Genomic DNA, 64,637 nt, shown 5'->3' with positions numbered 1-64,637 from the left:
TTCCCATTTGGAATATGACTATTTGCATGGGAAGAGAAGACCCAACATCTTTAGAAGGCTTTTCACATTGCAATGAACCATCAACTGGAAATTGAAAAAAAAATTTGATTAAAGAGGCAACAAAATAATGGTGTTGGTTGTATACAAACTTAGGTTGAACAGGCCACTTATGGTAGATTATGAAAAAACTATTAGCAGAAAAATAAAGGTCATAATAGACCACTTACAATACACTAGCAATATAGTCAGGAACCTACAACCCACAACCCACAACTCAAGGAATAATGTAGGAGAAAAATCTACCTTTCCATCTACAACCACTCTATGAATAACAATAGTCTAGACAATACTATTGTTTGGAAAATATTACAAGTGGGATCAAGAGGGTAAACCCCCTTGGAGGGTCTACCACTACTAGGAGTGAGCCATTGACCATCAACCACCAAAAGTTGGGGTAGAACAAGAGCAACCCGAGTAATAACCATAGGGCTAGAGGAGGCCACATTAGTAGTAAGAGATGAAGTAGAACCCTTAAGGCTTGAGGAGGAAACACTAGTGAAAGAGGCTTAACATAATCTTAGGAGGAGTCATCATCAGCTTGTGGATAGTCATTAGAAGAAGAATCAGAAGCCTGGACAATCAAGTGACCACCATTAGCATCCTTCCACCAAGTAGTAATACCTTTATGATGCAAGAGAATTTTTTTAGCTAAGTGATCAGTTGACAAGCATCTCTGATAGGAAAAAGCAAGGCTCTTATAATCCAATGATTAATTTCATGGATTATCCTCGTCCACAAGAACCACATCTCTAGGGAGAGTGTAGACATGTAAATGTCAAGAAAAATGCTATAAAAGGTATAATGACCCATGAAGAAAGTGGTATCATCAACCTTCAAAAAAAATATGATAGAGTTACCAATGCCCCCATTACAAGAAATCTACCATAAATGAATGGATAATTATAAAGACAAACCCACACCATATGCACATTGAGTGGTTTAGTAAGAGGGTTAAAAGAAATTGTCTAGAGTTTGACTGAAAGAGAGTTTACTCCCTAAGCCCATAAATTTCTCAACACCAAGTCACAATCATAAGATGAATCAAAAGAAGCAATAGAATAACCCCTAGCATAAGGGAAGAGCTCAATGTTACCACGAACCGAGGGTATCCATGAGTCCAATACCCAACAATGTAGATCCATAAAAGAAGGCCAAAACCTAGAAAATTGACACACCAACTTGTAAAATTGGTAGAAATCCATATTTTCCACCACATCTTGGCCACAAACCACAACAAGGGAGGTCTTGGAACAAAGAAGATTATATTTCCCTTTGGAAGAGCAATAATAGATTTGGTAACTTGAGAAAAGCTTTGTTTGCTAGCAGTAGAAGAAAGAATTAGATGGGGGACTCTAGCACCCAGAACACTAACCAAAGACCTAGGATTAGGTTGTTACAAGTGTGGTTACCGTTGCACCAAAAGATCGGCCTATTAATGCCCGATACAACCACCAGACTTATAGAATCCACAGAAGGTGGTTAAGTCATGTCATAAACTTGGGCACTGCGCTGCACAACACAAGGAGACCAAGGGCCCACACCTTGCAACAATCCCCTCCCTAGTGCAAGTGAGGGGTTTTAACCTATGACCAAGCTCGGATACCACTTTTTACAAATGTGGTTGTCATTGCACCAAAAGATCAACTTATTAATGCCTGATACAACCAATAGACTTATAGAATCCATAGGAGGCGATTAAGCCATGTCACAAACCCAAGCATTGTGTTTCACAACACAAGGAGACCAAGGGCCCACACCTTGCAACATAGGTCAACCCATAGAATTCATAGAGGGAAAAACCCCTCCATGAGTAGTAGTGAGAGATCATGTAATAGTACCACCAAGGAGAGCTACTAGATTTTCCATAGTCCTAGACCCATTTGCATCACAAAAAGGCTCAAAAACCCCCACATGAGAGTTAGAGCTCATATGCGCAGGAGTTAAAGACCCCATAACTAAGATAGGAACCAAAAAAAAGGTCGGACGAGCAAAATTTATAGAAGAAAAAACTCATTCAAATCCTTCGCTTGAGCTAGAGCTATTGTGTGAGTGGGAGATATCACAACACTAGAGTAAAAAGTAAAAATATTCTCAAGTGATGATTGTGAGCATCCCTTCACTATGTTGCTATGCCCTTGCATCAAGAGTATGTAAATAAAAAGGTAGTTGGTTTATGCCAAAGCGTAAGGATTTTGATTATCAGTTTGGCCTTTGGAAAGAGATCATAAAGAATGTTAGGCCTTCTAATGTTGTGCAAGTTGTGACAGATTCAAATTGTGTTTGTAATTAGTTGGTTTGATCATCAAGAGCACTTATTGACACATTTTTTTGAATGGATGTTTTGTACATGCTTTGTAAAACATTAGAAAAATAGATTGAGTGAAGACAAGAATGGTCGAAGCAAGAGACATACAAATGTTAATTATATTTTTTTTGGAGAGGATGTTGGAGGTGAAAGGTGCACCACAATCCTCGATGGTTTGGAGAGATTGGAATAATTAGGCTATATGAAAAAGAAGGAAAGAAAGTGAGACAAAGGGTGCTTGATAATTCTTGGTGGTTCATTATGATCTAAGAAATTTTTAAGTAATATGTTTGTAGTTTTTCTCTATATTTATAAATGTTTTTTAGTATTATTAATTTTAAATGTTGCCTATAGATTTATTTGTTCTCATATAACCTACTATGGGGGTGATTAGGTGTGAAAATAGAGAGTCCCCTAGCCTTGAAGATATTTATGAGGCATTTGATAGCATGCTTGATCAAATGAGTCAATCAATGGAAATGATCTTGAATTACAATTTTGTGAGCATATAGGGCCTATCGCGACAAAGACATGGAAAAGAACAAACACTTTTTTCCTAGATGATTTTTTATGCTTTTAATCCCATGTATTATATTTCTAGACTTGGCTACGTTCCTTCTTTTGAGGACTATGTGGTAATGAGGGGCTTCTCAATGACCCTTATTAAATGTATAGACTTCAACATGCAACCATACTTTGGGATCAATGGATTTAGTTTTCTAATCTTTAGGGTCTTACATTCAACAAGCTCAAGGCTAGGATAGATAAGGTCACTTTTAATGGCTTTAGTTTGTGAGGTAGTTTGCATGCCCTAGTTTCTTTATTGTATTTAACTTTCTACATGCTCAGATCACTTTATTTATATGTGGTTAATTTTGCTTGAAAGTTTCTAAAGATATTTCAAGCATAAGACTATATATATTACAACCATTATATTTCTTGAACTTAAAGGCATTCTAACAAACATATATTAAACTAGGTTCATGCTTATTATCAGTTATATCATAACATAATTAATTCTTACTCAAGAACCCTTGATGTCTGAAATGTGGTGTATGATAATATAGAGGGATTTTCCTATTAATAAAACACTAAGGTCGAGATTCATATTCTTATTATCATATTATATAAATCATTATAATTATTATGATAAGAATATTGTAAGTAAACTCTTTAAGAAAATAATATGATTATTTGATAGACACAAGGTTCTAGTAATACAATAGGAATATTATCTATCTTATTCTTATAAATATTATTTTCTTAAGTGAAGTTTTGTCATATAATTTTATGGAAGTGTATATATGTAAAAATTATGGGTGGATTATCTTATCTTACTTTCCTATATATAGATATTTGGTCGATAATTAAATATAGGAAATCTTATTACTTTTATAGTATTATGATCTAAGAAGGTGAAACTATACCATGTCACTTGGCATTACATCTTATAGTTGTTGACTTGATGATCTTAAATAATATTGTGAGAATTTGCCAAGATCTAGAGGCAATGGAAAGCACAAATAAGAGAGAGAAAAATGTGACAAGAATAAACTATATTCATTTCAATGATCTACAAAATGTAATTAACTGGATCATCAAGATTATTGTTACATACAATGTAGATGAGCCTTCTTATAAAGGCAAGGCTAAGAGACAAGAGAACACACAATAATGACATGTGGCTCAATAAGATGCAAGGGTAGGTAGGGGTAGATAGGAGAAATAATATAATATTTCACATGAGGTGGATCACCTACCAAAGGTGGAATTATCACTCCACAATAAGTGGATATGATAAAGTGGTAACAATATCACACCATAAAATGTGAAAATTCTCCTGCATACACACTCCCAATGTAGCACATCTCCCTAAGTGTCTCATATGCAAACTACAATGTTGTGAATGTACCTAAGTAAACTTAAGTAAATTGTAATTATATCCAAGATGAATAATTAATTACACCAACACGCCCCTTAAGTGCAACTTAGGGGAATGCACTTAAGTCTACAATGCAACTAAGAAAAGCAAGATGGGTCCCATCTACGAGACCATGTTAGGTACCCATGTACAAATATAAATGCATGCAAACCAATGCAATCTCTAATAAAATAGGGAAAGAGAGAAAAATCACATGGGAAAAAAGTCCTCCCCAAAACAGAGATGAAAGAACACAATTCTCTCAATGATGAAGAGAGAAGAAGAAACCATGAAGCCCCTTCTCAATGTAGAATCTCCTGCAAAGATGGTCCAATGATGTTGACCAAAATACCTCCCCATAAGGAAGAAAGAGAGCCAATGCTGCACCAATAATGTCAAAGTGTGACAAAACTAGGTACTAATGTCGATGACGATGAATCACTCGCTACAATATGATAAAGATCAGGCATGAAGACAACCTGCTTTGAGCATCAACTAGATACTCGTAAATGGAAGAAATATTGGTACAATCAAAGTCTCATGGGAGCCATGCACAAATGTGTACAATCTAAGTCTCAATTGGAGCCATGCACCAAGTCTCACAAGATATTCCTAATCTATGTGTACAAGAGGATTACATCAAAATATGTCATCAAAGACAAGAAACAAAGAGGTGTGGCAATGAGTACAACATTGCTCATGCAAGAGCATACAACATGATATAGTGCAAATCTGGAAACATGAAGATGATGCCACCAAAGAAGCCCTATAGAATACTGCAGATGAAGATGCCTCTTATTGGGATGTTGCCAAAAAAAAAGGAGCAATACCCCCCCCTGCCTCGCCCCCTTTGGCTATCGGTTGGAATCACTGCAAGACTGCTATGGTAGACAAGAAAAAACATTTGTTCCCATATTTGCTTAATTATTAACAAATTTTTTAAAAAATATTTTAAAAATATTAATAAAAATAATTTATTAAATGCCCCCAAAAAAACTATTAAAAAATAGAAAAAATATATATATTAAAAACATTATTAAAAATTTATTAATTAAATTTTTTATTAAAAATACATATTAAAAAACATAAATTAAAACATATTAAAAAACTTTATTAAAAAAAACAAAATTAAAAAATTTAAATTAAAAATAAACAATCTGCGGGGCCTATGGAGCCACCCGCACCTGTACCCTATAGTACACAGGACCTGCAAGGGCCCTAGGGCCTCCCCGCAGGTACCCTATAGTACACAGGGTTGCGAGCTGCATACCGCAGTAGGGCCTGATAGGGCTTGCTATGGCAGATACCCTGTTGGGTGCTTGCTACGGTACATAGTACTATAGCCACCCCTGTGGGGTTAAAAAAAACTTTTAAAATAATGCCCCCCCCACCCTCTAAAATTTAGTAAATTCGATTTAAATTTTTTTAATTTTCTGAAAATTTAATAAAAACAGAAAACAATAATTAAAAAAAAGAAAAATCAGACCTTTACCTGCGAATCCAAACGCGTGCTGAGAGGGGGGATTTTTTTTCAACTCAAAGTGATAGAGGCTGATTTCAACGAATTGACAGTCGATCTTGGGGTTTTTGGGTCTTCTAAGTGCGATGGCGATGACGAATTTGGCCAAATATGCTCCAAAATTGCAGATCATTGTCAGGACAAGTCACCACCCTCCACCTTCAAACCTCCTCAATCCAATGGTGACCTCAGATTTGACCCAACAAGCTCCAATAACAACATGCAATAGAAAACTCCAATATGCAAAAACACTAATTTTTTCTCAGTTGGCAAACCAAAGGCACTCCAATGGCTCTGATACCATGTGAGAATTTGCCAAGATCTAGAGGCAATGAAAAGAACAAATAAGAGAGAGAAAAATGTGACAAGAATAAACTGTATTCCTATTAATGATGCCAAATGTGATCAACTAGATCACCAAGATTATTGATACATACAATGTAGATGAGCCTGCTTATAAAGGCAAGGCTAAGAGACAAGAGAGCACACAATAATGACATGTGGCTCAATGTGATGCAAGGGTAGGTAGGAGAAATAGTAGTGTATATGGTGAAAATGGAAACAACAATATTGAGAGACTAAATGAATTCAACCACAAAACCCTAGCCTAACAACAACAAAGATCCATCATAACATATGAAGATTACCTAAGACAATGCAAATCAAATGAAATCACAAAGATTATACCATCACATGTCCAATAGGGTTTGGATATCCATTCTTCCTATCTCCATTGATCTTGCTTGATATATTTGCTCTCAGATTTTATGTGTGCACAAGAGCTCAACAAAGAACAGAAATGTGGTTGCAAGTAGGCTTGATTGCATATGCAAGTTCGAAAGCATAGTCGGGGCTGAATGCATAGTGAGTTAGTCAAGGTCCATAGATTGATTAGGGTTGATAATGAAGGAAGTATCCTCTTATATAGAAGAAACTATATGAAATGGAGGGATAACATTGAGAGGTGTAAAAGATAAATGGTTGGCTATGATTAGAGGATAGGTAAAGAAAATAATAAAATAATGAAAGGAGTAGGTAGTGTATGAATTAAGAGATGAATGACATGTGTCATGGGTAGAAAAGGCTAATGAATTAATTAAATAAATAAAAATTTATTTAATTAATAGAGGAAGTGGGATCAATTAAATAAATAAAATATTTATTTAATTTAGAAAAAGGATAATTTAAATAAATAAATATATTTATTTAAATGAGAAATAAGGCTAGAAGAGGATAAATGAATTAATTAAATAAATAAAGATTTATTTAATTAATAGAAGAATTAGGCTAAAATAATTAAATAAATAAAAATATTTATTTAATTAGACAAGACAATTTTAGGTGTCTACATTTTGCCCCTCTTTGAGACAATGCAGCTTGTCGCGTTGTTTCAAAGAAGATAATATGAACCGATACAAAGTTGCCCCAAGATGGGAATAATATGCCCCCTCAAGAGATTGGATGAAAATGTCTAGAAAGGTCGCAGACAATCTCTCAATAAGAAAGAAAGGCTAGAATGGACAGACTAGATAGAATAGAGTGACAGAGTCACGGGATGATGAAGACTGACTCAGAAGACTAGGACTAGGGCTAGGGCGAGGGCTAGGATAATCTATAAGACCACGAGGGGAATACATCCTCATTGTCATCCACACATCCAAGAGATCAGAGTGTAGAGAGAGAATAGAGCAGCAACAGTCAACAACGATGGCATTGGTGCATAGATTTGATCGCGTTCGCCGATTTCAAAGGCTAGTAGATGCAGGAGAGCCGGTAAGTACCACAAAACCTCCTTGTACTTTGTCGCAATAAATGTTGTCATTAATGCATTTTAGGTAGTGCAATAAATGCGCTTTTAGGTAATGTCAAAAAAATGTCAAAAAATGCCGAGGCGCGTCTGCGTTGGTGCCAGGAGTGTCTAGGTTGGCTAGGCGCGTCTGTGTCTTCAAGGGAAAATCAGCAGTTCTGTGATGATCATACGTTGTCGATTGGATAAGCTGCTGAGAGGATACACTCAAGTAGGTCCTCTAGGGAATACTAGAATAGCAGATAGGGCTAGGATTGACAATTCTATGATAGAACATACATTGCTAATTAGGAAACTACTCAAGAGGATACACTCAAGTAGAGGCCCTAGGATAGGATAGATCGAGGCACTTTGTGATGAACAAGGAGTACCAAGACATAGTACTTTTCTATGAACAGAGAGTACTAATATAAGCAACACTTTGTGATGAACAGGGAGTGCAAAAACACGTAGTACTTTGTGATGAACAGGGAGTGCCACTAGGATAAAAGCAACACTTTGTGATGAAAAGTGAGTGTCACTAGGATAGAAGCAACACTTTGTGATGAATAGTGAGTGTCACTAGGATAATAAGCAGCATTTTTTGATGAACAGTGAATGCTAGTATGACTGACACAGCTGATTTGCTTGACTATAGGAGGACCTACCTATGCTGGAGTCATGGGAGAGATTCCCATTGACGTAGAGATTACGACCAGAGCTGACATTCGAGGACCGAGCTGCTATTGAGGCTATGGGTCTGAGATACATCTTGTATGTGCCTGAGTTTCAGGCAAACATGGGGCTGCTAACTGCACTGACTGAGAGATGGCACTCAGAGACTTGTACTTTCCATTTGCCGATGGGTGAGATGACAGTCACCTTGGAGGATGTATACAGGATTTTGAGGATATCGATCGATGGGGAGTTAGTACCCTACGATCGAGACGGAGATAGGGACGCACTGAGATGAGTGTTCCAGGATCTAGGACTAGAGATGAGGGCTAGACACATGGCATGGGACACGATGACTGTGAAAGGATTGGCGCTAGCGGCGGTGCTAGTAGGAGTTATCAGTGGGTTCCTTTGTCCGGACAGGGAGACATGAGGGTTGGCTGTGTAGCCATATGTATTTTGACATCATTGTATCATGACACTTATGATTATATATATATATATATATATATATATATATATATATATATATATATATATATATATATATATATATATATATATATGAGATTCATCCTTGCGGCAGCTATATGCATGTGTACCTATGTGATGTGATGCATGATTCTATGTGATGCTTATGGTATGGATGCAAATATGTACATGATGAAATGCAATATATTTTTGTTCGTTTATGTTTTTATATGTTATGTATGATGCAAATGAGAATGTATGAAATGCAAATGAATATGATAATGCGAACAACAATTTACATGATAAAAATACAAGATTTCTAACATGTGTTGTGTGTAGGATGTGATGCAATTGTGATATATATGTATGTATGAAATGCTTAATATGTGGTATTGCAGGTGCAACTACATGAAATGAAAATATTTTTGGTGTGTCATTATACTCAGTCGTGTGATAGCACGCTACACGAACTCAAGAAGGATGATGGAGGTCAATCAAGAAAGGGAGATGGAAGATAGAAGATATGAAAGTGAAAGAGCTTCTTGTGTGTTATCATCATTGAGCTTTATTATGGCAAGATAGGTTATGACAATCGAGGCATATGTTCGACCTAGAAAGTCATTGTACCCATTTGCATGGAGATCAGACAGTTACAAACAAGGAATGCCTCGGTTCATACTAGATTCTCAGTGTCCTCATATCCTTGGACAAGTCATAGCATTACTAAGAGACAATCTGCAGACAACAAAAGAAAATAGGTGACGATACCCCATCCTCACCTTTCTAGTCAAAGACATCCTGGAGATAAAATCTCTAGTCGGAGACATCTTGGAAAAGCTAAAAGACATGTCACCAAAAAGATAAAATCAAAAGAAAACCAAGACTCGACACCAACATCCACTGTAGTCCTCAAGTTTTAGTGTCTCTTGTCACTTGTAGAAGTCTATTTGATTGTGGTCACAATGTTTACTTTCACAAAAGGATAGATAGCACTGAACCATATGTTGTTTGAGTCTGTTGAAAGATTTGATTTGTTGAAACCCATTGCTGCTTGTCTCATCTGAAACTTGTTGAATCCATGAAACCAATACTTTATTGCAGAAAAAGATGAAACTTTATTGCGGATTGGTGATGCAAATGTTTCTTTATTGCGGATTGTGCGTGGATAGACTGAAGAAAACTGGAAGAAACTGTACTCCTCGAAACATGTGATGTTCTTAGTTCCACACCCATTACTTAGACATAGGATTTGCCTTAGCCATAAATAGGAGCTGATTTATTATGGATGGAAAAGGTGTGAAAAGGAATGCTTATTATGAATGGCTAACCAACCTTGGGTAGATCAATAACAAGCCATGATGGGAATGTGTAAGTTTTATTGTGGATGAATAGGTTGTGAGTGTGTGCAAAGTGAAGGATGAAATGGAATCCTAGAGAGGGAGGAGCAATGTCTCTACACATGGCGCTGGTGACCCAGTTTTCACCATGGTACTTGCCCAGGGCGCCACGAAAGTGGTTTTCACCGTTGGACAAAATATTTTTTTGCTTACTTTTTGTTGATTTTTTGATTTTTTTTGTTGTCACAAGGTGCCTGTTTGCTAGGTTTTCACCAAGTAACGATTTTTTATTTTTTTTTATGATTTTTTTTGTATTTTTAAAATTTTTTTTTGTATTTTAGAATTTTTTGACTTTTTTTTGTATTTTAGAATTTTTTTGTATTTTTGAATTTTTTTGATTTTTTTGTATTTTTGAATTGGGATACTCTGAAGAGCTATGTGTAAAACCTGCGAAGGTGCATGTTGTTGATAGGGTCATCCAAAGGTTCACCCTTTGTGGCTGAGAGTTGATATGCACCAGATCCATATGCTGTTGTGATGATGTAAGGACCAAGCTAGTTCGGTTCGAACTTGCCTTTCCTCTTTCTGTCTTGTTGATTTTTAGTATTCTCTATGAGAACTAAGTCACCCAACTCAAATGTGCAAGGCTGAACCTTATGATTGTAACTGCAATGCTCCTTGACTGAATGATGTGTAGCTCGAGTGACTATCTTCCTTGATAAAGGAATTGAGATAGAATTACTAGTGTGTGGACTACGTAGGCCCATATGCATGTCACCTAAAGAAGTTTGGGCATCCCTGATAACAAAGTCCTTCGAGGAAGCTCCATTAAAGGTCCATGATGTATCGCCAAAAGGTGATGGATGTGTGGAACAAGGGAATGAGTTATGAAGGTTTATGATTGCGAAAAGAAGTGAAAGTAGGATAGCATGATGGAGACTTAGGATCAACAAGTATTCTTTTTGACTTGAAATTTTATAACTTTGCCCCTAGTTATTTTGATATTAGGGGAGATCAACTCTTGCTCTTTTTGTTTCATAGGATTTTTATCCTTGACTTTGATTTTTGCAGAGTCCAATAGCTTTTGATTTTGATTTGGACTAAAGAACTTCTCTTTATTTTTGACTTTTAGATTTTTCTTTTCAAAGCTTAATTTTTCATCCCCAATTAGTAAGGGCTTTTGTAATTCTTGTTGATCCAAGTCTAGAAATGGAGTGAAAATGGAATGAGTTGATGATATGGTAAAGCTATGTGAGTTCTCAAGAGGGTTAGCGATACGCTCAATAAATTCTTCATTGTAGCCATTCTTAGGACTATTTATATCAAGAGCTGCTTGCACCACTAGAGGAGATTTACATTCAGACTTAGTAGCCACAACACTAGGTGGTTCACACCCAATTCCTTGCAAATTGTTTATAGATTGTTCCTATAGACTGAATACCTTAGGAGATAGTGGGAGTTGATCAATATGAAAGATATACTCACCACATCCTAGGTCTTTAACCTTGAATTTTTCTTTGAGCTCTGCTTGCTTTGATGCAGAAGGTTTCAAGGATTCTAGATCCACATATGCTGATGAAGGAATAGCTTCTCGATTGACTGGGATTGTTATTTTTGATCGAGGTTGTAGATTGTTGTAATATATGAATGGATTTAGATCCGCTTTGATGGTCACTTCAACTCCATTGTGTGGAAACTTGATATATCGATGATATGTAGATGGTACTGCGCTCATCTCATGAATCCAAGGACATCCCAAGAGTATGTTGTATGCGAGATCTAGATCAAGGACTTGACAAACCACATCCTTCGTAACTGGCCGAACCCTGAGAGGTAAGGTGATTGTGCCTTTGGATGAACGTTCCTCATCATCATATGCTTTGATGGTAATTTTGTTTGTAGAATTCACAACTTTATCTGAATATCCCAATTGTTTAATAGTGATCAATGTACAAATGTTTAGACATGCTCCTCCATCTATCAGGACTTGTTTTATTTGATGTTTGTGTATGAAGGCTTCAATGTGTAATGGTGCATTATGTGGCTGACTTACGGAGGTGTCATCGGCTTCTATGAATGTAAGGGAGTGTGGAACGGAAAGGTATCCCACCATGGCTTGAAATTGGTCCACGTTTAGATCAGTAGGAATGACAGTGTCTCTCAAAGTTTTGTCAAGAATGGCTTTATGTGCGGGGGATATGCGTAAGAGCTCAAGGATGGAGATAAGCGCGGGTGTCTTCCCTAACTGTTCTACAAGATCGTACTTAGGCTTGGCTGATGAGGAAGCGGTGTTTTTAGCTGGAGCACCTTGCAAAGTGAATTTACCTCGATGAGTTGTGACAGTACATTCAGAGGTAGGTTCGGAAGAAGATCGAATGCCTTTTAGGACAATCTTGGGTCATTGGGTAGAATTCTCAGGTGTTTTGTCCTTGATGATAATGGTAGAGACATAATTGTCCATTGAGATGTGATTGATAGTTGAATCATAGTTATAGGATGCTTTGGTATAGTTGGTTTGATCATCTGTGGCTTTGGCTTTTCCCTTGTCATACTTTGGGAATGGTTCCTTAAACATCTCATGTTCTTGATTGGATGAGTGTCCTTCACTCTCAATGTCACCTCTATCAATGAGATCTTGTATGATGTTCTTCAGTCGATGGCAATTTCCTATCTTGTGGCCCTTGCTCTTATGAAATTTACAATATTCATTATCATTCCACCAATTTGGTTTAACCTTTGGCTCATATGGAGGCAAATCTGGAATTGTGATTATCTTGTTTGCCACTAGCTTTTTGAAAACTGACTCAATTGGTTCTCCCAATGGAGTGTACTTCCTTCGTGACTTTGAAGTTGTTTGAGTATTCACTTGATTGTTTGTAGAGCTTGATCCAGAAAAAACGATTTTGGGTCATACTATATTGGCATCAACAACACCATCATTGACTATGTTCTTGTTTTTATTCCAAAATCTTGGCTTATCTTTTCCTTTAAATTCATCTTTGTTTTCCTTGAATATCTTAATGACTCCTTGTTCAATTAGGACCTTCTCTATTGCTAAGCCTTTTTCAATGATGTCCTTGAAGGTGGACAAACAAGCTTTTCTTAGGTCATAACCAATGTCTTTGTTGACATTCTGGGTGAACATCTCTACCATTTGTTTGTGTGAAATTTCACAAGAGGATCTGCTAGCTAGATTTCTCCATCTTTGCAAAAATGATGAAAAAGATTCTCCATCCTTTTGCTTGGTGTTGCACAGAGTAGTCACCGATATGTATGTCTCTATGTTGTATGAGAAATGTTGGATAAATGCCTCTACTAAGTCACCCCATGACTTAATTCCAGGTGGGAGTTGGGAGAACCATTCCATAGCTTGATCTCCTAAAGTTTGTGGGAATAATCTCATCAAATATGTGTCTTCTGTTGCTACCCCAATGCAAGCTATGAAAAACTGTCTTATGTGTGCCTTAGGATCCCCTTTTCCTCTATACTTATCAAACTTAGGTGTCACAAAGTGTGTAGGAAAAGGAGGCATTGGAATGCTCTTGTCAAATGGATAAGGACATATGTCTCTTATTGTGTATGTTGGCTTCGGTGTATTTATGTCCTCCATTTTCTTTTGTAAGTCCCTGATTTGTTGCTCCAAATTGTTCTTAGGTGGAGATTAACTTCTTGGACCATACCCCATGCTTGAGGCACCAATTGGCGGAGGAGCATGTTGCATATATGGATGATATTGATCATACACATGTTCATATGGAGGAGGTCTATAATGATGCTACGTATATGGACCACTTGGTATAAAGTCATGTTGAGGAACGAAATATCTGCTTTGTCCATGTATACCATACTCTACAGGCATGTCATGAGTTTGTTCTGTTGTGTTACCCCCAAATTTGACACAGGGTTTCCTTGTGTTCAAATTTTGAGCATGCCTTTGAATATCCAATTGCTTTGGTGGTTGATCCTTAGCATTGGTATGTGGTTGAGCATGTTTCTCTGCATAAGACTTCCATAATGGTCTGCGAAGGTGAGTATCATATGCTTGACCATAAGGGACCTCTGGTTTTTGAAACAAAGATGATGGTGATTCAGGCACCATATGTGGTCCTCTATTGCCTCCACTATTAGGCCTCCTTTGATCCATGTTGGAGTGAGGTTGTTGCAAAGGTCGATTTTCCATTATTTGAGAAATGTCAAAATCATGAGGGATCTTGGTTCCACTTTGTGCCATCACTTGTAGAAATATTGTCTATCCTTCCTCATTATTTCCTCAACCAATCGATTGAAACAGGGATCCATAATGGAGTCTTCCACTTCTACTGAATGCATTGAAATGTTGTCCATATTGTCATTGTGTGTATCATTGTTGTTTATAGTGTCCATGTGCTCAACATTTGGAATGTTTCTATAGGCATCCATGTCAGGTAATGTAGTATGATCAGAATTGAAAAAGATATCATTGTCATACTCATAGGCACTCATGTTTGTGGACTCTTGAGCCTCTTTAGCTTCTCTCCTAGATTTTTGGGAACGAGTTTCAACCATGAACTAGGTATTGACCAAGATGTGTGAGACTAGATGAAAATGGAAAGAGTATGGAAGACCAAGAGTTTGGATGGAATGTAAATGAATCTGAGGATTAGTTGCAATGTCCAAAGTGTAAGACCAAGTATGTATGTAGTAGAGTAGGTGTGACTTCCAAAGAGAGGATAGTTTCTCTTGATGAGGTAAGTTGACCTTGACTCTAGGTAAGACCAAACGAGACCCAAAGGTGATAGACCTTGATGAGGGACCACTTAGCAAAATTTTGTTGTATGTAATGTGTTGACACAGTATGATGAGGACAAGCAAGTGACCTTTTGACTCAGGTTTAGACAAATGTGTATGTAATGTAAGGTGTAAAGCAATGATGGACTTTGTGAGACCCAAAAATAGGTTGAATGCTAGATGAAAACCTGAAGAAATAACTTAGGAAGCTCAAGAATTTTGAAACTAACTGCTCTTGTTTGCTGGACTGTAAAATTTTCCAATTTGTGAAGTTGTTTTGTTGTGACCCAATCTGAATGTTTGACTGTTTTTCATGACAAGAGGACACAATAATGATGAAGACTCAATGTTTGCAAGTGTTTAGACTCAAAAATGACTCAAAGAAAAGTGTGTTGTCTGATGTAAAATTGTTTTGCATACACTTGAAGACACAAAAGACACAATGTTTTGGTGTTTGGTCTTGAATGTTTGATTGTTCAAAATAAGTCAAGAACAATTCTTATGGTTGGCCAAGACAATAGTTGTTGATTCCCCATGGAGTTTCCCCTGAGGCTATGCTATTCAAAGTGGATACTTAGATGCTTGACCCCGCTGGCTCCACCCTCAGCACTCACTTCTCGGGGCAGCCAAGCATCAGTCCCCACGAAAACTCCTCGTGGTGAACTTTGTATCTCTACTAAGAACCGTATGTGTGTGGGCCGCTACCAGAGGTCCGACCTCCTACCCCAACAACTAGAAGGATTTTGGCTTCTAATACAAAAAAGTGCTAGTAAGGGCATCCGCTTGTGTGGCCATACATGCGGCACTTTCAGCTCTGTAAATATAGAAGGCTCCTAGCCGGTAGGGGTTACACCCTACAAATGATCAAATAAATTTGATCTAACGGGTTTATGGGGGAGACATAGTGTCGGTATGAACTAATCAGGACACGTTATCCATAGTTTTCACCATGGATACAGTTATTTATAGTGGTTTGGAAGAAGATGGCTTTTCTTTTGCTACCACTTGGGTCATTCTCTCCTCACCAGTAGTCCTAATGACCACACGGGGAGACATGTCCTCTAAAGATTAAACAAAAAGAGCTTATTGCCCAAGACACAAAAGACAATGGTTCAATTTTAGTGCACCAATTGAAGTGTTTGCTAGTCTATGAAAACAAGGCACACAATAAAGATCAAAAGAAAATCATTATCAAGGTCCTGCAATAAAAATTTGTTAGTGTTTTGGATTGTTTCAAATGATCACCCCTTCCTGCAAGCACACAAGTTAGGTAAATTTTAGATCCAAAAGACTTTGTGAAATAGGGGCCTTCAACAATGTATTTTGTTGACCAATTCAAATATTTGATTCATCATAAAAAAAGACCACTTGTAAAATTTCAAGAAATTTCCAAAAATGTAAGAAAATCCAAAACATTTGCTAATTTGCTCCAAAAATTAATTTTTTATGAAAAATCATAAAAAAATCATATAAAATGCAAAATCGATCCAAAAATCTAAAATTTTTACTGGAGAGTTCTGATGGTCTTCCAAACCTGCATAAAAAAAATTCTGCAACAAATCCAAGCAGTTTGTGAGATATGCGTAAAATAATGCAAAACCCTAATTTTCAAAGATCCAAATTTTAAGGAATGATTTTGCATCAAATTTAAAATCACAAAGAACAGATCCTATGTATAATTCTGAGAGATTTCCAAAAATGTAAGAAAATCCAAAAAAATCGCTAATTTGCTCTCAAAATTAAGTTTTTATGAAAAATCATCAAAAATTCATATAAAATGAAAATTTGATCCAAAAAATCTGAAATTTTTTCTGAATCCCTTTGATACTTTTCCTGACTTGCAAAACAAATTTGATGCCAAAATTCGAAGCCGTTTGTGAGATCTGATCAAAATAAGGAAAAACCCTAATTTTTAAAGATCCAATTTTTAGGGAAATATTTTGCATCAAAATTAAAATCACAAAGAACAGATCCTATGTATAATTATGAGAGATTTCCAAAAATGTAAGAAAAAAAATTCTCTCATTTGCTCTCAAAATTAATTTTTTATGAAAAATCATAAAAAATTCATAGAAAATGAAAATGTGCTCCAATAGATCTTAATTTTTCTTTGAAATCTCTTGATACTGTCTTCAACATGCAAAAACAAATTTGGTGCAAAATTTTCAAGCCATTTGTGAGATATGATCGAATCTCTCTAAGATCTTGATTTTGTGTCCAAAACCCTAGCTGCACAAGGTTATTCTCCAAATTGTTTTACAAAACAACAATATAGGTTTAGAAAAACCTGCAAAAAACACAGATCTAACAAAAATCCATGTCCCATGGGGCGTGCCAAAATGTATATGGTGAAAATGGAAACAACAATATTGAAAGACTAAATGAATCCAACCACAAAACCCTAGCCTAACAACAACAAAGATCCATCATAACATATGAAGATTACCTAAGACAATGCAAATCAAATGAAATCATAAAGATTATACCATCACATGTCCAATAGGGTTTGGATCTCCATTCTTCCTATCTCCATTGATCTTACTTGATATATTTGCTCTCAGATTTTATATGTGCACAAGAGCTCAACAAAGAGCAGAAATGTGGTTGCAAGTAGGCTTGATTGCATATGCAAGTTCGAAAGCGTAGTCGGGGCTGAATGCATAGTGAGTTAGTCAAGGTGCATAGATTGATTAGGGTTGATAATGAAGGAAGTATCCTCTTATATAGAAGACACTATATGAAATGGAGGGATAAGATTGAGAGGTGTAAAAGATAAATGGTCGGCTATGATTAGAGGGTAGGTAAAGAAAATAATTAAAATAATGAAAGGAGTAGGTAGTGTATGAATTAAGAGATGAATGACATGTGTCATGGGTAGAAAAGGCTAATGAATTAATTAAATAAATAAAGATTTATTTAATTAATAGAGGAAGTGGGATCAATTAAATAAATAAAATATTTATTTAATTTAGGAAAAGGATAATTTAAATAAACAAATATATTTATTTAAATGAGAAATAAGGCTAGAAGAGGATAAATGAATTAATTAAATAAATAAAGATTTATTTAATTAATAGAAGAATTAGGCTAAAATAATTAAATAAATAAAAATATTTATTTAATTAGACAAGACAATTTTAGGTGTCTACAAGTAGAATATTCCACATGAGGTGGATCACCCACCGAAGGTGGAATTATAACTCCACAATAAGTGGATATGATAAAGTAGTAATAAGATCACACTATAAAAAGTGGAAATTCTCCTACATACACACTCCTAATGTAGCACATCTCCCTAAGTCTATCATATGCAAACTATAATGTTGTGCATGTACCTAAGTAAGCTCAAGTAAATTGTAATTATATCTAAGATGAATAATTAATTACACCAACAAATATATTTTCATACCTAATGGTATTAACAATTAATACTATTGAAGAGGAAATAAATGAATATCTTCATGATACACTCGAGTAATATTATTCTACTAACCTAGGCTTGGGATCGTAGTGATAAATTCTTATTTGTTTTCATGATGGATATCATATGATAACCTAGAGTAAAATTTTTGATACTTGGTTATAAAATTGAATGAAGGTACTAAATCAATATCTTTGGAATAGCCTCCCATTGCCAATATTGTTTTGTAGTGGATCATTAGTAGTGGACTATAATGATACATAGTGATAGACTTGATCTTGCTATTCATTTAGCTAACAAAGGGTCTACATGTGTAAGATCACATTTTTTTAAGATATGAGGTTATTATTTAAAATCACAAAATGTTTAAATTAAAAGATTAAAATATCATAAATTATATCCTAGTATATTTATTTACGATGATTGACTAATAGGGATGGTGACTTTATATGAATAATTGAGGTGTTAAACTAGTATCATTTGGCATTAATAAGATGTTGAAATCCCTTTATCTTCTTGATGGCATTTTACAAACTAAATGTAGTCTAGAATATCCTTTATTTACACACATGTGATTGAATTAGGTCTCAAATCTTTAAAAGGATATCAATAAAATAATACATGGGTAGATGCTTCTATAAGGTCTTGAGTGCCCTTGTAGAATGGTAGATATGACTAGATTGAGGTAGTTGTATGCATGTTTGCATAGTTTTATATTATGTATTCAATGTGTGTTAATGTTTATTGGATGGGTGCCAAATATGGAGTAAAGAGAAGAGTGAGTTTACCAAGAAGTTTAAGTCTCTACTTTAACTCATCTATTGGTAGTCGACCCTAAAATATCTTTGGCCAAATTTCTGTTGATCTATAGTATATGCTTGCTAATTGAATCACTACAATTTCACTCTCTTCCATATCTTATTATCATCACAATAACATCATAGATTGTAGATACACTTAGTTGCACTAGATTCCATCCCCTGCCAATTTCAAGTTGCTAGGTGTCCTCATGCATGGTGATGGAAATAGGGCAGACAACTGAGAGGGGGGGTGGGTGAATCAATTGTCACAAAAATTCACACTACTTAAACTTATTATCAGATTTGATAATTAAACATATCAACAACACATCAACAACACACATAACACCAAGATTTTTGTATGTCGAAACCCGGTTAAGGGAATAAATACAATGGGGATGAACCCCCAATATAGGTATACTCTGTTAGAAGTATTACAATGGGGAATGCACATGCCTTTAGGATCACTTCCTAGAGTTCATTGCTCACAATAAAAATGCTTACTACCTATGGAAGGCTCACTACTTGTACAAACAATCATGGATCACTTCTAGAAATTATTAACAAGGAAATAACATCTCCTTAATGCCTAGTTTAGTTCCATTGAAGCACAAAACAACTTTCTTCTTCACACTCCTCTGCCTTCAAACGATGTATACGTTCAGTTCACATACATGCTCACTCATCCACACACACACACACACACCGAATAAAAACTTATAACAATTATTTATACATGACATCAACCTTGGAGAAATCACCAAGGTCGAATAAAAACTTACCATTTAATTACAAAAATATAACCACACTCAATATAATATTACATGCGGACCAAGCAATATTGGTCAATACATCGTACAGACCCAAATCTTTTGCCTCGAACATATTATACCTCCAAGAATTATGTCTTGAACATCTGCAACACATTACAAGCATCCGGTTGGCCAAAAACATGAAGAACACCAATGTACCAAAGAAAAACATCAATTACAAGATCAATGATCAATGTGGACCACCAACACAAAAGGCACACGATCTAGAAACATCCACAAGTATCATGAATTACCATAACAACATCTGCACCAACACAAATTACTAGAATCACTGACATCTTCATACCAAACCTCAGGAATATTAACTACAATGACTGTCAACCTTGAAGAATCATTTGGGGACCTCCAAACCATGAGCCACACAAATTGAGGACACACACCAATTTCCCAAACATACGTCCAAATCTGCAAAATAGGATATTACAATGCAGAGGAATGCAGATCAAAATACTATCACTCTATCACCATTAAATAACTAAAAAACTAGCCACAACATATATACCCATAACTAAATTAAATCTTCATGTGGACCATTGAAACTTGAACTGAATCAACTATAGACAACCCTCTACAAACCCTTTAATCCACAAACTCTGATGTTCATCATACTAACTATGCTGAGCAAACTAACTCATTGAACTTCACTGCATCACTATCTTAGACAGAGAAATATGTTGACATCAATGACAACACATCTCTCAAATATCTCTCAAGCACATATTTGCAAAATTCTTCCAACAATCTCCCCCTTTGGCATTGATGGCAACATATGATGTGAAAAATTGACACAATCAATGACAAAGAAAGAAAAATCTACAACTCTCCCTTAGACCTTGCATGCTACTCTTCTCCCTTTTTCCCCCTTTTTTTAATCTCTTCGCAATTTTCACATGAATCTCTCCCCTTTTGAAATCAATGGAAAAAGGCACATAATTGTAATCAAACCAAAAAAATAGCTCACAAAACTGACTACTCCCCTTGAGTAGTAGCCACCAAGCATCAATTTGGATCATAAGATATGACTATGAAATGCATTGGATTGATGCATACCAATCCATGTTAATTCTAATGAGGAGGGGAAATCACCCCTAACTTCCCTATGAGATACTCAAAAGTATCCTTAGGCAAAGGCTTCGTGAAGGTGTTTGCAATCTATTCCTTAGTCGACACATACTCCAATATGACTTCCTTCATATTTACCTTTTCTCTCAAAAAGTGAAACTTGATGGGTATATGTAAAGTCTTTGAATGCAACACCAAATTCTTAGAAATGTTAATTGCACTTAATCATCACAGTAGATAGAAATAGTCTCATCATACACTACTCCGATATTGTTCAACATCTACTTCATCCAAACCACCTGAGTACAATTGTTTGTTGTAGTAATATACTCTATCTCTATAGTAGATAGATAAATAGAATTCTATTTTTTCAACCAAGAAACCAATATTTTTTCCTAAGAAAAATGTACCCCCACTAGTACTCTTCCTATCATCCATATCTCTTTCCCAATCAACATTAGTAAAAGCACTCAAAGTAAAATCATCATCTTTAGGATACCATAGATCAAAATCATCTTTTCCTTTCAAATATCTAAAAAATATTTTAACAATCACAACATGAGATTCCTTGGGAACATCTTGAAATATAGCAACAAGACATATTGCATTCATGATATTAGGTTTGGTCTAAGTCAAATAGAGCAATCCACCAATCATAGATCTATATCTAGTCCGATTCTCCTTAGGGGAATCATCCTCTTTAGTCAACTTACATCTGGTTACCATAGGAGTACCAACCGGCTTTGAATCTTCCAATCCAAACTTATTCAACAACTCTTTTACATACTTGGACTGATATATAAAGATTCCTTTTTTTGATTGTATGATTTGCAAACCCAAAAATAATTTCACCTCTCTAATCATAGACATTTCAAATTAATTTTGTATTTCATTAGCAATTTTTTTGCATAAACTATCATTCCCTCTAAAGATAATATCATCAACAAAAACTTCAACAATCAAAATGTTATCATGATCAATATTGAAATACAAATTACTATCACCAGTACCTTTGTTAAATCTAGCTTCAGTAGGTACTTATCCAATCTGGCATACCATGCTCTTAGGGCTTGTTTCAGTCCATACAAATCTTTCTTCAATCAGGAAACCATATCTCTTTGATTAGATAATTGAAATACATCCTGTTGCTCAATGTACACCTCTTTTTCCAATTCACCATTTAGGAATGTTGACTTGACATCCATCTAATAGACTTTGAAATCCCTGTAAGAAGCAAAAGCAAGAAACAATCTTATAGCTTCAATTTTTACCATATGGGCAAAAGTTTTTTCAAAATCAATTCATTTAATTTGTGAATATCCTTTGCAAACAAGTCTTGCTTTATTTCTTACAACTTCACCTTTCTAATGCAATTTATTCCGGAAGACCCATTTGGTTCCAATTAAATTTTTGTCCTTAGGTCACGAACAAGATCTTGTGTATTATTCTTTTCAATCTACATCAATTATTTTTCCATTTGTGTTACCCAATGTTCATCTTTACATGCTTCATTCACATCCTTAGGTTCAATATTTGAAATCAAACAATACTCAACTTGATCTTTAGCAATTCTTCTTCTTGTTTGAACACCTAAATTATTTCTCTCTCTCATGATCTAATTTTTAGAATGATTCAACCTTACATACCTGGGAGTCAAGTAGGATTTTATTAAATTTTAAACTCTTGAGTTCTTTCTTTAGCTCTTGCACTAGTTCCTTCTCCTTGAGGATCTAGATTCTTTGGAATGACCAAGACTTGATTTTGGTTTTGATGTTGCTTCCCATTGTTTGTACTATCACTCTAATCACCAGATTCATATCCTCAAGATCTGTATTGTCTCTCATTACTTTCAACAACCCTGACATTTTCACTCTCAACTATCTTCCTCGATCTCTTATTATAACATTGGTAGGCCTCACTTTTGCCAAAATAACCAAAAAATATTCCTTCATCACATCTAGCATAAAAAATTCTTACATCTTCATCCTTCTTGATATAACATTTAGTTCCAAAAATTCTTAAATATTTAATAGTAGGAGCATGACCAAACCATAATTCGTAAGGAGTCTTACCTATATCACCTCTAATATGCACTTGGTTAAGAGTGTAAACAACAAAACTCACAACTTCTGTCCAATAGACATGTAGAACATTTTCCACCAACATCATTGTCCTGGCAGTTTCTTGAATGGTTCTAGTCTTTCTTTCCACAGCTCCGTTTTGCTAAGGGGTTCTTGAAGTAGACAACTATCTTCTTATCCCGTGTTCTTCACAAAATGTATTGAAATCACCAGAAGTGAATTCACCACCTTTGTCGGATCTTAGACACTTCAGCTTCAAACCTATCTCTGTCTCAACCATAGCCTTGAAAATCTTGAACTTGATTAGAGCCTCAAACTTCTCCCTCAAGAAATTAACCCACATGATCCTAGAATAATCATCAATCAACAACATGAAATATCTATCTCCCTACAAAATTATAACTCTAGATGGACCACACAAATCAGTATGCACAAGATCCAATAATCCACTCAAACAATGCTTCTTACTCCTGAAAGTAACTCTGGTTTATTTCCCTAACTGACATTCCTTGAACTTAGTGTTAGCAAGCTTAATCAACCTTGGAAGATCTCCCACAACCTAAGTGGAACTTATCTTAACAATGATATCAAAATTCACATGACACATTCTTCTATGCCACAACCAACTTTCATCAACTTGAGCAATCTAACATCTTTTACCAACACTATTTAAATGAAATATATTACCTTTAGTCTTTGTATATGATGCAATCTCAATTCTAGAAGTACCCAAGATTCTACACTTACCATTCTTGAATTGAAGACCATTATCCCTTGTCAACCATCTATCTAACAGTCAAGAGATTATGCTTTAGACCTTCTACATACAAGGCATCACCAGTATTGTGCTTACCATCAAGAGAAATGTATCCTCTACCATGGATTATGCCAACTTTATCATCACCAAAATTCACAACGCCACCTTCATAATTTTCCAAACTCACAAACTTACTCTTGACACTTGTCATATGGTGAGACCATCCACTATCAATCACCCATTCATCTTTCTCTTCAACTGGTGCAACCAAAGCTCTTTCCATAGTCGTGCAACTAGCAGAGTCAGTAAGCATTGTATCATCTTCTTTGGTAGCAATAACACCCATTTATTATCACTTGTACCTCCTTTATAAAATTCATCATCTATCACACCTTCATCAATAGCATAATAACATATCTTCTAACATCTAGGTCTGTTAGGTTTTGACTTAGGAACTCTTTCTCGACACCGTGAGGCAAAATGGCCTATCTTATTGCAAGAAAAATATTTAAGAGGCAATTTTCCTTCATACTTACTGACTCCTTTGGGTAATATCTTGGCAATAAGGGCTTCATGGTCCTCAAGCTCTCGCTCTTCATCTTTGATTTCCTTCCTCTCCTTCCCATATCTTGACATCCCCCTTGAATAAATTTCTCCCAGATCATATCTCTTCTTATCCTTTCCAAAAATAGTAGCTTTGAATGTAGATTCTACCTTAGGAAATGAATCACCAAATTCACTCATCTCAAAGGCCAAAAGCTTACCAATCAACATGTTCGTAGTTACCTCTATCACAGTTCTGATCTCCTCAATACTACTAGCAACTTTGTACTTGTAGGATGCAGATAAAGATCAGAGAACTTTAGCAACAATCTCTTATTCTTCTAGCTTCCCATGGGCACATTTGACATTGCACACAAGTTTCTTCACCTTCTGCATGTAACAAGTGATGTTCTCATCTTCACTCATCCTCAACATCTCATATTTTCCCTTTAGGCTCTGCAACTTAGAAATCTTCACATAACTATCACCTTCATACAAGGTTTCTAACTTCTTCTAGATCTCATGAGAAGTCAACAATTCCATAACATTTGTCATCTTGGAGTCAGTTAGAGAACTCAACAATGCTTCCTTAGCCCTAATATTGTATTCAACATTTTTTTATCTCATTTGGAATTGAAGGACCATTCGCGAGAATGGTATAATTTCTTTTAGTAATATCCCAGTAAGGTTCACCAATGCATCTTAGATGACACTCCATGCGATTCTCCCAAAGAGAGTAGTTGGTACCATCAAATCTTGGACTGCCCTTCTTGTCAGTTGCCATCCTAGATCACCTCAAGTGATTAATCTTCTTCAAAGGAAATTTTCTCTAGTACAAATTGATGGAAATATGGTAGAAAACGGAGAGGGGGGAGGGTGAATCAGTTGTCACAAAAACTCACACTACTTAAACTTATTCCTAGATCTGATAATTAAACATGAAAGCATAAATTGACAACACATCATAAACACAAATAACACCAATATTTTTGTACATGAAAACCTGGTTAAAGGAAAAACCATGGTGGAGATGAACCCACAATATAGGTATGCTTTCTTAGAAGTATTACAATGGGGAATGCACATGCATTCACTCTCACTTCCTTGAGTTCACTGCTCAAAATAAAAAGACTTACTACCCAAGGAAGGCTCACTGCCTGTACAAACAATCATGGATCACTTCCAAAAATAATGAACTAGGAAATAACATCTCCTTAATGCCTGGTTTAGTTGCATTGAAGCACAAAACAAATTTATTCTTCACACTCCTTCTCTACCTTCAAAAGTTGTATACATTCAACACACATACATACTCACTCATCCACACACACCCACACACACACCGAATACAAAATTATAACAATTATTTATAAATGACATCAACCTTGGAGAAATCATCAAGGTCGACTCAACACTCACCAACTAATTACAAAAATAGAACCACACTCAGTACAATATTACATGTGAGACAAGCAATGTTGGTCAAGACATAGCACATAGCCAAATCTTTTGCCTTGAACATCCACAACATGTTACAAGCATCCAGTTAGCCAAGTACACAAAGAACACCAATGCACATAAGAGAAAAATCAATTATGAGCTCAACGATCAATGTAGACCACCAACACAAAAGGCACATGGTCTAGAAACATCCACAAACATCATGAATTACCATAGCAACATTAACACCATCACAAATTACTAGAACCACCAGTATCTTCATACCGAACCATAGGAACACTAACTGCAATGTCTATCAACCTTGAAGAATCACTTGTGGACCTCCAAACCATGAGCCATTCGAGTTGAGAACACACACCAACATCCCAAATATACCTCTGAATCCGCAAGTGAGATATTACGATGCAGATCAATGGAGATCAAAATACCGCAAGTGACTCTGTCACCACTGAACAATTGAAAAACTAGCATAGCACAGATAATCATAACAAAATCAAATCTTAGTCCAGGCCTTTGAAAATTGAACTGAATCAACTACAAACAACCCTCTACAAACCCTTTAATCTGCAAATTCTAATCTTCATCATACTTACTATGTTGAACAAACTAACTCACTGAACTTCACTACATCACTGTCACAGACAGAGAAATATGTTGACATCAATGACAACACATCTCTCAAATATTTCTCAAGCACATATTTGCAACATTCTTTCAACACAGGGTCGATGGTTCTTCGTGTCATGAAGAAATCCATGGAAGCATAAATGCTTCGCGGTTGGGTACTAAATTGCTTCGACAATGTTCTCACTTGTAGTCTCCTCGTGGGAGATAGATGTTGGGAGCCCCCATCAAGATGATTATCAACTATGTTTTATATATATTCAATGTAATTGACCATATGGTTTGATGTAACTAAAACAATTTCCTTAAGTTTTGCCAATATCTTAGCTCATGTACTTAAACATTTTGTCGAATTAAAACTTTTAGCATCTATTCAGTGTATATTGAGCAAGTTTAATTAATTAAACATTGATTATGTTTAATTTGTATATTTTGTTATTCTAATAATGTGGAGGTCCTTACATGTGTAGAAACGACTTTCATTTGTGAGAATGAAAATAAAAATAAAAGAACACAAAAAAGAAAAGTTAGGAGTAGTATTCATTTATTAGTCATGTACAATGTGTGACCTGTGGAAGATGTAGTCATTGAATAGTGTAATGTGATTTTCATGAACCGCAGAGGTGACACAACCATTTTCCCCATACAATGAATGGAAAGGCATTTTTTGTGAAGCAAGAGGTACTCTCAGAAATAATGTCGTGAACGGTGGATGGCAGAAAAACAAATTGAATGGACGAGATGAGTTAGATCGTCTTGCATGGTTAATGGAGTGTTCTTAACCATTGATTTTCTAAAGCAGCTTGTCCATCTCAAATAAATAACCGCCTTCATCGTAACAATAACTCAAACTGATCAAATAAAACTTATTTTATTACATTAAAAAAATGGAGCACAATACAAATAATAAATAAAATTAATAGAATTGCACCCAAATAAAATAACGTTGAGAATGATAAAATATATATTTTTACTTAAAACAGAGATGAGCACACAAAAAAACAGCAACAGCCTATATATAATATAAAAATAATAAATCCTCTCAGAAATAAAAGCCTTCGAAGTCGAACAAATTCAGCATGAGAGGCAAACAATGATAAGACAATTTCGAATACGTTCAACATGGACTGCAATAATAGAGTTTGAAACAATTTTGAACACGTTCACCATGGGTTGCAATAATAGAGTTTGGAAAAGGAAAGGGAAGGTAGACAAAGGTTGTCTTATCATTGTCTGCCTTCCCTTCATTATTTGTCATTGTCTGTCTCCCCTTTCCTTTTTCAAACTCTATCATTGCAGTCCATTTCTGAACGTGTTCGAGTTCGTTCGAAAGGTTTTATTTGTGAGAGGATTTATGATTTTTATATTATATATTTTATCTTTCTCAGCCTTATTTTACTTGGATGCAATTATATTAATTTTATTTTCTATTTGTAGTGTGCTCTATATTTTTTAGCGTAACAGAGTAGCGGCGCCTTGTCTGCTGAGCTGGGGAATGAATATTATAGGGAGTAGTTGGGACTAGCGATTCCAACATCGTTGACAGCACTGCCTGCTTGTGCGCGGCTTTCTGACTGCCGTCTCTCGTACTGCATGGAATGTGTAATTTTTCCCACATACAAATTAAATGTAATGATTAAACATTAAAAGACAGACAAATTTAATGAGAGGCAAATAAGAAACGAATAAGAAAAGCATTATATTTGGCATGTCGAGCTAACATCTGGATATCCTAATACCTCTATAAAGAGGCATCATGTAATGGATTTGAGCATCAGAGATATTAGATAATCAAGAGGTTGCACTAAAATCATTATTTTCCTTTACCTTGTGTTCATCGTCCTGTTTGTTTTAGTTGCATCGCTGTGTTCAAATGTGTGATCTCCTTATGGAAGAAGTGTTTCCTCTTTATCATGTTTTTATTAATCACAGAGGACCTGATGTCAAGAGAACTTTTGCCGACCTCATCTATCACGCTCTTGATACGCATGGATTGAGAGTGTTTCTCGATGAACACAAATTGCAAGTAGGAGATTCCTTAACCCCTGCAATTAAATCTGCAATTTCCAGTTCCTCCGTTCAGATTGCCATATTCTCCAAAACATACGCACAATCCGCCTGGTGTTTAAATGAGCTAGTATAAATGTTAGATTCTCACTCTAGTAAGATTATCCCCATCTTCTGCGACATCCAACCTTCAGACCTTCGCTATGTTGATAAGGGAGTTTATGCCGAAGCCTTTCAGGATCATAGAACCAAGGGCAGGGTTAACATCCAACAAATTGACAGATGGATAACCGCCCTCAGGAAAGTATCTGATATTTCTGGCGTGCTGATCAACACGGAGCAAGAGTAAGTATTTACATCATCTGAAAAACATTTATGTACAGTTGTTTGCATGAGCGTCTGATTTATGACAAATTCTAAAATTGTTTCAGTTACTATGGTGAACGTGTGAATAAAATAACTGAGATTGTATTAAAAGAGGCGAGGAAGGTAAGTCTGGATGTGGCTGAATACACTGTGGGGCTCCCTAAGGCGGTAGAGCATTTCGAAAAGGAGGTTTTGAGTCCAAGTAAATCAAGGGGCATCAATGCTGTGGCGATAGTGGGACTTGGCGGATCGGGGAAGTCCACTCTGGTTACTCATCTCTACAACTCCAAGTCTTCCCAATTCCAGAGATGTTGTTTCTTGTCTGACGTGAGTAAAACTAAAAACGATTTACCCTCTCTGCAGCAAAGTCTACTTAGGGATCTGACGCGTGACCAGAATTTGCGTATTGATGATACGCGTAGAGGTAGGAGCTTGATTCGAGATCGTCTGCGGGGATTGACTGGCGTTTTGGTTGTTTTTGATGATATAGATAGTACAGAGCAAATAGACAATCTGGTATTTGTTAAGGATGTTGTGGGAAATGGCAGTCTGATATTGGTAACATCTAGAGACCAATCTTTGTTTTATAGTTCCAAAATGCAAGTTTACAATGTCAAATTACTAGGTAAAAAGGATGCCCGAGAGCTATTCTGCTGGCATGCTTTCGGCCTGACCAAACCAGTCCACAATTTGCAAAATATGGTGGAAGAGTTGGTTAGAATGTGTGGTGGGTTTCCTTTGGCTTTAAAAGTTTTAGCAGGGCAGCTCTACAATGAACGTGATCCAAGACAGTGGAAGCAGCGGTTGGAAAGCCTCCGTGAAAGGCTGCCGAAAAACGTATTAAAGCAGATAGTAATGGATAGCTATGAATCTCTTGACGTTAGAGAGAAAGAGGCCTTTTTAGACGTTGCCCATTTCTTAACGGGAGAAAACACAGATCTGGTAAAGAGGGTTTTGGATGGATTAAATAATGATGACGGCTGTCAATGCCTTGAGACGCTCCGTCAAAAATGCCTCGTGCAGTTTGAAAGTGCAGACATAATTTGTCGAAGAGCATTACAGGTAAAAATTACTAGCAATCCTTAAATAGGCGTAGATCTTTATCGTGATTTAAAATAGTTATTAGAACATTTTATTATCTTAATTTATCAAATGAATTTATTTTCAGGGTGAAAGCTTGAATGACAGTACAGGTGTTTGGAGGAGACCAAAGTGGATCTCCAAAATAAGAATGCACGATTTAGTGAGGGACTTGGCAAAACAAATCAGCAGACAGAAGTTGCCCATCCGCCTTTGTTGCTCAAGTGATAAAATGATCTCTGCACAGGTATTTGATCTCATTACTTATAGCAGTTTCCCTTTGTTTTTCCCATAAATATGGAAATGTATATAGATCCCTGGGCCGTCTCACTCAATTTTGGTTGCCACTTTAAGTAGTTTAGATTGTGGATTCAATTTCTTATTTTCTCATTATTGCACACCCTCTGATAACCCAGGCTAACCTCTTTATTCCCTCAAAAGTACTATGTACAAAATAAACAGAATCAGCCTAAATTTTATTCGGAATTTCCAGTTACTTGCTCATAGTTTTGGTGAAAATGATAATCCCTTTAATCTGTTGGTAACTGATGCTGATCTAACAGTTCATTCAGTTCTGCCAGTTAGAGAATAGCCATGTGCATGACCATGTAAATCTTCATGTTCATTGTCATGCGATGTTTTACCAGTTAGTTGAAAGATAGTTTAAACAATTAATTTTGTTTCTAGAACTGCCAGTTAACAAGGTTGTCCGAATAATGCATGAAATGCATGTTAAACGGTTTTAGAGGCTGCAACCTCTATAAAATACTACCTTGTGTACTGTTTGAAACAGAGTCTCCAAAATGTAACCCATTGTGGAAGTTGACTAAAAGATTTCTGTTAGAGATTTTTGTTTGCAGTTACGATTTTTGTTTATTGCCTCTGTTTTTAGATGATAACCCAGGCTAACCTATTTATTCCCCAAAAATATGTACAAAATAAACAGAAGCCTAAATTTTATTCGGAATTTCCAGTTACTTGCTCAAAAATTTTGGTGAAAAATGAATATCCCTTTAATCAACCTTTGGATATTGTTTTTTAACTTCTTAGGTTGGATTGCCATAGTTTTGCTTGGTCCCATTACCATATGATTTCTAAACATTAACAAGATTCTAAATGGTTTTTAGCTAACCTCCTCCCCTGGGCAAAGTCTGAAGCAAATGCCTTCTATTTTGCATTGCACATCGAAATTCAATTGACCTGAGGTACTACAAGACTCGGACAGATTTTAGCCTATTTGAGTGGACATTTGTTGAACCATTGTTTTGTTAAACTGTTAAGCTCTACACATTGGCACACAGAAATTCCAGAGATCTGTAAGTAAGAAAAGCAGCGGTTAAATTATGATATTATGGTCAACATCTAGGGGAGAGGATCCAGTAGTTATGCACCCTTTGATATTATGGTCAACATCTATGGGAGAGGACCCAATAGTTCTGCACCCTAACTTCGGGCTTCTCAAAATCTTACGTAGAAATTTCAAATCACTCGCATTTTTTTACAGCAGCTTACTTGGCAAGTCTACTGCTTATAACTAAGATTTCATGACCACACCATTATATATGATGCCACGTCAGCATGCATTTTGCCAAGGTGTCCAAAACAGTGAAAAAAAAAGGTGAGACCAATAGTCATGCAAAAGAGGTCCCCATACTTGTGCAGGTGATGTGGCATCACATGATTGGTTTCTTTTTACAACTAAAGGTACATTTCATTCAATCATGGGTAGTCATCATAGCAATAACAACTTTAAAGTCACAACTATTGATGCAATGTTGTAAAAAAAATCAGACATTAAAAATCAACAAGTAGGAGTATTAAATCAATAACTACTATTACAAAAATTAGAACACATTCAACTACTGGATCCTCTCCCCTATGATATAGTACATGATGCCATTCACAAATAAATCTAGTCATCTTAAAGTAGAGTACATCCGATTAGATCTTAAAGAAGCCAACAACTTTATCTATTATGTCGCGGATGTCCTTCAATACCTATACACTTCTTGAAGAGATGGAAAAATCTATATAAATTCTAGAAGAATTGAAAAGAATTTGATATTACGGTCTCCATCTTGTAAACCAAAGCTCTCTAGAATTCTCCCTAGAATATTTCCATTTTTCAAATTTTCATGAGATCTGGTATTATGGTTTCCATCTTGTAACCAAAGCTCCGTAAATTTCTCTGTAAAATATATATGTTTATTTTAATGAGATTTGAGATCATTTTTTTCTGTTGAAGATAGGTTAAATTTAGGACCTTAAATATTTATATAATTTGTAGCTTTTTACATAGTTCAAGTTAGATTAATGTTTCATTTGAAAGAGTCAATTCAGTCGATTAATCATCATTGTGGGTTCAGACGCAGATGCTGATTTGGAAGTTCATTAATGTCAACAGATTTTGTAACAGTAAATCTACAGAACCTCAACCAAGGTTTGATTTTCCTGAATTACATTGGAAGGGGATGTTTGATAAGGGGAAGTTTGAGTTAAATTGGGAATTGATCTCATAGATTGACTGTCAATCTAAATAAAGATACTGATTTTTGAATTCACTAACATAAATTTTGATTTTACAATAAATCTAGATTTTCTTTCTTCATCAAACCCTTAATTATTTTTTTTTGCCAGAACAAACATTATAGAACCCATATCTTGGGAGCATTCGACCATCAAAACATTTCACTAGATTCGAAACCTCTGGAACTCGGAACCGCATTAATTCAACATTTTAAAGGATATTCCTTGGCAGGAACTCCACAGTCACAGTCAAAGTTATCGAAAAATGATCTGAAATCGAAATAAGAAAGATCTCTTAACCTATTTTCCAATCACTATTGAGATAAGAAGGGGACAAGAGAAATCTATCTGACCTTTTCCAACATTATTTAACTCTAATATTCTGTTTATCCATAAAAATTTCCACTATATCTGTTTATTCACATAATTTGCAAAATCTACATGGAATTGAGTTATCCTGACTCCTCTCTTATTCGTTTCTGCCAGTATGGACCTGAAATCTATTCCGGAGGATTAGCTGTTCATCAGATATAAGAATTATTTCCCTAGAAACTTGACCCGGCAATCTTTTCTTCTGTATATTCCCCATCGGTCCACATATATTGTATAGAAAGATCTATTATATTGTCTGAGAAAATTTTAATTTTGTAAAACTGCCGATTGAGATGATTTCTAGGCTGGCGATCAGAGCAGACCCAAAAGTTCTCAGACCCGTGGGGGCTCTATCCGTGCTTAGAAGTTAGACGGTCCGCCGGCCATCTATCTCATACTTTCAAATACCCGCTACTCGCTAGTATAGCATTCGAGAATCTGGTCAGTGGTCAATTTGAAAAGAGTTTTGGCAAAATAATTCTTCTCCTGCCCATCCTGGTAAAGGTTGACTATATATGTGTGATTCTCGTTGAGAAAAATAACGCTTGAGAAGAACAATGCAACATCTGTTTTATATTGTAATTTTGTTTGCAGTTCTATTTGATTATATAATCTGTCCAGATAATTAAAAATAATGCTCGAGTAAAACAATACAACAGATGTCCAATTCTTTGAATGTAATACAACATCAGTAATAAATATCAATGTAATTTTCATATACGTAGAATGAAGGAAGCTTATTTTGTGCTATAAACATCCTGACCACATCGTGTAAAAACCAAAATCCCCTGTTTTTGTTCTACAGCAGTAGTGAAAGTTTGAATAGATGTGAAGTATTTTATTCTTTTCAATAATCTCCCTTGCCTGAAACGCTACTCAACCGCTGTTGCTACCTTCATCCACTTCGTTACTTCATCAATAGCCGAAGCAGGAACTTTTTAACCTCGCCATAATATACAAATGAAACAAGTCATATTTCTAATTGGTTAGACTGCCTGTACAGGGATAAAGACCACAACCCCTTGTTTAGACTGTTGGAATATTTGGTAATTTCTCCCACATCGTAATAGGATTTTTTAAAATAAAATTTATTTAAATAAATTTTGCATATGATAACTTTTATTTTTAACAGTCTTTCAAATTGTATAAGATCTCTATAACGAGACAATTGCAATTCATTCATTGTTTTTGATCACTTGATTAGTTGATCAAATCATGTTCATTAATGAATAGTAATTTTTTTTGTACGTTAAAAACAATCTCTGTTTGCGGTTGCGATTCTCTGTTTGATGTAGCAATTTTCTATTTATTGTCCGTGTTTCAAAATCCACAATTTGTATCAGAGCACAAAATCAGAGAAGGGTTAAAGTTTATTGCAAGGGATCATAGAAGAGAAACGAATGCCCAGTGGCCAAAGTTTCGTTAAGCGGCTGCTATAAAAGTGTGCAACTGATAAAAGGTGGTTATTTGCCAAAAACAGGTTTTTGATTGTTGAAGCCAAAGGAAGGGGTCGCAGAAAATGTAAATCCCCTGCCAAATGAGACAAAGAAATCGCTGCTGGCTGAAGGAAAATAATAGATCAGAAAATAAAACACCATCTGATTCAATCACAAATTATTGAATAAAAGATTTCAAATAAAGACTGCTCTCTGTGCCTAAAACAGAGATCAAAGCGAAAATATATTTTCTCATTGATAGTATCATCCAAGAACAAAGAACATATATAGAAAACTGAATCAAAGTCTTGACTGCCGATCAAAACTAAAGATAGCAGAAGACTGTTAACAAACAGATCTAAACATAGGAGAGATTTCATGCGTCCGAATGTACTTATTTTAAACTAAAAATAGACTGAAGAAAAGCCTAGAGAACTACGAATTGAAGTGTGCATACAAGCGGATTATTGCATCGAAAGAAAAACTAAAGAGAGATCCACTAGCTGCAGTTTATTGGTCAATTTGTGACTATCAATTTATTGAAAATAATATGAAACTAAAGTTGAAAAGCAGAACTGAAAGCTATTAAGCATGCACGAGTAGATATGAAGGCCATTGATCATGCAATCTTCAGTTTCCACTTGAATGAACAACAGAGATGAGTTTCAATTTAGTTCTCAATGCAACAAAACTGGCTGTAGGACAAAACTGTGATTCCATTTGCCCATTTTAAAATTTCTTGCATAAAAAACTGTTATCTGTTCTCTGATACCAATTGAAGGAAAAGAATTTAAAGCTCTAACACTATACTGAATGAATATTAGAATAAAAATTAAAACATCATCTCATTCAATCACAAATTATTGAATAAAGGATTTTAAATAATGACTCCTCTCGTACAATAGAGATCAAAATAAAACTGTATTGTTTTTCATTGATAGAATCATCCAAGAACAGAGAACAGAGAACATATAAAGAAAACTGAATCAAAGTCTTGAGTGTCAATATAAATTTCGTCAAACCTATCCAAACTGGGTGGTATACTGAAATTGCACCCTAAAATGTGAAGAAATTAGAAAAATACATAGAAATTGCTACAACTACCATAAACTATTAACATATAGTTAAATCTTTATTCATTCAAATTGAATACTAAACTTCTGGATTACATCAGAGACAAATAATGGATTATAATTCCCTCAATAAATAGAGGTCCTGGACAAATCAAAGACTGTAATTTTTAGAAAACCTATCTTTAACTCTGCAGCACTCATGTTCTTCCCATGCGACGTGAGAGCAATTAAAAATTGTTGCAATACTCTCCCCCATAATTTTGTCCATTAATTGATTCTTCATAAAAAAAATTGTTTCTTGTTCTTGTTCCTCCCATCTGTTAATGTGTTTTTTATGATAGTGCCTAATACAGAATAAAGCTGCCCAACGGTCATTTTACTCTCTCTTCATCAAAGTATGATTGTATGCTAAGATTGTAGTAAGTTCAAACAAGTGACTCAGAGGTTCCTATATGCAATGGACGTGACTCAGTAGGCCCAATGTGATATGCTAGTAATCTAAGGGGAGTTCATGAACTGAAAATTAAGTGATGCATGGAGTTCATGAACTGAAAATTGCGAAAGATTCTTTGTTTCTTTTATGGCCACCACAATAGATTCGAACCTTGTAGGCAAAATCCTCAAAATATTTTCAGCCATTCTCATCTCTTCAAGAATTTCACCATGTGATCTGATTTGGTTTACTGGTCCAATGATTTGACTGAAGAATGAATCTATTGTATCTGATTACTTCATTTATATGGTCTCAAAATCCCTTCTTAGCATTTGTAGCTTAGCTATTTTCACCTTAGCCATTCCTTGGTAGGCAGTTTGGAGAGTATCCCATGATTGCTTTGACTTTGTGGCTACTGCCACCCCTTGATAAATAAAAAAGAGAACTTTTGAATCCTTCTTCCTATTATCTTTCAATACATCTTTCTCCGTTTGAGTTAATGCATTATATGTTATTGCATTTGTTGGTTTTGGATATCTGATATCTATTCTTTACAAACTCCCATAAATCTTGTGAGCAAAACAATGCCTTCATTGTGATTACCCAATAATCATAATTTTTCCCATTAAACTGTGGACTCTATGGATTTGTCAAAATTGTGATTGGAGCTGCCATGGTTGACTGCAAATAACTTGCTTGAAAAACCCTTTTAACTCCTTGAAAAAACTTTGAAAGTCTTCTACACCACTGACCTTCATCTCTGATACCACTGATGGAAAGAGGTAGAGAAGTAATCGAAACAAGAACAAAGAGAAAATTTGAAAAGCAGAAAGATTATTTGAACACATCTCTGATCTGTTTATATTTTTAAATCATACACGATATTTTGTTTACATATGACAGAACAAAGAGTTGTTGCTCAATTTCATATTCAGAAAATAAGTTAAAAACAGAACATATATCCCCTGTTCTAAATTGATAAAGGGCTATTGCAATAGCAATAAAACCTTTTTCCGCCTCTCTTCTTTTTGAGACATCAACACAAAAGTGCGTTGTCCTTGCTATATACCTGTTGCAGTTATATTACTTCTAGACTCTTCTTTTGCTCCCTTCTTCCTATTCGTATACACTGAAACAAAAACTATAAATAGAGCATATTAATTGCATTGGATAGTATGTTTTGAATCCACCATTCAGAAGATATTTTATTCAAAATCTGTTATGTGATGTTGACAAAGAAGATGAAGAGAACACAGTAAGTTGGAGAGAATGAGAGGACAGCAGCGGAGAAGGAAGGATTACGGAGAAGTAGATAGGGTAGGTGGGGATTAATTCCAATAGGAAAAAGTTAGTTTAAGCCACCTACGTGAGGAAGTTAGATCTCATCGTTAGAGAAGGTTATTGCATTTTGGTCAACAGAATTTGAAGTCTTCTATAGGAGGAAAGAAATTATGGACCCCTCAAAGAGTCGATGTCAAGTAAAGAGCAGCCTAAAAGAGATCACCACACAATAATAGGAAGCCTGCGAAAGTGGAAAGAAATAATGAAGTCATCTGGAAGTTCATTGGTGTTGAAGCAACTAGTGGTTGAAATGAAGGAGAGTATAGAAATATTTGGTAATTTCTCCCACATCCTATGAGGAGAATTATAATTTTGCAGGAGTTGAAAATAGGAATTTATTTGAGTAAGAGAAACTAAGATTTTGTATGTGATAATCTTTATTTTTAGCAGACTTTTAAACTATTTATAGAAACATAAATGAAAAAAGATTTAAACTTGTGAGCTCCTTTTCAAAATTAGAAATTTTTCATACCAATTCAAATGTACAGTTTATATGATGAAACGATTATAATTTATTCATTGTCTCTTTTTGTATGATTAGTTGACCAAATGATGTAGATATTGAATTAATAATAAAACTATTTGTGTTAACATTCTATTTATTTGTGTGTTGGTTTTTAAATCTACATAGACAGCTTGCATGCTTAATAAAATTAGCTATGCATTTATTTATAAATAGTTATAAATAGTTACTTTTAAAATATAATTTTGCATAAATTAATAAATTGTATTTTTCCCTATTTAAGGATTCAGCCCAAAAGTACGATGTAAGAGGAGTTCGTAGAGATGAAGACCACCCGTTGCCAGGATTTTTGCGAAATCAAGATATATGCGGCTTAAAACTTCTGTCAGTTCAAAATTTCAGCATTCTGCGGAAATTTAAGAACGTGTCCGGAGATTTGACATGGTTTCGCTTGCGTCAATCCGAGGACACTTTAAATCCTTCTCCGCTGTCACGGAGTAGTTTTAGCAATCTCATTCCTTCTACTCTCTTACTGACAAGTTTACGAGTGTTGGAAGTCCATGGTGTCAACCCTCAAGATTTCTGCAACTTGCTTGGTGATCGTGAGGTATGTATATCCTTCCTCAGCCAACATTTCAACTAGATCAGAGCTTTTCTACTTTGCAATTGTAAATATTCAAAGCAACTAAAACACTATATGTATGGCAGCCTCCTTCGCAGCTGCGTGCATTGGAAGTCACATGCACAAAAGATCTTGAAAGCGTAAGCACAGCTGGTCGTTCAACAGCCGTTTCAACAAAACATGGTTCAGCTTCAGGGACTTCACATTTATTGCAGCCTCCAATAAATCTTGGACCGTGGTTTCAAGCGTGGTTAGGAAAGTTGAATTTCAGGACTTTGGGTAAGATAGTTTTGCAAAATATTCGAGGCCTGCAAAGACTCCCAGTTTTTGAAGAAGCTAGAAACCTGAGGCATGTAGATCTATCTGGCTGCAGCGATTTGGAGGTTTTGCCAGATTCTATTACGGAAGAATTGCTTCAACTTCAATATTTAGCTTTGCGAGGTTGCAGGAAGCTCCTCCTCCAAGATTTGGGAAAAATCTGCAAGCTTGAGTACGTCGACTTTCAAGGTTGTTCTATGCTCAGGAAAATGCCTAGGGGAACTAAAGTTCAGAAGTACCTTAAGCATTTAAATGTGGTCCATACTGAATTGAGGAAACTTCCTAAGCAACTAGAACAGCTGGAAGATCTGGAAGAATTACATATAGGGAGCTCAAGATTGACAGAGATGCCATCTTCTCTATATAATTTAAGTAGATTAACAGACTTGACTCTGTTAGGATGTACTAATCTACATTTAATTGACAACTCTATTGAAAAATTAGTACGCTTTGAAAGTTTTAGAATATATAATTGTGCCGTGAAAGCGTTACCAGAAACAATTGCTAGCTGTCCAAAACTGAAAATTTTGGCCGTTCAAAACTGTCCACTTGATTCGGAGCAGTTGCTAATAGGAGCCGATTCAGGAAATAGACCACTGAATAGTTCTCAGCCGCAGGGAAGTACTGGTCAGGGTTCTCATACAGATCGTTTAGGTTGTTTAACAGATTTAATCATAAGAGACAGCTGCATTTCAGAGATACACATTCCTCGGGCGGGAAGTCTTTTTCCTAAACTTGAAATTCTTGATCTGTCCAACAATGGTTGTTTGACAAAGATTGGAAGCCTGCCAGGCAATTTGATAAGTCTGAATCTGACGAACTGTTCAATGTTGGAAACGCTGGCATGCCTCTCTAGCCTGGCAAGACTTAAAGTTCTTGATATAAGTGGATGTGGTGAAATAAGAACACTTGATGTGGGAGGTCTAAAATCAATAGAAGAAATTAAAGGCAATGGGTGTTGGAAACTGCGGACGATTCTGGGTCTGGACCTTTTAGAAAAGCTATCTTGTTTTCAGATCTCCTTCGATCATATTTACACACCAATCGCCGCCCGGCTTCTGGTGAGTCACAAACAATTCATAATCTTGGTCTGAAACAGTTTTCTAAGAGTTTTTTTGTTAAGTCAACAAAGACACTTTTAACACTTATCTTATCAAATTTCTTTATTATAATCTCATTGGTATGTCAGTAAGAATTTCTTTATTATAATTTCATTGGTATGTCAGTAAGTGCTTCACATCAAAATAATCTGAAATATTTATCATTTGTCTTCTTACCACTTAAATGCTTTTTCTACTGAAGCCATTCTAATGTCATTTCAACCTTTCTCCTCTTTCTAGAAAGATGGAAATGTAGTCCTCGTAAGCCTATTTCTGACTAAGGTGTGGAATCTTCTCACCCTCACAACTCAGCCCCGCAAGTTCTTTGGACACCTCCATGCTTATGCTGCCCACTTTCACTCTTTCGTTTTTCCAACCATTCATGAATTGAGATGACGACTCTTCGTCCTTTCCTTTCATGACTTTCAAGAAAGGGGTTATGCCACCATGCTCAAAAATATTCGACACCTGAGTATTCTTTTTCCGTGTAACAATGTTCGTGGGTTCCACTCAGCCTGTCCCCCCATGATGACACTTCTACAGCTCTTAGAAAGAGAAACCAGACAACTCCCGGAACCTAGAAGAGATAGACAAAAGTAACCTTTAGTAGATCTTTCAAGAAGGTCCCAATATTTAATTGATATGTCACCCCCACATCGTTTCTATCTCTGCCATGCGAGAAAGATATAAGAAATCCATGCTATTATTTTGCCTACTTCTTTCTCTGTTTTTTTTTATGTAGTGGCATTTAGGAAAGATCATTTTGCTGGGGCCTTCCTACATACACCTCATGCAATTTGAAAAATCTTATAAAATTATTTGGGAGATAATTTGTAACACTTAGTTTTTCACGATTATTTCTTCTTCCCTTATTTCCCTTGTGTATTTTGTCATATCTTACCTTTTGTATATTTATCGGTCAAGTGGTCGCATCTCTAGCATAATCCATCCACCTACATCTGTAAATCGTGATAATCCAAGATAATCACAACATCTTTCAAAGTATTAACTGAAATGATTCCCTATATGGTTAATAAGCTCCACTTGCCTATCATTGATTATGATATTGTTAATTGGAGGGGGAATATTCACACCATTTTTCAATAGTGCTAGTCATTGAATTTAGATCTTCATTTGCCATAGCATCTCCCAACTCATTCCCTTCTGTATAGGTATGTCTAACTTCCCAACTTGGTATAAGGGCTAGTAAATATTTACTATCTTCAATATAATTTCTAATTTTTCAAATGGGGAGGTGTCATCGATTTAATAAGATCGCTCACATCTTTAGAATCTCCTTTAATAGCCACTTTTGAAACCCATATGTGATGATCCTTTTTAGACCCCACCATAGCCCTATGGCCTCAACCTCATTATTGTTCCTAGTTCCAACATTTTTGGCATAACCCTTTATCAATTTTCTCTTTTCATCCTGTACTATCCCACTCGTCACGATAAAACTTATATTTCTCCTACTACATCCATAAACGTTTAGCTTAGCCCATTCTGTATCAAGTTTTGTCCATTTAATATTCTACCTTAACAATTTCTTATTGATTTTGATTTTGTCCACACAACTAGTAATTCCTCATTTCGACTTGACATATACTTCAAGGAAGGTAGTTGGTTGGAGAGCTTTTTGGTATTTCATATTATTAATATATTCTCTAACCCCACTCCTATGATTTGCTCAACCCCTTTGTTGTTCTTAGAGTCCTCTCTAAGGATCTTATTGTTTCTCTCTTTCCAAACACCCCAGGTAGGAAACAAGGGCAATTGGTTCCAAAGTTTCTTCAAGAAAGGGTGTTTGAAGGAGGAATTGCCCCTCAAAATTTCAACAAATCTTCTTGTGGTTTCTAGAAACACATAATTTGTATGGAGAGAAGACACCATCTCATCCAAGATCTCCCTAGTAAAGCTATAGTGCAAAATATGATGATCCACATATTCCTCTTCTTTGTAGCATAATATGCATCTACTCACCATGGTTAAACTCCTTTTGACAAGATTATCAGTAGTCAAAATTATTATGGTCAACTATCCACCAAAAATGTGTTATTTTGAGTGTAATATTCCAATTCCATATCAGGTTCCATCTAAAATTTGGTCCTCCATATATAATAGGCTAAGGAAATAGAGAAAGTACCCGATGAATTGGGCCTTGGAAATAACTTCATTAGTTTTTTTGAGATCAAAGAAACAACACTATCCAAGGACAACGACAAACTAATCTCTAATCTCCCTAATATAGAAAAGATGTAGTGGGAAGCATTTCCATTTAGGTTGTCTTTCTATCCAGTCAATCTAATAAAAATAATTGATGCCAAAATGTCTAGAAACAAGGTCCATATAGTCCTTGAACACGAGCATAGAGTAGAGAGTAGGATTATGTTCTAATATATAATAGGCTAAGGAAATAGAGAAAGTACCTGATGAAATAACTTCATTAGTTTTGTTGAGATCAAAGAAACAACACTATCCAAGGACAACGACAAACTAATTTCTAATCTCCCTAATATAGAAAAGATGTAGTGGGAAGCATTTCCGTTTAGGTTGTCTTTCTATCCAGTCAATCTAATAAAAACCATTGACGCCAAAATATCTAGAAACAGGGTCCATATAGTCCTTGTACACGAGCATAGAGTAGAGAGTAGCATTGTCAATCCAAACAACCTCTAAAAAATGATCCTTAACCCATTTCCCACACGCCATATGATGCCTTATCTAAGGATTATTTTAATATTCAAAATGTTATTCCATATAATAGATCCTTTAGGGTGTGTGGAGAAGAGGAGGTCCTCACCCCTAAGGTATTTAGCATGGGCAATCTTGGTCTAGTCATTGTCCTTGGATATCAGGTTCTATCTAATCTTAACAAGTAGAGCCTTATTGAAAGGTTGTAATTTTCTTAGTCCAAGGCCCCCCATAGACTTATGTTTACAAAAAGTGTTCCACTTGACAAGAGCCAATCACTTATTTTCCTCCACTCCTATCCACAAGAATTTTTTTTCTAAATCTGTTCAATCTTTGCATCTATAAACACATAGATATTAAAAAGGGATAGATAGAAAACATGGGTGTTTTGGAGAGTAGCCTTCAGGAGTTGATACTTTCTTGCTTGGCTAAGGAACTCACCCTTCCAGCCCCAAGCTTTCTCTAAATTCTTTCCATAATTCCAAACCAATAATTATGAGGCAATTTTTTCATAGCCAAAGGTAACCCAAGATGTATGGTAGAGAGAGACTCTTTTTGACATCCAAGAATTTTAATTATCTTATCTTGAAGCCTTTCCTCAGTATTGAAAAAATAAAGGACACTCTTATTGTAGTTAATATGTTGTCTAAAGATTTGAGCATATCTGTTGAGAATCACCTTCAATTGTTGGGCTTCGTGGATTGAAGATAAGCCATAGAATCCAAAAATTGTTGGTCTGATGAAGGAGGAAGGAAGGAGGCTGGGATAAATCCTTTGATGCTATCCTAGGAAAGTAACTTGTTACTACTGCTCCCAAGGACCTGTTGGTGTACGTTTTATCATATACCGAACATTAGAATAAAATACCCAAGGATACTCTATCCTCTCTTGAAAAACCACCACTTATGCTAAGGTCGCAAGAAGACTATATGGCGATTCCAAAGTTTCTTTGGTCAGGTCTTGACGTGTCTCAATGGGCATTGTGATATGCTGGTAATACACAAAGGGACTTATGCTTGGCTCATTCAATTCACAATGGAGATTTATTGTTTTTGGGTTATAGATTGTGGACTTCAAGAAAACTAAAAAGGAGATAAGGTTTAGAAATTCTAATCTATTCCTAAGAATTCAAGAGATAGTAAAGACTGGGTGAAACTAATAACAACACTTTGTTTCACCACACTTAGGACAACTACGCAAAGCATATGCAATCTTCTAAGGTTGTGCTCAAGATTTTCACACTTATGAATAACACCAACAATTGAACAATATTACTCAAAGTAGAAATTAAGAATCCACATCAAAGCCCAGGCTAACTTTACACATCGAATGAAAATCATCCATCCAACAAAAGTATGAGCAAAAAAGTTTCACCAATCTAAACTATCAAATCCTTCATTCATCTAACATACATAAAATAAAATCTAAACTATGATGAGGGATAAGAACCATGCCAACTCCAAAATAAAAGAGGTAATCAACATCAATTCGAATAATGCATTACTTATTACTTTGGCAATTGCATGCAACAATTGCTTATCTCAGCATGTTTTGCAACATGCTCCCATGATTTACAAATGAGGGGTGAGCTTAATTTTTAGGCTCCCCAATTACAATTCAATGGCCAAGATTGATTTCCAATCAACAGTCGAGATTAAAACAACCTAAACTAAATTTGGGTTTCCCAAAATAGATTAAATATCTGTCATATGAGAGACAAGTGGCACAAGATGCTATCTTTTAGGATTGCGCCCCCTTCTTCTATTGAGAGGTAGTGTGTTCAATGAACCTGGACATGTTGACTTGAACTCCCCAATTTGTGTCGAAAAATTTGCCTAAGTATGGAAATTTGTCTGGAATACTCTTCTTGCCACCAATTTATGTTGCATGTGGGAACTTGTCTTTGACTTTTCAAAAATGAAATCCTTCAAGAAATCTAGAATTTCTTTCCATACTTTCGCCGAGTCTGAAGACTTTTCTTTCTTGATGCCTGGAGACTCTTTCAGGTGCCTTGAATTTGGAGAAGAATTTGATTAATCTCCTCTTTATTTTCTTCTTTGTTCGTCTTCTTTCTTCCCGTTTCCTCTCCAACTTTTAGTCAAAATTTGATTCTTTTGGTTGTGGAAAATTCCACACTTAGCCATTTATCATGTATCAAACTTTTATCAACCCGTTTGTTTGATTGACCCTTGATTTCATGTTCTTGTCAAATTTATTTTCCTGCTTGATTGTTGGTATGATTTCATGTGAATTTGTCAAAATTTGTCTTTCCTCATAGCGTGCCAACTCGATTGTCTTCTTGACTAATGGATCAAATTTGAGGTCCCTGATCCGACATCTTCACATATTTAATTATGCCTTGGACAAATTCATGTTTGAGTTTGATCAACTTGCTTGGACAATTTTCAGTCCTGTCTTATGTCTTGATTGTGAATGTGGCAATTTTATTTTCTCCCTCGTAGGCTATCTTAAACCAAGAACTTGAATGTGCTTGACATATTAAGGTTTGTGTCTTGGAACAAATTGATGTCATTTGGCTTGTCCTTGGACTTGGAATATTCTTGGACAATTATCCTTCATGTTTGATGGATCAGAAAAGTTCGGACAGTCACATGTCCTCTTGTCTTTGGCACATTTTGGAAATATAATCAAGCAGTTTGTCTTGCTCTTTGTCATGTCATCTTGGCAGGCTTCGGAATTATGATTAGACAAATTGTCTCCCAATTTGTCAGGCCATCTTGTTCTTCGAAGGACAAATTTCATGCTTTGGATTGTTTGGCATGCTCGAAGGCTTTCCTCTTTGCAAGGCGAAGTTCACACATACTTGGACAATTTTTTATTTGCTCTTGATTTAATTGGACAAATTTTGTGCTCAGTTTCTTTGGACATGTCTTATTCCTCAGCAAATTGTGGATGACTTTCTTCCTTGGATATGAAAGGGCGGACTTTCCACATCTTTGGACAGATTTTGGTTCACGCTTCATTTCAAACTTGGAAGGTTATATCAGATATAAACAATCTTCCTCTTCCAAGGAGGGTTTGGAGATTATTAAAACTTCCTTACTAACTATGATAGCAGCAGTTGAACAATCTGAATTTAGATTACTTTCTTTTTGACAGGGCTAAATTTATTCTTCCTGAGGCAAGTCCACTTTCAATTTGCTATCTTGGACGATCTTGGATGATTTTTTTTTGGCAGATTTGAAAGATTTCTAAGAAATCTATGTGCAGATTTGAATTCTTTTCCCAAGGTAGATTCAAGGATGATCAATGGTGAAATCAAAATTTTATCAGCAAACCTTGGTGATGGCGAACTTGAATCTTTTGAATGTCTTTTCAAACCCTTGGACCTGCTTTATTCTTCCTTTTGGAAATGATCAAAGCAAAATTTTCACCTTTAAACTATTATCAATTGCGAATTCTTATTTTCTCCAAACCCTTGATTTTGCTTTATTTTTCATCCAAATTCTTCTGAAAATTTGATAATCTAGCTAGATTTTGGAGCTACTTCCTCTGAAGAATTCAATTTTTTTTTCTTCAAACCCTTGAATTTATTTTACTTCTGCAAAAGTAATTTGATAATATGGTTAGATTTTGGCATGAATCTAATAATCTTTATGTCTAAGAGTTTTTCACTTTGATCTCCAAACCTATTGACATGGCAGATTTTGAAGTTGGATAATCTAATCATGCATTGAAGCTACTAGCTTCTCTCAACTTTGACGAATTTTGACAGAGTTTTGATGGTTCCTTCTTTGCTATACAAACTTCTTCTTGGAAAACAAAGTATTAATGAATGGGCATCATGTCTTTATAGCTTCTTAGCAATTTCTAGAAGCTTTGTGTCTTATTCTATCTTTAGAAAATTGAAACCTTTTGGTTTCTTCTAGAATGAAGCTCGGAAGATTCTAAAAAATTAGAAAGTTTTATTGTTTTATCCTCCCTCTAAGAAGTTGGAATTTTATCCTTAGAAGCTTCCATCATGTTTTAGAAAGTTCTATTTGTTTTAAATCTTCTTCTAGAACTTCGAATTTGAGGAAGGCAATGCCACAATTTTTTTTTTTTTAATTTTTTTTTTTTAAATTATTTATTATTTATTTTTTATTTTTTTTCAATTTTAAATGCCAAGACATCATACTTGCCACCTTTAATTTTCTTGGAGTGCCATGTGATCTTCTATTGCCAATTAGGAAATTTATATCATTTTTATTCTATGCCATCTTCAATTTCACCTAAGTGGGCCCTACATTCTTTCTCAAGCTTTGGCATATTTTGTACATCTTCCTTATGCCATGTTTTTAAATTGGACTTGGAAAGAATTTCTTGCTTGTGCATGAGGTGCACTTTGAAAATTGTTAGACATTTTTGGTGCATGAATAAGCTTAACCTTAGGCAGGAGTTAAGCAACCCTTGCCATGAGTTAGTTAACCCTTAGTAGGAGTTTAATGCTTGTCAGATAATTTTTCTTGGACAATTGATCCCTGATAATTTTTCTTGGACAATTGATCCCTGCTCAAACTTCTTCCACATTTTAACTGATCGCTTACCATTCTACCCTTGAACCTTGTCGAACTTGTCTGCCATTTTTATTTCTTCAACCTGGACAAAATTTTCGATGTGCCATTCCGCTTGCCTTCTTTTGACTTGGTCAACAATGTTCATGCCATGTTCATACCTTGCTAGTTCATTTGGACAAAAACCCTAATTTGGATTTCCATTTTTCTTTTTGCACTTGGAGACCTCATTTTTGAAATCTGAGAACATGGGTAGGAATAATTAGGCATGGGGATCAAAACCTTAATCTCAAAAGATTTTTTTTTTCAAACCCTTGCTTTTACACTTAGAAGCAAAGTTTTTTGAATCTGAAGACATGGGTAGGATCAGAATGACCTAAAGACCAAAACCCTAATCTCAGAAAAAAGCAAAATTTTTGAAGCCCTTCTTTTTTATATCTAGAGGCAAGATTTTCAAATTCTGACAAAATGGGCAGTAATAAAATAGCTAGAAAATACACCCTAGATGCTAGTTTCAAAAAAGCAGAAATTTTTAAAAATAACAAGTTGTTAAAAATGACTCAAAGCAATTGCGATTTTTGTCCTTCAGACCTTCTGAATACTTTGGTAGTGTTCAAATTCAATTCTAAGCACAAATTATCAACTTGGCTTGGGATAAATTCTCAAAAACTCTAAATCCTCATTGTAAAAAGACTGGTTATTAGCAGATGTGACACCAAAGAAGAACCCTAAAAAGAAACAAAAATAGGGGGTCCCCATTTGCAATGGGGTGATGTGTGAAATAGGTCACAATAGGGCCTCATTAGCAAGGATGAAGAGATATGGGGAGAGGGGGTCACCCTATTTGAGCCCTTTTTTATTACGGAAAAAACCTTAAGCAACCCCATTGACCAAGACAAAGAACATAGGGGTAGTGACACACTCCTTAATGCTTTCTCCTAGAATCTGAGCTTCTGGAGAGTAACCAAAATAAATTGTTAAGAGATTCTATAATAAGCTTTTGAGATATCCAATTTAAAAACCATACCTATTGTTTTGTTGTTCTCTATTGAATGAAGGATCTTATGTGTAGTTAAGGCAACATCCAATATTTGTCTTCCCTAAACAAAGCCCTTTTGATTGATAGAAATGAGGTGAGAGAGAAGAGGTTCAAGGCGGTTAACAATTAGGTTGGAGAGATTTTTTTAAAAAGTATTACATAAGTTGATTGGCTTGAAGTCAAGGAAGTTGACCACTTGGTATTTTTTTTAGATCAAATAAGTGAAGGTAGTGTCGATCTTTTTGAGAATTTTTCCTGAACATAAGTACATAGCAACAACAACCACATCCTCCCTAACAATATCCTTCTGTCGGTTGAATTTCTCATTCTTGGAAAGATGGGCTGGTGAATGTTAGGGGCCTCATGTTCAATGTCACAATATAGCTAATTTTGGTGGCTATTGGCCTTCCTCGGGAAGGCGTATGTTTCCCTAGGAAACCCAAAAGAAACTACTAGGAGGATATGGAAGAGTTCCTCTAAATAAGGGAGAAGATTAGTCACTTGTAGAATGGGTTTAACCACGAGGACATTCTTTTGCATGGAAGACTATGAAGAAGGTTCTCATGAGGTATGTCTATAATGTCCCTACTTTGAAATGGAATTTAATGGTAAATCACAATAATAAAATTAAAATGCAAAAGAAGAAAAATTAAATTAAAATAAAAATATAAAAGAATATAATGAAATATAATTTAGTTAATGAATGGTCAAAAGACATGGAATGATAAGTTGTGGCTCCCTCAAATATGAGATATACAAAGAAGAAGAGAACCTCATTTGAGAGGGGGATAATTTGGGAATAAAAAGTTCATATCAGATTTAAATAAGAAATGTAGATCTGATTGTGTCCCTGTCAAAGGGTAGAAATAATAAAGAGTTACACTCTTTCAAAGGGTGCTAATGGTGAAATGGTGTGTCTCTTGCCAAAGGGCATACATGATGAAGGGGTGTGACCTCTCCCTCACATTGAGAGATATAAAGGAAAGGAATCAAAAGCCTCTGGTGACATCACTATCGATCATATCAGCTCATAATTGTTATGAAGTTACATGCAGTAACATCTTTGTTCTTGGTGGTATGCATGAGGATGTGTTGAATATCTATGCTTAATATATGAAGCTTGATAATGTTCTTATGTAGAATTTAGTAGTAATATTAATATAGAGTGCAATATGTATGATACTCATACTTAATTTCATATATATTCATAATACATGAGAAGTTAGTATACTCATGTTGAGACATGGACCAGCTAGGACTCAAACTTAGGACCTTCCATATGCTGCTGGAGTGCTCTACCACTGAGCTACTAGCCCCTCATGGACTAGTCCATTGTCGTTTCGAGTGTGGCTTATTTCCAACACCAACACCCCCCCGTTAAGCCACACCTCTCGTGTGCTTGGGGCTCCTAGCCTAGACCTGGCTCTGATACCATGTTGAGACATGGACCAGCTAGGACTCGAACCTAGGACCTTCCATACGCTGTTGGAGTGCTCTACCACTGAGCTAGTGGTCCCTCTTGGACCAATCCATTATCAGTCCGAGTGTGGCTTATTTCCAACACCAACAACTCATAGCCTAATCCTTGCTTTTCTTCTAATGCCTACGATAGGATTGGATGTGGAATTGTTAGGGCAATGTGGTATTAATACCTCGCAAGGTAGATAAGACTTGTGATGCAATGGACATGTGCTACATCATACAAAGGCAATGGATAAGGCCTGTGGTGGAATGGGCATGTACTACATCATACAAAGGCAATGGATAAGGCCTACAATGCAATGGGCATATGTTACATCATACAAAGGCACTACTTTTGGAGGATGGTTTTCTGGTGCCCTAACAAAGATACTTCCCAATCTTTGCTAAGATTGATCATTAGGAATGATTAGGGATTAGACCTGGCTATGTTGATTATCCCTTGTATGATGTATGCTAATTGTTCCCTAGAGAAGATAAGGCCTACAATGGAATGGGCATATGTTACATCATACAAAGGCACTACTTGTGGAGGATGGTTTTCTGGTGCCCTAACAAAGATACTTCCCAATCCTTGCTAAGATTGATAATTAGGAATGATTAGGGATTAGACTTGGCTATGTTGATTATCCCTTGTATGATGTATGATAATTGTTCCCTAGAGCTAACAAATGCATAAAAAATATAATAAGTATGATGAGATGTGTTTAATTATGGGAAACTAGGCCATCTCCTAATAGGGGACATTGCAATGTTGCTCTAGATAGCAATTACAAATATTCCACTCCTGGTTGTTCCACATGTTCAACCATTTTTCTTTCTAGATTCACTCTTCTTTAGTCCAATCATTGAATGTAGTCTAGTCTAAAGACAAAGATGTCCCCTTCACCAGGAGTTGATTTATAAGTTCTATTGGTTCAATCATAGCCTCACCATAGCCCTAACCTCTTTCCGTTGTATCAACATTCCATCCATTACTATGGATTTTAATCCTAAACCTTCTAGTAAAACCCTTGGTTCACCCTCTATTCTAAATAACTCTTCAAAAGAGAAGATTTCTTGTTCCAACCCCCTATGATTTACCAAATTGAGGGCTAAGGTTGCCGATGTCTCCCCCAAGTAGTGGTAGGTGGCTCAACTACACATGACTAAGCCTAAGATCACAAAACTGGAAACCTTAGCCTTAGCCAAGGTTGTTGATTGGCTTGCTAAGTTGATTGATGAGGATGTTTGGTCTTTTGTGAAGAGGCTAGCTGAAAATTTTGATAGATGGGCTATTCTAGAGTAGGAGGTGGAGAATATCAAGGCTACTATTGGAGGATAGGAATAAGATTGAGGAGACTATTGGTAGATAAAATTGTCAAAAATATGTAGGACATTGTGATGTATTGCAAGGAGATGACGAAAAAATTAATTTTCCCATTGCAGGTCTTTTAATAGGAGCTAGAAAAGAAGAAAGATGAGAATAAATTAGCTAAGATGGAAGCTAGTTCTGTTGGTTTGTGTCCTAGCTCCAACAAGAAAAGTAGACAAAGAAAATATATACACCATTCTTGTGCTCAAGTGGACAATATTATCAAAAATCCACTTTTAGTGGGAAAGTTGAAAATCCTTAACAAGGAATGGTAGGTTGTGAAGGGCCTCAATTTCTTGTGTATTGATTAGCTCGTCTTTTAGTTTCAAGTGGTCTTTTCTAGGTCCCCCCTATTTTTTGATGTTTGTTTTTTATTAAGAAAAAAACAGGTTTTGAAGGGACCCAAAACCCTTTACAAAAGTAGATAAGTTTTGACTTAACAAGACATTAAGCCCAAATCGATCACAACAACAAAACAACCCCATAGAAGATAAAATATAATGAAACACCGATGGGGCAAAGCCAGTGAGAACTAGGGAAAGCGTTCCCAAAAACAATGACATGGGTTTTAACGATAGGCTCCCACAACCTAAATTAGAACTAGATAAAAGCCAAAAAAAATCCAGCCAAAGCTCCCCCAACTAGAAACCATTAGGATTTACACTTTGCACTACTCTTGTGGGACCGAAGAGTCATATCAAAAGAGGGTTTCAAAGGTTTAGCTTTCTTACCCTTAATAGTAATCCAACCCTCCTCCACCTGAGCTGTCTTATCATGCCAAGCCAGCGAAGGTCCAACATCCAGCTGAGAAGCCCTCTTTTGTTGCTTTAGTTTCTCTTTATCTTTTTGGTAGTCTCAACCCTTGTAAGAGCCCTCTCTTCTGCCTTGATGTCTATTTTGTAAAAGGGTTGGGGCCCTCTCTTGCTTTACCTAATTAGAACATCAATAGACTTTTGCTATATCTACAAGGATTTCTCTAGAGGAAAATAGATTCCATGTGTAAAGAGTCTACAAATGGATGAATTTTAATAGTTCCCTTTCTTAATTGTGTAGTATCCTCTTACATCCCTCTATAAATTTAGGCTCATATCTGGCATAACCTTCCTTTTTTGAAATTACTCTCGAAGAAATCCTTTCCCATGTGCTAACCACTCAAAGTCATTTCTTGGTGTCTACATTTAGAACATGAGCATTTTTCTAGCCAAATTGAATTTAATAAACGTGGCCCTCAACGGTATATAAGAGTGGTCAATATCCAATTAAATTCCTCCTTATTTCCTTCAAAGAATTTTTATTTTCTATTTGCCTTCTGGACACGTTCTCATTTTTCAATGCTTGGGGTGCAATTTCATTATCGACTATTTTGATCACAAACACATACTTTTGTAGTCATTGTTGGATTGGATATTTGGGTATTTTTAGCTAGTTCTAGAGCATTCTATTTAAAAATTAATAGATAATTAAAATTTATTATGATATCTAATTTAATGTTTATGCATAGAATTCATATATGTTTTTGTTAGGAGTTATAATCTAAAATTTAAATAATTTTTTGATTGATTAAAATTTAAAATATTATTATAATCATAAATAATATAATAATATTTTGTAACATGCCCATTGTTCTACCCATTCAATTTACTAAGTTTTTAACCACAAGTGAAAGAAATAAATTGCCAACATAGAAGTAATAAGATTTTTCTTTTTTCATTTTATAAACAAGATGCATATTTGAAATAAATCCCATTTCATTTTTTTCATTACATCATAATTCATATACAATATCATATTCATAAACATATGACATCATTTACATTTTCTAAGTTTTCAAATTTCCATTTACTTTAGGAATATTTGAGTACATACACAACTTCTATGAGCTTAATGAAACATAACAGAAAAAAATGGTCTAAATGTCTTTTCTAGCATACATCTTCAAATTCCGACCATCAACTGTAGGAGGAAGAGCATCACTCAAGCGCTTTTCCACCCAACCAAGATTTTACAGTCCCCTGTGCCTCTTCTAATTGAAGTGACTCGATCCTTCTACGAAGAGATTGGTTTGGTGACCTCAAAATAATAGCCTTGTGAGCATAGTGTTGTGTCTTACATATCTAGAGCTACCATACATTGACTACAACCTACATGTATGACATTCCTTGTCTAGTATGTAAACCTAGATCACAGTGAATCGACAATGTAGACAATGGCAACATACACTACTTTGGCCAAAGAATTCATCACCCAATACTTCGAGTGCGAGTCATATGTCCATCCACTTCATTGCTCTATTTGGTATATTGACCATTTATTCTACTCCCTCATAAAGTTAATAATAGCATGACTAACTAGGTTATTCCCATCCACGGATTGACCTAACCCCAAGATTAACCAAATCAATCATTCCTACATACTAAAGATACACACCATTGCACAATTCTAACTTAGCTAGTATATACATATACATAAATCTGATCATAGAGATCAATAACAAGTTTCTATCAATTCAATAATGCATATTCTACAAGTAAACATAATTTCAATCATTGCATTACTTAAGCTTCTTCAACATCTTACTCTATATATAACATATTTCAATATGAAAGAAAAGATATAATCCTCATACCTAGTTTATAGCTTCCACACAGATACTGATTCCTACTCACAAGCATGCTAGCTTCATAAATTATCCACCAACAAATAATCTCACAAGATCCTACTTCATCACTATACTTGAACTATCCTCTTTCTCTCACTAATGAAGAATAACAAAAAAACCAATGAGCAATATGCAAAATGAAAAGAGATGATCCAAGAAGAAAGATATCTCCTCTATTGTACACAAATTTGAGAGACTTAATGCTATAATTAAGTTTTCTACTTTGCCACCAGTCTCTCTCCCATTGCCACCACTAAGACTATGTGGCTTCTCTCCTAACTAGAAAGTTGACACATAAATAGTCCAACAAAATTCTACTATGAATCATCCTTAATTTTACTTAGTCAAATGATGATTAACCATACTTACTGCGTACCTAAACAAATACAAATAGTTTCTATCTCTAAATACCACATGCCTATCGACTAAGTCCACCTTTATATTAGGTGTGACTTTAACTATATTACTAGTGCTATAAAATACGGTATGCATGGTATTTATCCTACCCCACGTAACCCTTCAAGCTTGAGATCCATGCATAAAAAGGTGGTGTCAATTAATAAGGGTGGTGGTTTATAAACCATCGCTCTGCTGCCCCGCCTCCCCTTGGAGTAGGGTGCGCCACCTTTTATGGTGAGCGCCCCCTCCCATGTTCCTCCCTCCGTCCACGAAGTATCGTGGCAACCAATTATTAGCTCTGCGTGGTAATTTGACCGAGCCTTACACTTTCCTCGTAGCATACTCGTTGACCATTTCCACACTCACCACTATGTCGTGTTTGATCGTTATATATATATATATATATATCTTGTAATATACTACAAACACCATAAATAAATCTACACGATTAATTAACACAATGTGTCCCTTTATATATATATATATATATGACCTCTTGTAATATATTACAAACATCGTAAATAAATCTACATGATTAATTAACACAATGTATCTCTTATTATTTATTAAAGTCAAATGTTATATAGAAGAAAAAAGTTAAAACGTATATAATGTAATCCTTGAGATCAAGTTATCAACGAAGGATATATATATATAAACATATAAACTATTATTTAATATCCAAATAGTACTTCTATTAACATATTCATCGGTCGATATATATACATTAATCATATATATATTCATCGATTAATAAATAAGTATGTTAGCACAAAATTTTTAACATATCATAGAGATTCAATCAAACATTCCAATCAAGGACATTCAAACCATAATATTAGGAAACTTCACCAATACAACAGAAGGCAACTTACCACTACCCCCAACTAAGTTAACTCAACCTACTAGGATGTGAGTGTGTGATAGCTCAATAAGGCACATATATAAGATTACAAAACCAAGTTCTCCTCCCGAGTGAAACTCTTCCTCCCTCCAGAGACTATTTCATTTCTTGCATCCAATTTAGCACATCACAATAGTAGCCAGCTGTTATTAAAACATGCATATATACATGATAGATTTTCATCTATAAATATTACAAATATTACATTGTTTGCACATTCATTCATCAGATTTCCAATCAAGGTAAATATATTCATACATATTCACCTACTAAAGTATTTTAACTAAACAAAGTAACAGTAAATAAGTAATATCACAATAAGGTGTAACATATTTACAGTTAATTCTTTGCTACAATAGTCTGTTGCCATTCTGTTGCAGCAGCCTGTTGCTATTGCTATCTGTAACTCTACGGGGCCCTGCCTGCCCAATACTTCTTTTGATGGTCTTAATGATAGTATTTCCTGGACCGTGGTTCGTTGCAGGCAGAAGATAAAATCTTCCCCCATCCCCCAAATTTGCCTTGGCTTGGATGATTCTCCCCATCTTTGAGCTAGGTTTTGGGTTGTTGTAGGTTTGATAGGCTACTTTCACCTATCCCTGTTTTGTTGTTTCCTATACTGCCTTTGGGCTGTGTTTTTTTTAGAGGGTCAACACCCTTGTCTGCTGTTTTTGTAAAATTGATAGTTTTGGCTATGTTAAGGATCAGCGCCCCTAGTTAACGCTGCTTTATTAATCAAAAACATATTTACATCTAATGAATATTAAAAATAACATGTTTGAATGAACTTTTCAATGTATTAATAATTCATACAAATAGAATATTGAGATTCCAATCATCAAATTTCTTACATTCTAGAATCTAGAAGTATATGCCTATTAAATATTGATTAATATCGATAGTATTGTAGATGCCCAAGAACAGAAAATCAGACTTTCACTCTGCATTTATATCAGACATTGGATAATGATTATTGATTGGTTCTTTTTAAAAACTGTGCGCAGGACTTTCCTAGAGTTACACTTTTGAAGGATTTAGAGGATTGCATGGAGGCTTCAGTCGAAATAAAGCTGGAGGGTGCAATTTTGCTGTATCTTATAACAGATCCGTATTGCCAGATTGAAGTAGCATTCCGTGGACATATTTATGCCACCCGCTCTTCTAGTTTTTATAATTCAAAACATTTAATAATGTGGACAAAAGATTCAGAAGTGTTTGATGGCTTTGAATTATCTAAAGATAAGGCAAAATATTTCAACATCAAGATATACCAACGAAGGGGAATGATACGTAGGAGATCCTCTCTCCAAAGAGGATGGATAGTAGAAGCCAAAAATGAGTTAGATATGAGATCCTTTCTATCTAGCGTCTTTTCGACATCAAGGTACGGAATTCAAGGCGGCAACTCAATTCAGAGAGGGCCTCTCGCTGATATCTCACATCTGTTTAAATGAGCTGGTCTCGCTGAAACAAAAAGTCCAATCTACGGGCTTGTGTAAGAGTAAATGCATTGAAATAGTTATATAACGGTTTACACAACGAAGTCTTCAGACATTTTAAAATGTACGTGGATATTATTCTATATATGTATATGAAGATCAGTAAGAAGTAGGAGAACTAACTTTTATCACTAGTCCCTCACTTTAAAGGCGGAGACTTCAGTTTTTGCTCCAATAAAAAGGCATCATCAGTCCTTTGGTAAGCTTGCAGGAACCAAGAATGTAAACTAAACCAAAGATATATTTTTTTCGAAATTGATCGCATTTTGCTTTTTCTATTTATACATTTAAAACAAAAACCTTCAGCGAAAAACGAGCAGAGAAAATTTAAGATAATGTTTTCGCATCCTATTGGTATTTGGTTGCCTCCGAACCACACTAGATGGCATTCGTTGAACTGTCCACATGCCTTGTCTATCCTTTCACATTTTGCGTTTTAGTGAAGACGTCGCGAGTGCTGAAAAAACGGGAGTTGTGTGTTCTCCTGGAATCGCTTGCGGCTGTTTTTCTATCCTTGGTTTCGTTTGACGGAGGGAACAATATATGCATTGCATGGAAAAGACATGTTTAATTCCATTATAATTATTACTAACCCCCTCTCCCTTGTTCTTGTTTTACAAAAGTTTGTTTTGTGTGTGTAGTTGGGAATCAGCTAAATTTTCTATAAAAATTTGTATTTATTTTTATCTATTCAACAAGTTTTGTTGTTAGTGTTATGGAGGACTTTTTGATTAGGTGAAATTCTTGATTTTAGAGATACATTTATAAGAATAATGTAATACGGGGGAATGATGACATATGAAATTGGTATTTGTTGTTAGTAAATTGTATAATTTTTAAGTGATAATTTATCTCTTCTTTGTATAAATATGTTTCCTCTGTTCTTTAAATGAAATCATTAAGTTTTTAACATTTTTCTATCATCTATTTCTTTTTTTAGTGTATATGTAGAGCTCAACTTGCTAGTATGTTTAGGATAACAATCTTTTGCAATATCTTGATTAAGGCATCACCTTGGTTTTCGTTGTTACACATTTTGTGTGTTCCCAAGACTGTTGCCAACTAGATACAGGCACTGGTTTGTCACTTGTTCCTCTATCATATAATCCTCAACACACTAAATAACTTAATCAAATTAAACATCTTTTAGTTATATTAGTTTCTTGTTTTTCACTATTATGTTTCAATATGCATAACATCATAAGGACTTATCATAAAATAAATTTCTATAGGATCATATGGTATGGTATCTATTAACTAGATCCTTACCTTTATATCTCCAAACTAGCACATAGATATATTGCGATACAAATATTATGATAGATTGTTCTCTAAATATAGTTTCATTCAACGATTCCTTAATCCATTCATTACCAATCTAGCATCTTAAGAAAAAAAACCCTCAATATTATAGAGCTAAAATTGAAGGTCTTATCCACCTTAATTATTGTGTTGGGACATTAAAAATTTGGGAAAATTTGAAAGGCCCTTGATAAGGACACTAATTGTAATACTAAGAAGTACCCCTACAAAATTCTTTCCAAGTGACCTAGTTTGAAGGTGAATAAATTGATTTGTGTGATTGTCATGAAGAACCACTTTGAGATCTTGTTCACGAGTTATTAGAGAGCATCCATGTTTGTTTGCAACTTCCTAGATGATGAGTTTTCCAAGTACCTATTTTGGGGGTTCTGATAAAGTTTGTTCTCTGCACACTACTAAATCTGCCAAAGTAGCCATTTTTAGATATTGATATTTTACTGCCAATTCATTGTCATGGCAAAAAGGTTAGTGCTAGTAATTTTCCACATCCTACTATACCTTGGTGTCATTGTTTACAGTCCCAGGACTTTGTTTGATATTTTTTCAAAGCCAAAAGCAAATGGGATTTGTTCTGATTTTATGCCTGTACATTGTTGAATATGCTAGTGACCTTACATCTTGATTAATATTTCACAAACAAGTGACTTACATCTCAAATGGATTGGTCCTCATGATTCTTTGAATATTCATGTATACTCTCGCTTGGTTTAAGCACCCCACCATTTATTTTTCTATTTTTCAATGCCTAGAGTAAACTTACTTTGTAGAGGTTTGATTTCAGCATGTTCCAGAAAGCTTCGAAGTGGTCATCTTTGACCATTAATATATTACAAATTTGATAAATTCAGGCAACACCTCTTGGCATATGTACTTAGTGTATCTTGATGAACCAATCAACCAAGTGGTAGCCTCCCAAAACAACATTTGATAATTTTCGAGGCACCTAGTTTGCGGGCTCTAGAAATATTTTGCATGTGTAGTTTCCAAAAATACTCAAGTCAGAAACTTTGGGCATTAATATTTTTCACCTCAGGCATCGTCATACAAATCTACTTGGTAGTTTAATTCTCACAACTACACTCAACATTTTGGTAATTTTTTAGGACTCAAGAAGGTTTGGTTAGTTTTTGAGGGCTTTAATGAAGGGCACTACGACTGTTTTGAGCATTAAGCAGAGATGTCAAGTGTAAAGTTTAAATGACAACCCACTCCACCTTTGGGGTCCAGAAAGTTGTAAATTTATGGTTTTGACCATTCCTAGGGTCCAAGTGTTCAAAAATGATTTTCTTTTTAGGTTGGACCCTTAAAGGGATCTGACATCCATCATGACAATATAAGATTAGCTCAAATGGATTTTAAAACATTTTATTACGTAAATCACATTGTGATTTTAATAATATTATGCGAATTAACCTAGGGGTGCTCCATTTAATTTCCAAACATTTAAAAAATTAGCATTAATTAAATCATATTTTATGATTTAACTATATAAATGAGAGTGGAGCCCATTGTGAATATCGTGAAAGACATGAAAATGTTTAATGACGTTTAAATTTAACCCCGCTACACAATTTGAAGAAAGCTAATAAATTATTTTGCAACCCTAAATTGTTTTGCAACTACTGTGCTAAGGTGCCCTCTTATGGTGTTCTTTGTGATAATTTATTGAGCCAATATCCAAGAAGTGCAAGGAGATAACAGATTTGAGGGTGGTAGTAAATCAACCATTACCAACTGTGCCAATTGGCTTGTATGAATCCGACCATTACTTTAGAATGGTCAAAGGAATACCATAATGGGGAATGAATTTGCACCCAAGAATGCGAAATCCATCTCCTATTCTTGTACGAATGAATATCAATTGCAGATTGCAGTCGAGAGGCATGTTTCTACTGTGATAACACCAAATGATCTGAATGTTTATGCTCGATGCAAATCTGTATATGAATTAAGGAGACGACAACATATATTGAGGGCCTAAAAATTTCCTGTCATGAGTTGGAGCCTTGCCAACATTGCTGGTATTAGAAATGCCTGAAAATATTTGATATAGCTAAGAATTTGCGTGTTCTTTCATGGGATTTTCTTCATATTAGTAATACTTTTTTTGTTTTTTGTTTCATTTGGCATGATGGAGTAAAATAAAACATTGAGTTCATTCCAAGACAGATGAGGGCTGCACAGTATACGGAGAAGGTTGTGTTTTCTTTGTATATAATGCTTGATGTATGAAGTGAACTATGGATTTGGAGTGAATGGATCCTTTTGAATGCGAACCTACAAACGATTTGGATTAGTGAAGAGTGGATTTAATATGCAAAGATATGGGTATTTAATATTCGTATTGAATCCAGTATGAGGGGTTTCTTAAGTAATGTGGACAAGAATGCAAGGCACTCAAGCATACAGTGAGATGAGTGAAAAAGAAAGACTATGAAGGGGCTGCAATATTTTATTTCAAATACACTTTTCTTATCATCAATTTGGAAAAGACCGATCTGTAGTTTGGTGATAATGTAGTGCACAAATGAGTGGAGCTGCTTCGTAGATTTGTGTAAAAGAGGCCGCTGCCATGTTCTTCTGATATGTAGAGACATTCTAATGGGATTCAAGATGAGAAGCCAAACATTTAAAGTGCGATTTCCTTCACATGCCTAGCTGCAAAGTTGTTATTTGCCGCAGAAATTTATTCTTGGGATGCTTCGTCTCTTGTTGCCTTTTGGTTTGGAACATGATTCTTTTGTGAATACATCACCGTTGGAAGCAAACATAAGTAATAGAACATTTAATATTGGAGATTCTTGTGAATCAAATTGTAGAGAAATATTTGTCATGGTGAATGAAAAATTAAATGAAGCTGAAAATGTAATAATGCAGCTAATGGATGCATGACATGAGAAGCTAAGGCATTTTCATACAAGTTGCAAAGGATATCTTAATATTGAAAGTTCAATTTCAAGTGAAGTTGTATGCTTGATATCCTTACCCAGTGGATGTAATAAAATTATTTTGTTTCAAGTGGTATTATTATTTTACTGGCCAAAGAAGTAGTAGAATTGTCACTCAAAAGTGAAATGCTACAGCAATAGGACAAATGTTTTCACTTAAGAGTGAAACATTTTATTAAAGGCGTCTCAAATTGGTGAAATATTATGGGGTGAAATTTTTTACAGTAAAAGAGCAAACATAACTTCAAGTGCTTGTTTTCACCCAAATGAAATATTTTTACAAAGAAGTGTTGAGAAGTAAAGGGAAATTGGCTACAAATAAGTGCACTTGGAAAACTATTTTATTAAGAGAGGCACAAATATAATGTGCTACAGGCAAGTATGTTTTTCACTTAGGTGGGAGTATTTTCCATCAGAAGTATGAAGTGAAAGCATGGGTGTGGTAAGTGAATATTTTCATCAAGAGAAAATTATTGATAAGAAGGTAAAGTAAATGCAAATAATGACAAACATATTTTAATAATTTAGAAAGAATATGTAGATTGAAAAATGGAGGGAATTAAAAGCATAATAATGGTAAAAGGCAAATCGTAAAAGATGGGAAAAGTTTAAAGATTCCTGAAAAGATGCTCCTAGATGTCATCGACAGATTTAATCTGGAAACATCTCTTTCTCTATATATTAGTCTTTCTTCTCATTTGAAAGGGTTCTGAATTCTTGATTTCTAAGAAAGTATAATAGAAATTTGTATAGTTTACTATGTGGATGGCTTCACAATGAATGAATGTAAAGATTTTCTCAGCAGTGTCAATTAGTTCATGAGCAATCAATGAAAATGTTGCAGAAGTTGTCTCTAGGTGTATTTTCTAATTTCATACAAATTATAATATAAAGGGTATTCTAATTTGTCTTTACGATTTCTTTGTAATTGTGTGTCTTTTTGTATGGGTTTCCTTCAAGGAAGAAATTAAAGTGCTATGTGAAGGTTACAATGAATTAGAAAATATGTCATGGATCTATAAGAATGATTATGCAACAATAGGAGGGGCTCCATTAATGTCAAAAGGCCCACTAATTTGAAGTGATCCATTGTTTGAGTTTGCATTTATGATCTTGGATTTGACTCCTCACCCTAGTATTATACACTAATCTATGATACCTTCATATTTGGTTCAACAACATTCAGCTTTTTCAAAATCTCTTTTAAATTTTTGTTTGTAGGAGTAGGAGTAGAGTAGAATTCAATCTCAATTATGCAACTAGTGTTAAATAACTAGGGATCTAGCCAATTCAAGATTAAATATAGGCAATATGGTTAAATTTCATTGAGAGTCATCTGTGTTTCTACAATATTTTCACAAGTAGGTTTGCATCTTTAAATATTGCAAAGGGTGACCACCCTAGGTCCTACAGAGTGTAAAGTGGAGGAGATCATTTAGCCTTTGAGATGAAATCTTGTTCCTTGGCCACTGATATGAAGAACTGTTGATTAAATTTGGCTAATTCATAAGAAATATGCAGACAATTAGTTGGAAACACCAGCACATTGGTCCTTATCTACCCAACATGAAGTTAGGTTCATGGAAATATTCTCAAATTTGACACCCCCAACACGTGAGTGATACCTAAAATCTCTTCTTTGGAGATTGACTAGGCTCCGTACCAAATATTCCCCCACTTGGAGACTAATATGAGATTAACACTGTTACATCTATAGCTTCCACTAGATTAACACACCTAAACTTATCTTGTTTCTTAGTTCCATTATGTTGCTTGAGGGCCAACAACAATTTAGCAGTAAATTGGTTTCTCTCGACTTACTACAAGTTTGTTAACATATTTGTAAGATTTTGTCTCTTGTGTATCTTTTCTAACTTCAACACTCCATCTTCTATAATCAACTATATGAAATGGTACCTTAGTTGTATATGTTTAGTCTCAGAATGAAGGGTCAAGTTATTTCAAAGCTAAATGGGACACTGACCCATTACACAACTTGCTATTCTTTTGTGGCTTGTCCAATTCCTCAATAAACCTTTGTGACCAAATCGTCTTTTTACTAGACTATGTATTAGCAACATACTCTGCCTCTATTATTGAAACTGCAAAAATATATTGCAATTGTAAAACCCAACTAAATATTGTTTGAACTACAACAAACACACGATGCTCCTCCTACTATATTAAACATTTTGTCGAATTAAAACTTTTAGTATCTATTCAGTGTATATTGAGAAAGTTTTATTAATTAAACATTGATTATGTGTAATTTGTGTATTTTGTTATTCTAATAATGTGGAGGTCCTTACATGTGTACAAACGACTTTAGTTTGTGAGAATGAAAATAAAAATAAAAGAACACAAAAGAGAAAAGTTAGGAGTAATATTCATTTATTAGTCATGTACAATGTGTGACCTATGGAAGATGTAGTCATTGAATAGTGTAATGTGATTTTCATGAACCGTAGAGGTGACACAACCATTTTCCCCATACAATGAATGGAAAGGCATTTTTTGTGAAGCAAGAGGTACTCTCAGAAATAATATCATGAACAGTGGATGGCAGAAAAACAAATTGAATGAATGAGATGAGTTAGATCGTCTTGCATGGTTAATGGAGTGTTCTTAATCGTTGATTTTCTAAAACAGCTTGTCCATCTCAAATAAGAAACCGCCTTCATCATAACAATAACTCAAACTGATCAAATAAAACTTTTTTTATTACGTTCAAAAAATGGAGCACACTACAAATAATAAATAAAATTAATAGAATTGCATCCAAGTAAAATAACGCTGAGAAAGATAAAATATATATCTTTACTTAAAACAGAGATGAGCACACAAAAAAACAGCAACAGCCTATATATGATACAAAAATCATAAATCCTCTCAGAAATAAAAGCCTTCGAAGTCGAACAAGTTCAGCATGGGAGGCAGACAATGATAAGACGATTTCGAACACGTTCAGCATGGACTGCAATAATAGAGTTTGAAACAATTTCGAACACGTTCAGTATGGACTGCAATAATAGAGTTTGAAACAATTTCGAACACGTTCAGTATGGACTGCAATAATAGAGTTTGAAACAATTTCGAAGACGTTCAGCATGGGTTGCAATAATAGAGTTTGGAAAAGGAAAGGGGAGGTAGACAAGGGTTGTCTTATCGTTGTCTGTCTCCCCTTTCCTTTTTCAAACTCTATTATTGCAATCCATTCTGAACGTTTTCGAGTTTGTTCGAAGGGTTTTATTTCTGAGAGGATTTATGACTTTTATATTATATATTTTATCTTTCTCAGCCTTATTTTACTTGGATGCAATTCTATTAATTTTATTTTCTATTTGTAGTGTGCTCTATATTTTTTAGCGTAACAAAGTAGCGGCGCCTTGTCTGCTGAGTTGGAGAATAAATATTATAGGGAGTAGTTGGGATTAGCGATTCCAACATCGTTGACAACACTGCCTGCTTGTGCGCGGCTTTCTGACTGTCGTCTCTCGTACTGCATGGATGTGTAATTTTTCCCACATACAAATTAAATGTAATGATTAAACATTAAAAGACAGATAATGAGAGACAAATAAGAAACGAATAAGAAAAACATTAAATATTTGGCATGTGGAGCTAACATCTGGATAATTCCTAATACCTCTATAAAGAGGCGTCATGTAATGGGCCAGCTTAACCAGCACACTCTAAGCTTTGACTGCTTAGGTGGCTAGTGTGGGCTCTTTGCTTTAGCTGTTAGTTTCCATTTAAACGATAGTCGCCGTTAAATGTTTGAATTCAAATTGTTCCCGCGTGGTGGCATGTGGATACCCTCAAGCATTTAATCCCAGCAGTTGTATTCGCTGTTCACATACAAATTGTTGCTGCCCATGGAAAAATAGGTTTTGAATCCATCATTTTTCTTTTGTCAGTGCACTATCGGCCTGTGCGAAAATGGGAGCGTTGGAACAGGCGTTGGACGTCCATCAAAGCATAGCGGAGTGTGAACTATTTAGATATGCTTGGGTAGACATGTATGCAAAATGTGGAAGCACAGACAGACGCGTAAACTATATGACGGGATGCCTCAAAAAAACGTAGTCTAAGGAAATGCCATGATTGCAGGATATACGCAAGAGGGATTAGTTGAAAATGCTTTAGAAAATTTCAAGCAAATGCGATTTTCTGGGGTAAAGCCAGACTCTGCAACCTTTGCTAGCATTCTCCTGCATGTGCCAATATCGGACCTTTGGAACAGAGTATGGAGATCCATCAAACCA

At 35.3% G+C, this 64,637-nt stretch overlaps 1 protein-coding gene across 1 annotated transcript; it reads left to right on the top strand.

The window, feature by feature from the left end:
- Nucleotides 1–27,862: 27,862 nt before the first annotated feature.
- Nucleotides 27,863–56,377, top strand: LOC131042226 (disease resistance protein RPV1). Its single transcript, XM_057975557.2, has 6 exons — nucleotides 27,863–28,775; nucleotides 28,862–29,858; nucleotides 29,965–30,123; nucleotides 37,804–38,127; nucleotides 38,229–39,521; nucleotides 55,607–56,377. Exons 1-6 carry the CDS (start codon nucleotides 28,567–28,569, stop codon nucleotides 56,054–56,056), a joined length of 3,432 nt encoding a protein of 1,143 aa, XP_057831540.2. The 5' UTR covers nucleotides 27,863–28,566; the 3' UTR covers nucleotides 56,057–56,377.
- The last annotated feature ends 8,260 nt before the right edge of the window (nucleotides 56,378–64,637 follow it).

This window comes from Cryptomeria japonica, chromosome 5 (assembly GCF_030272615.1).
Source record: "Cryptomeria japonica chromosome 5, Sugi_1.0, whole genome shotgun sequence".
Lineage (NCBI taxonomy): Eukaryota > Viridiplantae > Streptophyta > Pinopsida > Cupressales > Cupressaceae > Cryptomeria > Cryptomeria japonica.
This window is presented reverse-complemented; position numbering and strand designations above follow the sequence as displayed.

What these genes read in the sequence shown, in the direction of transcription:
- LOC131042226 (XM_057975557.2), top strand. Translation starts at nt 28,567, where the DNA reads ATGTTAGATTCTCACTCTAGTAAGATTATCCCCATCTTCTGCGACATC. An exon ending in TTTGTCGAAGAGCATTACAG is followed by an intron (nt 29,859 to 29,964) that starts GTAAAAATTACT and finishes ATTTATTTTCAG; the next exon opens with GGTGAAAGCTTGAATGACAG. An exon ending in CAATCGCCGCCCGGCTTCTG is followed by an intron (nt 39,522 to 55,606) that starts GTGAGTCACAAA and finishes AACTGTGCGCAG; the next exon opens with GACTTTCCTAGAGTTACACT.